General features: G+C 41.1%; 2 protein-coding genes across 16 annotated transcripts; one reads left to right on the top strand and one right to left on the bottom strand.

Moving 5' to 3' along the window:
* Nucleotides 1-3749: 3749 nt before the first annotated feature.
* Nucleotides 3750-36004, bottom strand: DYDC1 (DPY30 domain containing 1). Of its 9 annotated transcripts, none has more exons than XM_044942366.2 (9): nt 35867-35993; nt 32852-33058; nt 32354-32491; nt 32096-32265; nt 29803-29904; nt 21764-21856; nt 18072-18125; nt 17143-17244; nt 3750-3876 (listed from the first exon to the last, which is right to left on the bottom strand). In XM_044942366.2, exons 4-9 carry the CDS (start codon nt 32240-32242, stop codon nt 3790-3792), a joined length of 585 nt encoding a protein of 194 aa, XP_044798301.2. In that variant the 5' UTR covers nt 32243-32265; nt 32354-32491; nt 32852-33058; nt 35867-35993; the 3' UTR covers nt 3750-3789. The 9 variants fall into 9 exon arrangements, with proteins under 9 accessions (XP_044798301.2, XP_044798297.2, XP_044798300.2 ...); XM_044942362.2 differs by lacking the exon at nt 35867-35993 and adding an exon at nt 35600-35732; XM_044942365.2 differs by lacking the exon at nt 35867-35993 and adding an exon at nt 35595-35731.
* On the top strand, nt 35844-45395 carry DYDC2 (DPY30 domain containing 2). 7 transcript variants are annotated; one of them, XM_044942359.2, is made up of 6 exons: nt 35848-35982; nt 37976-38145; nt 40426-40562; nt 41037-41230; nt 41378-41548; nt 44866-45395. In XM_044942359.2, the coding sequence occupies exons 4-6, from the start codon at nt 41063-41065 to the stop codon at nt 45130-45132; spliced, it is 606 nt and encodes a 201-aa protein (XP_044798294.1). In that variant the 5' UTR covers nt 35848-35982; nt 37976-38145; nt 40426-40562; nt 41037-41062; the 3' UTR covers nt 45133-45395. The 7 variants fall into 7 exon arrangements, with proteins under 7 accessions (XP_025140618.2, XP_025140623.2, XP_044798294.1 ...); XM_025284835.3 differs by having other exon boundaries at nt 41075-41230; XM_025284836.3 differs by having other exon boundaries at nt 40426-40509; nt 41075-41230.
* The last annotated feature ends 26179 nt before the right edge of the window (nt 45396-71574 follow it).

A 71574-nucleotide genomic window follows, 5' to 3' on the forward strand; every position in this document is an offset into this window, starting at 1 on the left:
CTAGTTCCTTCACATCCCTATGGGCTTCCCTTGCAGCTCAGCTGGTAAAGAATCCACCTGCAATGCAGGAGACCTGGGTTCAATCCCTGGGTTGGGAGGATACCCTGGAGAAGGGGAAGGCTACCCACTCCAGTATTCTGACCTGGAAAATTCCATGGACTGTACAGTTCACAGGGATGCAAAGAGTCGGATACGACTAAGCGACTTTCACTTCACTTCACTTCACATCCCCATGGGTTTCACATGTTCAAAACTTACCTTTCCCTTAAGATTCTTTTCAAGGCTCTCCCTTTCATAAAGCTTGCTCAAATAACTCCCTCCTCTGGTTCAAGACGGAGGGGACATATGTATACATACCTATGGCTGATTCGTGTTGAGATTTGACAGAAAACAACAAAGTTCTGTAAAGCAATTATCCTTTAATTAAAAAATAAATTAAATTTAAAAAATAACTCCCTCCTCTAATTTCTTTGGTCCTGTTTCAATTAATTGCTTCAAACACACTGCCCCAAATATGTGCACATGGTTATGCTTTTCAGTGACACAAAAGCTCTGTCAGGGAAAAAGTAATACTTTATTTTTATTTCCTACAGTAACGAGCAGGGGAGGACTGCTGCTGCGGCTGCTGCTAAGTCGCTTCAGTCGTGTCCGACTCTGTGCGACCCCACAGACGGCAGCCCACCAGGCTCCCCCGTCCCTGGGATTCTCCAGGCAAGAACACTGGAGTGGGTTGCCATTTCCTTCTCCAATGCATGAAAGTGGAAAGTGAAAGTGAAGTCGCTCAGTAGTGTCCAACCCTCAGCGACCCCATGGACTGAAGCCTTCCAGGCTCCTCCATCCATGGGACTTTCCAGGCAGGAGTACTGGAGTGGGGTGCCATTGTCTTCTCCGAACAGAGTGCCTAGGGGGCAAAATTTAAGAGCCAGGCATTCTCAGGTTCCTGTAATTACAGAGTTTGCACTTAAACTTTTATCACATTTGCCTCACCCTGGCCCTGCCCTGTAACTAGTGATGTCTCTTTGATACAGATTGAGAATAAAAGAATCTAAACTGATGAATCAATGAATGAATCAATGGTGTGTAAGAACTTTGGGTGATAACTATTCATCTTTGTTGGAAATGAGATTGGAGATGATATATATATAGTGCAATCACGTGAGACAGGAAAAGAAGTTTGCTAAACAGTTTCTAGCAATATAATAACACCCAGGAAGATAAAGGCTCCCTAATTCTTACATAAATAAGATGCTGCTGTATCTGAATATAACACCCGGATTTATTTATTGCAGTCAAGCTGTGAGAAATCTGAGGATGAAGTCAATAGAAGAGAATAACAGAGCCAAGACAAGGGATGTAGAGCCCCGATCGGTCATACTTGGGGCCTGCATTTCTTGTGGAGATGACTAGTTATCTGATCCTTGAAGCCAGCTGAACTGGGGTTTTAAGTTATTTCAGCCAAAACAAGACTAATATGGCATCATTTCCCAGGATGGAGTAATGTGTGTAGAAGAATACCCAGGTTACCTCTGCACCACCCTCCTCTCTTGCTTCTTCCAAGAGGAGGATGAGTGGGTCTGGTGTAAAGGCCCCAGGCCCACCTTGGACTTACAGCTCTTGCTCCTCAATGTCTTAGCCATACAAACCAACCAAAGACCCTCTGTGCTTTCATCTCCCCCTGAGAAGCCAACAGACCTGGCTCTCCACCTGACACAGACAGAACTGCAGCTCCCCGGCTGCTTTTCTTGAGACTAACCAGGAGGAATGAAACACTCTGTTTTGGCCCGGTGTTCAGAGGGCACTCTGATGAAATTAACATCTGTGAAGTCGATTCTTTGGCCCCTTATGCCTGGTTTCAAACAGGATAAGAGAAATAAGTCATTAGGTACATTCAGGACCCCTAAAGTCCTCAGAAAATAATCACACTAAACTTCATAAAATTAAGAAAGATGAGTATAGCAAAGGAACAGTTTTTCATGAGAAAAAGTCTATAGGGTTTGATCTTTGGCTTCAAGCCAGACTGGTGTAAAAGGGACAGGTCTTGCACATGAAACAGAACCAGGACAAAATACCTGAAACAATACATTTCAAGACAGCGATGGCTGAGCAGCAAGGGACAGTAATCACTGAGAAATGAGGAAAAAGTATTCTCTACTACAGTGAGGGAGGGGGATGTATATGAAGCCTGGTGTCTCCTTGACTGAAGGAAAAGGAACTGAAAGCACAGGGGAACCTACAGAGGGTCCTCTTTGGGTCTTCAGCTGGGTAATAAATGCCTGTGTAAGAGGAAATGACACAAAGCTAAAGAAGGAACCCCCTGAAATGATTAGACAGCATGGCTCAAAAAGACTCAGGAAAAAGTTCTCTTCCTGTCAATCACACATCAATAAAATGGTTTTACTATATGCAAAAAGAATGTGAAAAAGAATGAATATATGTGTATGTAAAACTGAATCACTTGACTGTACACCTAAAACTAACACAAATTGTAAATCAACTATACTCCAATAAAATCGAGACTATTGCCTTAGCTGCAGGGCAAAATTAGACCAAGACTGAATGCTCCCTTGGTCCCAATTTACAAAGCTTCTTAAAACTAAGACCTGAAAAGATATCAAACTATTTCCAAGTAACTTAATTGCACCTAGGTAAAAAGCTCGAAAATATTTACTGTAGGAATAAAAATGCTCAACATTCAAGAAGACAAAATTCACATAAAAAGTTACCAAGCAAAGAAGAAAAATAACCTATATAAGGAAAAAATAAATCAAAATTGCCCCAATGCAATGACAGAATTAGTAACATTAGTAACATTAATGCAATCATTCTAATTGTCTCCTATACATTTTAGAAGCTAGAGGAAAGAATGAACATATTAAGTAGAGGATGGATGATATTATAAAAATAATAAATATAAATGCTAAATATACCAGACAGGATTAACAGTAGATATCGCAGAGAAAAAAAAAATCTTTAGCAACAGAAACTTTCAAAACTGAAACATGGAGAGGCAAAAAAACAGAAAGAAGAGAATTACAACATCAGTGAGCTCAGTTCACCCTTAGAAGATAGTGAAAGAATACTTAAGAAATAAAGACTAAAACTTTTTTCAAATTTAATAAAAACCTAAGCCAAGAAATTCAAATAAACCTAAGGCGTACAAAACATGAAGGAAAGTACACCAAGGCACATCAAAATCAAATTGTTCAAAACCAGTAATAAAGATAAAATATTAAAATTAGAGAAAATAGACATATTACATAAGAACAGCTAAGGGTGATATTAGACCTCTTATCAAAAACAAAGCAAATGAGAAAAGAGCAAGAAATCATCCTTAAAATACTGAAAGAGAAAAAACTATCAACTAACAATTTTAAAAGCAGTGGAAAACTGTTTCAAAGACAAATGTTAAAATCCAGAAAACATTTATATACAAAATTCAAAGGCTTACATCTCATATCATTTACATGATAGATGATTATAGATTTCATTTAATGTTAGAAAGAAATGTACCATTTTGGCCTATCTCACTTGGATGCCTAAGAACAAAAATAAACAATTTTAAAATAAAGGTAAAATAATGATCTCCAAAAATAAAGATCTCTAAAAATAAAGATCTCCAAAAATCCTCTTCTCCATAAAAACAGTAACAATACTGGTATAAACTGTCAAAACCAACTTTTCAGAACTCTTAAAATTAACCAAAGACTGGCAAAAATTCAGGGAATGTTCATTCAAGAAAAATAGCTGAATCTCAAGAATAGCATGAACCTTGTGGCTACTTACCTTTCTCTATTCCCATTCCCTTACTCCCAAGTCTATGGTAGTCTTGAAAACCAACAGAGCTTTCATGTTGAAACCATGGTGAAAATCAATGACCTATTAGCCAAAAAAAAGGCAGAATCAGGATGGAACTTATCTAAAGGCCAATTCCCAGAAAATAGTCATTATTTGACTTGTTTGGAAGTTCCATGGAAAATCCCACTTGAAAAACTATATTTGACATGACTCAAAGTTCACCTATTGCAAACAAAAAATCAGCACCAACTTTTTTTAACATCATGGCTGACTGATACAGTGATAATGACTGGGACAAAGAACAAGATGATCAAAAACTTGAGTCAAAAAGCTTAAGAAAGAGATTCCGTAGGGACTATTAAGAGTTCTGGGATATTGCTAGAAATTGAGAAGGCTACATGTTTGCTGGGTTGCATGCCTAAGGCTATATATACAGTTAAGAAAGACCCAAGAAGACCCTAAGCTCTCATCTCTGGCTGAACTGGAGGAGGCTCAACACAATCGGAAAGTGAAGGTTAAAGCAGAGCTGTAAACTACATACCTAAGCATTGAATGCACGCCACAACAAAGTCTGGAAGATTTATTGGTTTCGAACATCTAAAGAAACCTCTGTCAAATCAAAGGCTGACTAAGCAACCCAACCAGACTTCAATGACCACATATGACAAAACATACAGATATTATAAAATAAATTCAGAAAAGTTACCAAACAAAAAAATAACAACAAGAAGAACAAACAGCAATAATAAATTCTGGGGAAAGGGTAGAATCTGTTTTCCAGAATTGTCAATACATATGTTTTGAAATACCCAATTTTCAAAAAATTGCAAGGTATTCAAAGAAACAAGAAAGTATGGCCCATATTCAGAAAAAGAAAGGATTATTAGAAATTGTCTCTAAGGAAAAGTCAAGCATAGGATTTATTAGACAAAACCTTAAATCAACTATTTTAAATATGTTCAAAGAGCTAAAATAAACCATAAAAACTAAAGAAAATATAGAAATTCTGGAGTTGAAAAATAGTGACTAGAATGAAAAATTCATATGAGGAATGCAATAGCAGAATTGAGCTGGCAGAAGAATAAATCAGTATTATGGAGATAGGTCAATTGACATTATTCACTCTGAGACAAAGAAAGAAAAAAAGTATAAAATAACAAAGCCTGAAAGACAAATAGAACACCATCAATTATACAAACATGTGCATAAAGGAATTACAGAAAGAAAAAGAAGCTAAAATAATATTTGAAGAAATAATGGTCCCAAACTTCCCGAATTTTATAGAAAAATATTAAACCACAAATCCAAGAAACCCCAGTGTACTCCAGGTAGGATAAACTCAAAGAGATGCATATTGAGGGAAATCATAACCAATCTATCCAAAGATAAGGACTGAATCTTGGGAGCAGCAACAGAGAAGCAACTTATCACATACAAGGGATGCTCAATGAAATTAACAGCTAATTCCTCATCAGAAACCTTGGAGGCTAGAAGGCAGTGGGATTACGTATTCAAAGTGCTGAAAGAAAACACTGATAATAACTCTATATCCAACAAAACCATCCTTCAGAAATCAATGAGAAATTAAAACAAAGCTAACAGAATTCATTGCTAGCAGACTTGCTCTGCAAGAAATACTAAAGAGAATTCTTCAGGCAGAAATGAAACTGGACAGTAATTTGAATTCCCATGAAGAAATAATGAACATTTATACCCATAATTATGTATTTTTTGTTTGTAACTTTTTCTCCTATATTATTTAAAAGCAACAATTAAAAATCTGTGTTAATGGGCATACAAATTTGAAAGTGTTATTTCTATGACAATGATAGTACAAAAGAGGAGGGGGAAAATAGAGCTATGTAGAAGCAGCTTCTGTAAATAAATAAAATTAAGCAGGCATTATTCTAAACCAGAGTATTATTCATTTACATATTTCTTTTAAAGGACAGTGTCTTCAATAAATGGTGTTGGAAAAACTGGATAGCCACATGCAAAAGAATGAAACCACTATCTTACACCACTTACAAAAATTAACTCAAAATTATTAAAGACCCTAAATCATAAAACTCCTAGAAGAGAACATAGGTGGTAAGCTCTTTGACATCATTCTGGTGATTATTTTTTAAATTTGACATCCAACTGAAGGCAACAAAACCAGAAATAAACAAGTGAGACTATGTCAAACTAAAAAGCTTCTGCATGGCAAAAGAAACCATCAACAAAATGAAAAGGCAACCTACCAAATGGGAAAGAATATTTGAAAAATCACATATCTGCTAAGAATTCATACAATTCAATATCAAAAAAAATTTAAAAATAGGCAGGGGATCCAAATAGACATTTTTTCAAAGACGCACAGATGGCTAACATGAAAAGGTGCTCAACATTACTAATCATCATGGAATGCAAATAAAAACCACAAAGAGATAGCACTTCATACCCACTAGAATGACTTCTATCAAAAAACACAAGAAATAGCAAGTATTGGGGAGGATGTAAAGAAAATGAGTCCCCAGTACACTCTTTTGGGAATTGTAAATTGGTGTAGCCACTATGAAAAATAGTATAGGGTTCCTCAAAAAAATAAAGTAAAACTATATAATCCAGCAATTCCACTTCTGGGTATTTATCAAAGAAAAATAATACACTAACTCAAAAATATATATGCACCCCATAAAGGATTATAAGGATTGTATGTTAACTCTATGCCAAATTAGATAACTTGGGTGAAATGAACAGACTCCTAGAAAGACATAAACTATAAAAACTGACTCAAAAAGAAACAGAAATACTGGAAGTAAAGAGAATGAATTAGTAATCAATAGCTTCCAACAAAGAAAAGTATAGATCTAGAAGGCTTTATATGTGAATTCTATCAATTAAAAAAATTCTACCAATTAAAGAATAATTAATACCAATCTTTCATAAACTCTTCCGAGAACAAAAGAAAAAGGAATGCTTCCTTACTTATTTTCTGAAACCAGTATTAAACTGATACCAAAGCGAAGGACAACACAAGAAAACTATAGACCAGTATCTGTTTTGAATATGGATACAGATATCCTTAACTAATTCCCAGTAAATTGGCCCTAGAAAAACATAAAAAGGATCATATCATGATAAAAACATTTAACACATAATGAATACATGGAATTTTTCAATTGATAAAAAAAAAACTATAAAACACCCCAGTCACATAATACTTACTTGTGAAAGATGGAAAGCTTTTCCCCTAAAATCAGGAACAAAACAAGGATGCCTGCTTTCAACACTTCTATTTAGTGTTATACTGAAAGTTCTGGCCAGAGCAATTGAGGGAATAGAAAAAGAATAAAAAGGTACACAAATTGGAAAGGAAGAAGAAAAATTATCTCTCTTTGTAAATGACATGATCTTGTGCATAAAAAATTCTAAGCAATCACAAAAAGAAAAAACTACTAGAGCTAATACATAAATTCAACAAAATTTCAGGATATAAGACCAATAAACAAAACCAATTGCATTTCAGTACATAAGTAATGAACAATGTAAAAGAGAGATCAATAAAATAATTTAATTTATAATAGCATTAATAATACTTAGGAATAAATATAACCAAGAAGGCCTGTGTGCTGAAAAATACAAAACATTTTTGACAGAAATGAGGAAAACTTAAATAGAAAAACATCTTGTGTTTGTGAATTGGAAGACTTAACACTGTTAAGATGGCCATATTTCCCAAACCTTTCTAAGGAGTCAATCAAATCCCCATCAAAATCCCAGTGTCCTCCCTTACAAAAATGAAAAAGACAATCCTCAAATTCATATGCAATGTCAAGGGGGCCTAATAGCCAAAACATTGAAAAAGAACAAAGTTGGAGGGCTCACACTTTTCAATTTCAAAACTCATAAAAATTACAAAGCTACAATAGTCAAAAGAGGGTATCACTGGGACAAAAACAGTAATATAAATTGATTGAATAGCATGGAGAGTCCATAATGTATGTATGTATGGAGAGTCCACAATGTATGTAAACCCATACATATACATTATCTTAATTGATTTCAACAGAGTGCCAAGACCTTTCAATGAAGAAAGAACAGTCTCTTCAATGAACGGTGCTGGGATAACGGAATAGACAAATGCAAAAGAAGGAAGTCTTCATATTATGTATAAAATTAACTTGAAATGGATTAAAGATCCAAATAAAAGTTAAAATTATGAAACTTTTCAAAGAAACCATGGGTGTAAACCTTTACGACCTTGGATTTGGCAATAATTTCTTAGATATGACATCAAAAGCACAAGTAACAGAAGAAAAAATAGATGAACTGGACTTTTTGAAAATGAAATCTTTGGAGGCTTAAAAGACACTATCAGGAGAGTGAGAGAATGGGAGAAAGTATTTGCAAATTATACAACCAATAAGGGTCTAGAATCCAGAAAATATATTTTTCTAAAAAAAAAAAAGCTTAAAACTACAAAAAAAATAATAAAAAAATAAAAACAGCCAAAGGACTTGAATGAACATCTCTCCAAAAACATAAATATGACCAACAAGCACATGTAAAGATGCTTAGCTATTAAGTAATTAGGGAAATACAAACCAAACCACAATGACATACGACTTTACAACCATTAGGATAGCCACACACACAAAAAGAAAATGGTAAATATCAAGTGTAAGTGGGGATGATACATTGTTGGTAGGAATGTAAAATGGTGTAGCTGCAGTGGAAAGTAGCTTGGAGGTTCCTCAAAAACTTCAACATAGAATTACTGTATGACTCACTCCGAGGTATAGACTCAAAAGAACTGAAAACCCATGTCCAAATAAAAGTTTGAATACACAAGTTGATAGCAACATTATGCACAAGAGCCCAAAGGCAGAAATCATCCTAGTGTCCATGGATTGACAAATGGGTAAGTGTGGTATATATCAAAGCAGTAAGTTATCATTCGGTGACAAAAAATGTTCTGATATATGGTACAACTTAGATGAACTTTGAAGACATTATGGAGGTGACAGAAGCCAGGCCATGTATTCCATTTATTTGAAGTTTCCAGAACCGGTAAATTCATAGAAACCTACTCAGTGGTTGGGAGGGGTTGGGAGGGGGAGGAATGGGGAGGGATTACTTAATGGGTGTGTCGTCTCCAGCTTTGATAAGACATCCTGGAACCAGACAGCGAGGATGGCGGCATGATATCAAGTACAGCGATAGCTGACTTTATTTATGGCCACTGAACTATACACTTTAAAATGGTAAAATGGTAAATTTCATGTTATGTGCATCTTACCACAATAAAAAGTAAAACATATACTTAAAAAATCTAATTCTTTATGAACATTGAGCTATACAAACAATTGTTTCAGATCTTTAAAAAAAAAAAAAATTACTTTCAATTTTCTTGTCCCTATCCAGAATCCAAATAGTGAATTGACAGAAAATACTGACTTTGATAGAGAAGGAAATGGCAACCCACTGCAGTATTCTTGCCTGGAAAATTCCATGGACAGAGGAACCTGGTGGGCTACAGTCCATGGGGTCGCAAAGAGTCAGCCACGACTGAGCACATCAGCAGCACTGACTTTGAGGCCCAAAAAAGGCCCAGTCCAAGTCAGCTCTGTCACTTATCAACTGTTTAAAATGAGGCAAAGCCCCTCTCTTCGTGCCTCAGTTTCTTCATCTGCAGACTAGTGAATAAGATCAATTAAGCAGGGTCCTGAGTAGTGGCAATACCATACATAAGGAATAAAGGAGCTTACTCACTTACCCAGGTGATGATAATGAAAAATAACTAATGGGTTGAAAGACACTGCTAAATCAAAGAAGTACCATGAGCCCATAATGATAATCAATTAAAAGAAATGCAGGAAAAAGTGCCACTATTCATAGCTACTTGAATTCCTTACTTTTAAGGTTAGTAATTAAGGGAAAAGAAACATTGATCTCTTTTTCGGAAAAATTACTTTTGGGGGTAACCAAATGATTCTCAGTAATTATGAAAAACTTTTCAGAAGAATGCTGGACATAAATGTAAAAGGAAAATAGAATTAACAATGAATTTAACAAACTCCAATGCAAAGTTTGATTTGGATAAAAATTAGCAACTAATATTAAAATGATTAGGATTGGATGGTCATATTGTAACCATACAAATTACTTCAGAGTTGCAAGAGGGGCCACAGAAGACTGGAGGCACAGACTATCATCACCCTAACCCAACAGTTATTCTTAACTATACTGATGGTGGATCAGATGCTGTGTTTTCTGACATTATACAGAAAAATTAGATTCAGTTCAGTCGCTCAGTCGTGTCCGACTCTTTGCGACCCCATGAATCGCAGCACACCAGGCCTCCCTGTCCATCACCAACTCCCGGAGTTCACTCAGACTCCATCGAGTCAGTGATGCCATCCAGCCATCTCTTCCTCTGTCATCCCCTTCTCCTCCTGCCCCCAATCCCTCCCAGCATCAGGGTCTTTTCCAATGAGTCAACTTTTTGCACGAGGTGGCCAAAGTATTGGAGTTTCAGCTTCAGCATCAATCCTTCCAATGAACACCCAGGCCTGATCTCCTTTAGGATGGACTGGTTGGATCTCCTTGCAGTCCAAGGGATTCTCAAGAGATTAGTAGTTGCCTAGAGTTGAGGGGGAAGGATCTGGGTGTCATGACCACCAAACCAGACAGTTTCTTCTTGGGGTGATGAAAATGTTCTAAAACTGATTGTGGTGATGGTTGTACAGACCAGTGAACGCACTAAGAACCAACGAATTGTAAATTGTAAAAGGGTGATTGTGAATTTTATCTCAATAAAGCTGTTATGTCCCAAAAATATATACAGCTGGATAAGTCATCTTCAATCCCAACAAAATTAAAAAATATAGCATCTACAGAGCAGAAAACTGAATTGGAGAAAAATTAGGTATCCAGAAGTATCAAACACAAATGAACAATAGAGAGCTTAAAGAAAAAACACATTGGGGGAAAAAGTACTGAAAAGTATCTTCTTTCTCTATTTTAGCTGAAAATAAACACTTACATTGTACCAAAATTGTGCGGCACAGTGACCACAAAAGTTCCAAGAATTTAAAAATGTTTAAAAATCACTGCTCAAGCATCATAATATTAAACCAAAATTTTAATAAAAGTGTAGTTTTAAAAACTGCTATGTCTCAGAAGTTAACCTGTAACTTCAGCCTTAAATTGAGCTGAACAGTGAACTTCATACTTGGCTATTCAAGATTCAACCAAAACGTCTATTTAACTGCATGATGCCACTTAACATGTGGAATCTAAAAAACTACAACAAACTAGTGAGTAAAGCAAAAAGAAGCAGAAACCTAGAGTTTATGTTTAGATCCTTTATGACTCTCCTTTCTTTCATTTCTTCCTTCTCTTTGCCTTCCACTAAGAACCAGATCAGGAGGAAAACCTAGAATACTTCAACCAAAACAAGATCTTATCTAGCTACTTAAAAGTACACCAGAACAGGAGGCATCCCCACCCCACCCTTTCTTGTCACTGTTTAGCCTTTGCTACCCCATGGACTGTGAGGCCCACCAGGCTTCTCTGTCGATGCAGGAGATGCGGGCTTCATTCCTGGGTTGGGAAGATCCCTGAAGAACTGACAACCCACTCCAGTATTCTTGCCTGGGAAATCTAATGGACAGAGGACCCCATCCTTTGGGTAGGTCTAAAGTAAGTCTTGCTGCCATTAGCAAGAAACTCTGAGACTCAGATTCAAACTCAGCATAAGTGTCTGCCCGAGGATGACAGCCTTGCCCTAGTCCCAGTGGGCATCTGCTGTATCTGTGAGTCATCTCCTGGTGGAGATGGAAGACTCTTCCCTTGCACCCTGATCACCAGCTGAATCCTCCTGAGGGCTCTCTCCCCAGACAAAGGTTGAACACCTTTCATCTCCTTTCTTATCCCATTCTACCTTCTTCCTCTTATGCCAAGCTCTAGCTGGGGACTCTTCACACAAGACCACCCCCTAGCCCAGAGCCACAAAGCTTCACCTTGTAACTAACACTCTTGAGTGCTGACTAACACTCAGAAACTCTTGCTGCCAAATCCCAGGGCCAGACTGCACTCTTTGGGGAGTGGCATGGGCTGACCGAGTCCAAGGTGCCCTCTGAGCCTGTCTTTCCACACCTAGCCCTCCTTGATGGTGCCACACTGGTTGAGGCCGAGGCTTGAAGGACACTCTCCTGCTGCCTTCAACACTTCTGCCTGGGTGCAGTGAACACAGGTCATCCATATGTGGGGGCAGAGTGCCTGGCAGCCTGATTGACAGAGAAGTTATCGATGGCTCCAGGGCACCTGGAACTTTTTTCTCAAAAAAAAAAAAAAATAGTACAGAACTGGACTTCCCTGGTGGTACAGTGGTTGAGAATTCACCTGCAGATGCAAAGGACACAGGTTTGATCTCTGGTCCAGGAAGATTCCACATGCTACAGGGCAGCTAAGACCCTGCATCACAACTACCGAAGCCCGTTCACGTAGAACCTGCGCTCCTCCACAGGAGAAACCACAGCAATGAGAAGCCCGCGCACCACGATGGAAAGTGGCCCCGCTTACTACAACAGAAAGCCACCCGTGGGCAGCAGTGAACACCCAGCGCAGCCCCAAATTCTTTAAGTTTTAAAAAAAGTACAGAACTGATATAACGTTTCTCTTCAATGAAATCTGTATTCTTTCCCATAATTTTTTTCCTTTTTTCTTTTCCCATTTAAGCCATTAGGTTGTTCTCTTCTCATTGTGTCAGAAAAGGTATATTATAATTAAAACTAGAATTTTTTTTTTTTTTAGAAGAAGCCTCTTCTTGGCATAAACATAGATCTGGAAAAATTTCTTATAAAAGCAAATTTCTCCCTAAAGTTCAAAGCCAGCCCTGAAACTTAAGAGGCCAAGAGTGCAGTCAGGGTCCACAGACTGCCCAGCACCCACTGAAGGAAGAGAGATCTTCCCTTCAACAGCAGCACATCGTCCCTCTGCCCAAAGATTGTTCCAAAAGAAACAAAGCTTCCCTATCCAGGGACTCGGCATCCCTCCCCACCCCAGCCACATCAATAAGCATGGCTTAAGTGGAACTGCAAAGCATCAGTTCCCAGCAAACTGGGGAAGTCTTTGCAGTGCACTCCCAGGAGGACATCATCATATCTAAAGCATGTTGAATGTTCCTGAGCCCTACAGAGTGGCAGCCTCTTTCACTTCTCACAGACCAGTAACTTTCACCTCAGGCAATCTTGTTACACTCTTTTCAGCTGGTCTCCCACTTGCTCCTTTTGGCTGCTTTGGGAAAAGTTCTCTCCTGTTCTCTCAATGACGTCATACACGTAGCCAGTTACATTAAGAAAGCAATATTTTAAGGCCACACTTGAAACTCATTTATAAAGCTGTGGTTAGAGGGAGGAAAAGCAGAGTACAAGTTTGGAGGGAAAAAAATACAACCGGAGACCTCCTATTTTGAAACTTGAAACAAGAAGAAAAATGTATTGTTCTTTGGTTGAGTCTACAAATCTTGATCAATGTTTAATGCAACCTAAAAACAAAATAAAAAGTAAATATGCTTTAATACAATTATAAATTTTAATTAATACAATTATTAATTATATGCTTTTGTATTAAAATTAATTAAAATTAATTGTAGCATATTATATTAAAATATGCTTTAATACAATTAGAAATTTTATTATTTTATTTTTACTTTAAATGTGTTTTTGTTTTTTTTTTGTTTTTTTTTTTTACTTTACAATATTGTATTGGTTTTGCTGTACATCAACATGAATCCGCCACGGGTGTACACGTGTTTCCCATTCTGAACCCCCCTCCCACCTCCCTCCCTGTACCATCCCTCTGGGTCATCCCAGTGCACCAGCCCCAAGCATCCTGTATCCTGCATCAATTAGAAATTTTAATTAATACAATTAGAAAAACAATTTTCCTTGGAAGAAAAGCTATGACCAACCTGCTGCTGCTGCTGCTGCTGCTAAGTTGCTTCAGTCATGTCCGACTCTGTGCGACCCCATAGACGGCAGCCCACCAGCCTCCCCCGTCCCTGGGATTCTCCAGGCAAGAACACTGGAGTGGGTTGCCATTTCCTTCTCCAATGCATGAAAGTGAAAAGTGAAAGTGAAGCCACTCAGTCATGTCCGACTCTTAGCGACCCCATGGACTGCAGCCTACCAGGCTCCTCTGTCCATGGGAGTTTCCAGGCAAGAGTACTGGAGTGGGGGGCCATTGCCTTCTCCATGACCAACCTAGAGAGCATATTAAAAAACAGAGACATTACTTTGCCAACAAAGGTCCATCTAGTCAAAGCTATGGTTTTTCCAGTAGTCATGTATGGATGTGAGAGTGGGACTATAAAGAAAGCTGAGTGCTGAAGAATTGATGCTTTTGAACTGTGGTGTTGGAGAAGACTCTTGAGAGTCCCTTGGACTGCAAGGAGATCCAACCAGTCAATCCTAAAGAAAATCAGTCCTGAATATTCATTGGAAGGACTGACGCTGAAACTGAAACTCCAATACTCTGGCCACCTGATGCGAAGAACTGACTCATTAGAAAAGACCCTGAAGCTGGGAAAGATTGAAGGCAGGAGAAGGGGACAACAGAGGATGAGATGATTGGATGGCATCACTGACTCAATGGACATGAGTTTGAGCAAGCTCTGGGAGTTGGTGATGGACACACAAGCCTGGTGTGCTGCTGTCCATGGGGTCACAAAGAGTCGGACACAACTGAGTAAGTGAACCAACTAAATACAATTAGAACTGTGAAATGTACAAGCTACACAAACTTAGAGCTTAGGTAACATCTATGTGACTATGTAAATGAAGTTTTTTTGATAGTTTTGGATTATTTCACATAAAATCCACATTCAACATAATAATAATATAATTGTATTCTCAATGTATTTATTAACCCATCCTTTCTTCTACTTCTCTTGCTATTCTCTTATTATTGTCTGTATCCTTCTTGCAGATTCCTGTACCCATCCCTTAGATGTTGAAATTTCTCATGGTTTCACCTGAGAGGGTTTCCCAGGTGGTTCAATGGTAAATAATCCACCTGCCAATGCAAGAGATACAGCTTTGATTCCTGGGTTGGGAAGACCCCCTGGAGAAGGAAACAGCAACCCACTCCAATATTCTTGCCTGGGAAATCCCCTGGACAGAGGAACCTCGTGGGCTATGGTCCATGAAGTCAGAAAAGAATTGGACAAGACTTAGCAACTAAACACACACACATACACACACACACACTTCACTCTGAGACCCCTCCTTCACATTCTGCATTCTCTCTTGAGCATCTGACTCACTCTCCTAGCTTCACTCAGTATATATGACTCAAGTCCTCTTTCCTGCCTGGACTTCTCTCCTGTCCTCCAGACCCACCTGCATATCTCACAGTGACCTGGAACTCAACATGTCCACAATTGAAGCCATTGTTTCCACAAAACCTACTTTCTCTTCATATGTTCCTCAATTCAACAAACGGTAAAGTTCAAAAAATGGTGACGAGTCTAGTTGTCCAAGGCAGAAATCTGGGCTTCATCCTTGATTTCTTTCTCCCCCTTATCCTCCCAGCTAATAGTGAATCCACTCAGCTGTCCCCATCTGTGCTGTGTGCATCCTGGTCCTATTCACCTTGCACCTGAATGACTATGATAATTTCCTAAGTTGTCCGCTGTTCCCACTCCCACCCACTCAGATCTTCTCTCCACCTTCTAAAAACACATATCTAATCCTCACGTATACCCTTTTGATGACTTTTATTGCACCTAAGTCCAAAATCCCTAACATGACACACAGAGCCTAGTATGATCTTGCCTGTACCCACCTCTCCAACCTTCAAATCACTTCCTTCTAGCTCCATGCAACTCAAACCAAAATATTGGACTATTCCAGTTCCTTGAAAGCATCTTGCTCTATCTGCTAGACTTATCTCAGGTTAATTCTTTAAATGTCATTTCCTGCATAAGACTCACCCAGGCTAGGTCAGGTTTCCCTGCTCTGTCCTCTCAGTGAACTTTCCCCACCAGCCCATGGATCCCAAAGGGCAGAAACCCAATCTGTTTTGCTCTCTGGTATTTTCTAGCTCCCTGCATAGAACTGAACCAGAGCAGCCATTTAAGAAAAATGTATCCACTGACTGATTAGAACCAAATTCACCCAGCTGCACTTTCTGAACAGCTCTTAAAACACCATTTACTATTTTCAGTCATCAATGCTATCTCTCCGTAGATTACAATAGCCCCCGGTGGGTCTTCTCAAACCTACCACTCCATTTTCTTCTACACGCTATAGCCAGATGGCCTTCCTAAGACGCAGCTCTGAGTATGTTGACCTCCACTGCCTTTAGGATAAAATATATATGTCTGAGCACAAATTCAGGTCCTTTAGTGGTCTGGCCCCTGATTTCTCCACTGTCCCAGCTCTGATCTCTCCCTGCCTCCCATTCCCTCTCTCTTCACCCTGAGCTGGGTCTTGATACTTTCTGTGCTCCCAGACTCCCACCTCACCACTGACTGACAAAGTTGACTTTCTCCATGAAGCTTTCCCTGATCCAGGGTCTTCAGCCAGGCAGCTGTTCTACTTTGTCAGTGCCCACTGATGCAGGTGACTCACTGCAGCCTCTTTCAGGGCAGTCCTGGGTTACAGCTGCTGATGGCATCGGATATCAACAGCTCCTCCTCTCGCTCTCAAAGCATGCTGCTTTAGAGGACAAATTACCTGGCCACTCTAACACTGACAATTACTTGCTTGTCCAGTTGTTTGTTTCTTTCCTAGACAAGGTCAGAACGACCTGTTTTGGCCATAAAAGCACTGGGCACAATATGTGTGCACAGGAAACACTGTATGATTATTAAATAAGCCAACGTACATAAATACTGTAAAAACACGCACTCTCATCAGGTTATTCACTTGGCTCCATGGTTTACTACTGAGAACCAAAATATCGGCCCCCAAAATTTAAAGATTATGTATTTTATCACATGATTTTAAATATACGTTTTGAAAAGATTTTGAAATTTTCAAAGCCTCGCTTCCGAACAACCGTATCACGCTCTGCGCAGGAGGGCACACTGCTCATTCCACATTAACACCAGCTACCTCCCCATCGGCGCCCACACTTCTGTGTGGAGCCAGACAAGTGCCTGCCCTCACGCTCAGGCCAGCAGCAGACTGCACAGAACACCAATTAGAAACAGTTGGCACCCAGAAAACGGATTTCTTTCTGTGAAGCGAAAGACAGATATTGCCATCCAACCCTGGCCTGAGAGACACTGGGCTTTCCCAAGTAAAACAAGAAACTCTGCTGTTCACAAAACACTTTCCTAAGGATACTCACGTCAGAGAGCATTGGTTCGTCGAGTTCTTCCACTCTGCTCAAGTTTGGGGCCCCATATCGATCACTAATTTCAGCCAGTGTTTTGCCTGAGTCGGCTCCATCCTATAATCATATGATCATAAATGAATCATATAATTCATTTTCACTTTCAAATGACTCTGAGATTAATACATTAATTTGCTTTCAGTTCTGCTAAGGTATTTCTGAATTACAACATCAAAATTCAACACTGTCAGTTAATAGAATGAACCAATACCTATTAATGACAAGAGAATTCTAAAAACAAATGCTAAAATGTGTTTTTAAAAAAATACATCAGAAATTTAAAACGTATCACTGCATGTAATCATATGGTCAATAATCTCATACTATTCTGGTTTTTAAAAATACAAAAACAAACTGAATATTCCAGTTTTACCCACTTAGAGATTTGGCTTTAAAGTACACCCTATTTGTGACTTGTTATTACTAGATTATGTATTTGAACTATCAGTTTTGATAATCTCCATATTAAAACTTTAGCTACTGGGCTTCCCTGGTGGCTCAGTGTTAAAGAAGTTGCCTATCAATGCAAGAGACATGGGCTCGGGAGGACCCAACACGCTGCAGAAGCAGTTAAGCCTGTGTGCCACAACTATGGAGCCTGGGCTCTACAGTCTGGGAGCTGCAGCTACTGAGCCCATGTGCCCTAGAGCTTGTGCTCCACAACAAGAGAAGCCGCCACAGTGAGAAGCCCGGGTACCTCAACTAGAGAATAGCACCCACTCACTGCACCTAGAGGAAAGCCTTGTGCAGCAAGAATACCCAACACAGCCAAACACAGATACATAAAATTGTTTTTAAAACGTATCTACTAATGCATCAAAATTTAGGGTCACACTCCAGGATACTTATTCGTATCCCATAACAGAGTAACTTTTTGTTCTCACCTCTCCATGTAAAATATCTTCCTTAGCCATATTTTCCATGCTCATTCTCAACTCCTATAATATATAAAAATGGAGAAAAATACTTTGAATATGCTCTTCATTTTTATTCCATGTTTAATTTTTAAGCATTTTATTTTTACATTATGACCCATTTAACAGCAAAAATGCTGACCTTCTTAAAGGAGAACTCTGAATACAAAACTACAGATACAGTCTCATTTAATACTCTATTATAGGTGACTACCATATTTTGTTTATAATTAAATAGAACATTCCCTGGTGGCTCAGACAGTAAAGTGTCTGCCTACAGTACGGGAGACCTGGATTCAATCCCTGGGTCAAGAAGATCCTCTGGAGAAGGAAACGGCACCCCACTCCAGTACTCTTGCCTGGAAAATCCCATGGATGGAGGACCGTAGTAGGCTACAGTCCATGGGGTCGCAAAGAGTTGGACATGACTGAGCGACTTCACTTCAAGGAGAAGGCAATGGTAACCCACTCCAGTACTCTTGCCTGGAAAAATCCCATGGATGGAGGAGGCTGATGGGCTCCAGTCCATGGGGTTGCAAAGAGTCGGACACGACTGAGCAACTTCACTTTCACTTTTCACTTTCATGCTTTGGAGAAGGAAATGGCAACCCACTCCAGTGTGCTTGCCTGGAGAATCCCAGGGACAGAGGAGCCTGGTAAGAGGCCATCTATGGGGTCGCACAGAGTTGGACACGACTGAAGTGACTTAGCAGCAGCAGCAGCAGAATGTTTTAAAAAATGAAATAGGTTGAAACACTAACCCTGAAGCCAAATTACTAACAAAAGTGAAAAGTGACAAAATAAAAATCTTAATAAATGCTTAGAATAAGAGATTTTGAAAGAACTTTTAGTTAAGTAGAATTTTATACATAGTAGAAAAGACGCAAATATTTCTAAAGCAATTAGCCTGGCCCAAGGTACTACCTAATACATGTGACCTCGCCACAGCACCTGGGCAATGTCCTCTATAAAGCACTCTGAACACATAGGACACTGCTTTCTGAATGTGAAAACCCAGAATCTTCTAACCAAACCAAACCTTGCTGTGGCCTCTATCTTTTCGTTCTAAGGCAGCAAGCTAACTTAACTGCTCTTGAGCTGATTCACTTCAGCTGTCCAAAGGTGAGTCATCTCGTGACCGTTTATATAATGGCCCTGATGATTAGGGACACATGTGGTACATGAGAGTCCCTTGGACTGCAAGGAGGTCCAACTAGTCAATCCTAAAGGAAATCAGGCCTGAATATTCACTGGAAGGACTGATGCTAAAGCTGAACTCCAATATTCTGGCCACCTGATGCGAAGAACTGACTCACTGGGAAAGACCCTGATGCTGGGAAAGATTGAAGGCAGGAGGAGAAGGGGACGAGAGAGGATGAGATGATTAGATGGCATCACCAACTTGATGGACATGAGTTTGAGCAAGCTCTGGTAGTTGGTGATGGACACGGAAGCCTGGCATACTGCAGTCCATGGGGCTGCAAAGAGTCGGACAAGACTGAGCAACTGAACTGATGGGCTTCCCAGGTGGCGCTAGTGGTAAAAAACCCAACCTGCCAATGCAGGAGATGTAAGAGACATGTGTTTGATCCCTGGGTTGGGAAGATCGCCTGCAGGAAGGCATGGCAACCCACTTCAGTATTCTTGCTGGGATAATCCCATGGACAGAGGAGCCTCGTGGGCTACAGTCCATAGGGTTGCAAAGAGTCAGACACAACTGAAGCAACTTAGCACCATATGCTTTTCTCCAGATCACTCCCTTCTCCTGCACACATCTTTTCCCACAACTTCATGGTTCTGATGGAAAAATCCATGTCCTCATAGGACTCTGTTCCCCAACCTAAGGGATGGATACTTGACACAAATTCATCCAGTCAGAATCCTTCCCAAGATTCTTTTCTTAACTGAAACCTAAAAGAAGGGAATCCATTCCTTTCAGACGGTAGGAGCCACAGCATTATAAGACACAGGAACCATTAAGGGCCATGATGATCCCCACCCATGTGCAGCAAACCAGGCCACAGTGAGAGGCAACAGCAGAGGTGTGAGCCCTGGCAGCGCTGATTCTCTTGCTCCCAGAGGTCTAGAAGACCCAGCTCAACCAAAGCCCTTCACAGCTTAGTTGTAAAACCCTTGCTTCAACCCAGGGTCCTTCCAATAAATTTCCTTTTGCAAATGATAGTTTAAGTCATGTCTCTGAAGCCACAAGAAGGCCAGGACGAAAAGACTTGGATGAATCTGCCTCTGAGCAAGGCAGTATGTTGCAGGGAAGAAACGGGTGATAAGCCAGTAGGAATGTGGATTATTAATGTTACTGCAGCTCTGGACACTCAGTCTGATAATGCCCAGAAAGTAAGTAACATGAACTGGGACCCTTTGGAGCCAATCCCTCTTATGAAATCACAGACTTTCTATATCATTCAGCTGTAACTAACAGAGCATCTCAATAAAACACACTTTCAATTCTTTTATCATTTTGATCACTATCTTCTTGATGTATTCTGAATTTTCTTCTTTTATTTGTGATCACTGAATCTTAACTGAAGTGGAAGGGTGTGTGCATTTACATGTGTGTGTGCATGCATGGATGTCCATGTGCCCTACCCTCATTCAGACAAAGATAACATCAGCATTTCTGTTTTTAAAACTCTGTATGGGTATTTGATTTTATCCTTTTAAAATCTCATCTTTTTGACTCACAAAAGTAGTCTTCCAACACTTGGACTACAATAGGACTAAATGATTTCACTTTGTAAAGAACAATTCTTATTCATCTCTTTTAGAATGATAAGCATTGTTCATTGATGGGAAAAAATAGTAAATTAATTAAATCTCATTTTTAAAAAATTTAACTTACCCTTTAACTTACTTTTTAAAATTGCTTTAAACAATGATACCCTCATCTGAGCCATTAATAAATATATTCTACAAAACCTGCTTTTATTTTAAATTTTTTAAATTTTAATCATGGAATAAGTAGAGGAATAACATTTGAGTAACAATTGATAGTTGTAAGCATACAATATGAAATATCCAGTTGAAAAGTATAACTCAGTCATGCAAAAGTTTGGTCTATACAACATATACTTTTTGGATACGAGGAAACATTGACCAAGCAGGAGGCTTCACATAAAACAGACACAGTCAAGGGAGATGGACTTTTTTGGCTTAAGTTACTGAAAAATTTAAAGACATGAAAAATCCAAATAAGAACATATTTTAAAATGTAAGTTATTGTTGACAATACATCCAGTGTGAAGAAAAGAGACAAACTATTGTCTCAGAGATCAGAATACCCCCAATACTACAAAGAACTTTGCCTTCAGTATCAGCTACCATAATTAGGAGGCACTATCTCTTGACTAAAATGTTGACCGTATCAATATTAGAGGATGCCACTGCTCACAAAGCAGTTGCACATACATAATCTTATTTGATCCTCACAACCGCCCAGTGAGATATTGCCAACAACATTATACTGTTATCCCTATTTTTCTAAAAGGTAAACTGAAACTGAAAAGGGACATAGGACTTGCTTAAGTCACACAAATAATGCGCGGCAGGCCTTTAGACTGTGACTCCCCTGCCATAACAACCGCAAGTAACAGTCAGCATTCTAAGAGGTTTTCAATAAAACAAACATTTATAAAACTTTAATTTACCTTCTCAGATTGTTCTTGAGCTCTCTGCAGTTCTTCTATTCTCTGTCTCTCCTTTTCTTGCTCTTCCAACTCCAGCTGGAATTCCAGCTGTTGCTGAATATTCAGATATAAATAAGTCATATTAGAGTTTAACGCAAGGAATTCACTCGATTACTCTGAAGTATCCCAGGATAATTAAGGTTACACCCACCTAAATTTCAGAAACGTAAGAGAATAAATGGTCACAGGCTCCCAGTACTTTAGCTTTTACAAATATTTCATGATGTACAAAATTTAAAAGGAAGCTTCCTTAATTGCTAATTTTAGAAAAGCAGTATTTGTACAGAATTAAATCATTTTCCCTATTCTTCTAGAAGCTACAAATGAGACTGCAGTGATTTTTCTCAGATAAAATTTCTTTAAAAACAGATAGATCTTCAGATAGCCAAAATCTGGTTGTAAAACAATAGAGGAGAACATTTTAAGTATATCACCTGAACCCAGAGATGATCAGCAACATATTTGGCCCCATCTCAACATATATCCTAGCTCCGGGAGAACAGAAGTCCACAGACTAAATTCCTCTGGCCAAGCCTGACCCAACTCCTGTTTTTTTATAGTCCACAAGTGAAGAAAGGTTCTTATACATTTTTATGGTTGAATAATACCAAATGAATAATATTTTATCACATGAAAATTATATGAAGTCCAACTGTCAGTGTCTATAAATAAAACTTTCTTGAAACACTGCCATGCTCACGCTTGCTCACTCATTCCCAGCCCCCATGGGGCTTCTGCCCCATGACAGCAGAGCCGAGTATGTGCAGCAGAGGCGGCAGGTGGCGCTCTCACTGCCTTGCACCGCTGCTCAGCACAGTACATACAAGCTCACCGATACATCAGAACTCACAGAGCTTGGACTGCCATAGTATCACCGGGCTATTTTTTTAACCAGTGCATTACCCATCAAGAAAAGAAGCGAATTTTGAATGCTGCTCTTTTAAGACAAAGAAGAATGTGGGTTATTTTACTATCAAATTATTCAACAGCAAAGGATGTTTCTCATTCAATGACACTGTACTAAAAGAATACACTAAATATCAATATTATCAGAGTAAGCACTCATCACAATGGTCTCAACTCGCATGAACACAAAGGTTGGAAATATTAGATAATTTAAAACAAAATTATTTCACCAGAACAGAATTTCTTCACAAAAATTAAAAGTGAAAAGGAGGTCTCAATGAAAGTGAGCTCCCAAGTGGCTCCTCTGTTAGCCAAGCAAAGAAACACATTCATCAATGGTGATTTAATCAAAACAAGATTGATTTCAGTGTCTAAAAAAAAACAAATAAGGTTATTAGCCTTTTGGTGAGAACAGCTGCTCAGAGTGGATGACATGAGGAGCAACTTCAGCAGCCAATTAAAGACAAGGGAAATATTGATCTTCCTTGCCCTTGATGAGTAGACAAATGCTCTCAGCACTGCTTAGCTATTGTTTATCAAAGGAGCTGATGATGAGTTTGTAGTGGCTGAAAAGTCAACCACCATGAGCAATCTTCCTGGGACAGTACTATAGGCAAGAACATCTTCAGACATTGAGGAACATTAATTCAGTACAACCAGATATGAAATCTGCTAAGATGAGTAACAACCTGCCAAAAAAAGTGTGTGTGGAACAGAAAAAGGCCTAATTGGACAAATTTACAAAGTTTGTGAAAACATAGCGTTTAAAGCCTATGAGTTTTCACTGCATGATTCAATAGCAGCTACTCTTCAGGAAATATTTGACTCTATCATGTGTTAGAGTTCCAGATGAAGTTCCAGATATTCAAGCTGGATTTAGAAAAGGCAGAAGAACCAAACTGCCAAATCCATTGGATCATCGAAAAAGCAAGAGAGTTCCAGAAAAACATCTACTTCTGCTTTATTGATTAGGCCAAAACCTTTGACTGTGTAGATCACAACAAACTATGGAAAATTCTTAAAGAGCACCAAAGAATTGATGCTTTTGAACTGTGGTGTTGGAGAAGACTCTTGAGAGTCTCTTGGATAGCAAGGAGATCAAACCAGTCAATCTTAAAGGAAATCAGTCCTGAATATTCATTGGAAGGACTGATGCTGAAGCTGAAGCTCCAATACTTTGGCCACCTGATGTGAAGAACTGACTCACTGGAAAAGACCCTGATGCTGGGAAAGATTGAAGTCAGGAGGAGAAGGGGACGACAGAGGATGAGATGGTTGGATGGCATCACCAACTTAATGGACATGAGTCTGAGTAAGCTCTGGGAGTTGGTGATGGACAGGGAAGTCTGGCGTGCTGCAGTCCATGGGGTCGCAAAGAGTCGGACACGACTGAGCAACTGAACTGAACTGATCATGTGTTATTGAGCCAGCAGTGTTGAAACTGAGACCCCCTAAAGTTGAGTTCCTGTACTGAGTTTATGATTACTCTCTCTATCCAAAACTTTATTCCCTTTGTTGCCCTCTCTGACCTCAATTCTGTGCTAACTGAATACTATAATCAACCAGAGTCAGATGACTAAAATTGCTATTGTCAGTAACATCGTTAATGCACTAAAATTGCTATTTTATCATTAATGTACAAATTCAGATCATTTCTCTAGGACAAGATGAGCTAACTGACCAATGAGCCATGGACCACCTGGCCAGAGAACTGTAAGTGGGCGACTTCCAAAGGAGTCAATGCTGAGTTCAAAACGAACTGAAAAATCAATCACTGACTGAAGAAAAGCAATGATTAAGAAATATCACAGAAGTATTGAAGCAACATGGATAGTCCTAGAGATTATCATACTAAGTATAAGTCAGACAGAGGAAGACAAATATCATATATCACACTTGTACATGGAAACTGAAAAATAGTACAAATGAACTTAACATAAAAAAACAGAAACAAACTCACAGAGATAGAAAACAAACTTATGATTACCAAAGGTAGGGGGAATTGGAGTAGCGGTTAACAGATGCACACTGCCATATATAAAATAAACAAGGATACTGTATGCCACAGAGAACTATATTTAATATCTTGTAATAAACTATAATGAAATAGAAAAAGTATCTATCGATATATATATAACCAAATCACTTTGTTACACACATGAAACTAACATAGTTTGTAAATCAACTATACTTCAATTAAAAAAAATAGAAAATGTCACAGAAATGTCACCAGATTAATCCCAGCCTCTTTACTTTTCCCCTTTAAGAAAATCACTCACTCAAACACTAAGTGAGAGTGGATATGCAGTTTGTCTCCTACTCCCTTGCTTGCTACCCTGCAGTAAACTCCGTGCCTGCCTTCAACACAACCCAGTGTCAACAGATTCTGCTTTACTGTGCGTTGGATGAACAGATTTGAGTTTGGTTCAGTAACAGTGTCAACAGTGACCTTCATTTACCCTTATGAATGTAACCATCATCTGTTCTATGAATTTTCATAAGAAATAGAAGCTGGGGACTTCCCTGGTGGTTCAGTGGCTAAGACTCCATGCTCCCAGTACAGGGCCTGGATTCAATTCCTGGTCAGGGAACTCCAGGTCACATGCCACAACTAATAGAATTCACAAGCCTCAGCTAAAGATCCTGCACACCACAATTAAGACCCAGCGCAGCCAAATAAATTAAAAATTTTTACAAAGACCATATATTTTTTTTTTTAAAAGAAATAGAAGTTGAACATATCCTGACATGCTCTACCACTTGATAGTTTCATGCCTAATAGCTTTGTTGTGAATTTTTGAGCTCAGGGACAAGACTGAGGTATTTCTGAATGAGAAGGCCATTTTCAACCACAATTATCAAACATTAAATAACTTTGGAAATTAGCTTCTGCTGTAGACTAAACAATTTTTAATCAATTCAGTCTAAAAGTATAAGGCAAAATAGCACTTATATGTAAAACTTAACACTTCAGTAAAATCATTTCAACAACAGCTAATACTGTGTGAACCACGTCAAGCTGCTGTATACACTCTCAGTGCTGTCAGAAATGAGATTTCCATTCCCATACAAATTTGTGCCAGATACATTTTCCAAGTTCAAACTACAGTTTCCGAGTGTGTTTAGGCCTGATGTAAGTGCAAAAGAAATTCCCACATTTCAAAATCCATTTTCAGTGGATTTCAAACTGTAACTGAGAAGCTTTCACCAACCTTCAACTGGAAGGGATTAATTTACCAGATAGAGATATGCTGAAAGACAAATATAAAGAGGAAAATTGAGCAGACTTCTACAAGTGCCTTCCAAGAGATCGGTACACTGAATATTATAGGCACAGGGACTAATTATCAATAGTTGGTAGGACCTATGAGTGAAAAGATATTTTCATAGATGAAATACATAAAATCTCATTACAGATCAGCATTAACAGAAACATTTCCATCCATTTTGATGAGAGGGAACATTATCTTTGAAGTCCAACTAGGTGAACTCTTATCTTTAAAGGGAGAGTGTAATTCTTCTCAATAGTAAGCCCACATTACAGAAAAAAATTGTATTTTTTAAATTTTTTTATTTCATTGATAAAACATTTGTAGACATTTCTCTCTTGCTATGGCTACATAATATACCGTAATCCCCACACAATATCCTCAGTTTTGCCTCTTAGCCTGAAAATATCCACCTTTACAGGAAGAGTTTGTTAACCTCACTAGAAAATAATTTCTTACCATCAGTCCAGTGCCACCCCATAAACAGGATAATAGAAGCTCATTCCATTAAGAGAATTTTAAAACTATATTAAGGATTTTTAAAAATACATTTTTTACAAACAAAGAGATAATAAACAGTGATTAATAGTTATTCACAAAGGGCTGTTAATTAATTTCTTTGTATTCTTATGTCATCCCCACTAAAATAAAAGTGATGGGCTAGCTAGCTGAAATGCAGGAATGTTATCATTCAATCATTTCAGACATCAGTACAGAAAGTGAAATAAAAATGTTTCCCTGTTCACAAGGACCTCGGCTTGCTGAAGAGTGTCTAAAATTTCAAAGAATTTCAAGTCAGCTATACTATGAGGACACTTGCTTTTGCAACCAAAAGGCAGGTGACCAGAGTCCTGACCTCCAGTTTATTTGACTCAAAGGGCACAGAGAGCCTCTCTGATTTTTCTTCACCTTAGCCTCACTCTGTTTTAAGTGCTTCTCTGCTGGTCCATCTCTCCACACATCCCTTCTCCTCTTCTCATCTCTCTGCCCATCAATCCACTTCTTTAACCAGCCACTGTGCCTTCTGCAGGATATCACCGTATCTTCCACCCAATACAATGCTTAGGGTTCGATGCACAGTGGATGGCTTCATACTGATACAGCCAGAGCAAAGTTTCTAGTATTGTCAAACTTTATTGAAGTAATGTAAAGAAGATAAGTCAATGAAAGTTGGGGTATCTCCACAGCTGTGATCTAATTGTCTTAGGGAAGGAGAACTGCTAAGAAGTTCCCTTTATTCAGATAGACAGGGGACAGATGCAGCTCCAGGAGCTGGAAGAGGCAGGGCAGATGCCCACTCAAAGTTGGGGAGACTGCAGCAGACACTTGCCCATTTGGATGGGCATTTGACATCCAACACTTTGCAACCTCCCCACAAAAATAAGCCCAATGATTGAAAAATGAAGACTCAGAAGCATTAAAGGCCTCTACAGCCATACCCATCCAAGGTGCCTAGGATGTTTTACCAAGTATTGAGGATGGGAGACAAGATAGAGAAGCTATTTTCCATGTCTACATTTTCCTTTTTATCCACACACCCAAATAATCCCTTCTTAAAATATGTAAACTGGAGTTGAGTCTCTAGAGTTAGGTACTATATGGTAGAAGTATAGATCAGATCAGATCAGTTGCTCAGTCGTGTCTGACTCTTTGCAACCCCATGAATCGCAGCATGACAGGCCTCCCTGTCTATCACCAACTCCCAGAGTTCACTGAGACTCATGTCCATCGAGTCAGTGATGCCATCCAGCCATCTCATCCTCTGTCGTCCCCTTCTCCTCCTGCCCCCAATCCCTCCCAGCATCAGAGTCTTTTCCAATGAGTCAACTCTTCACATGAGGTGCCCAAAGTACTGGAGTTTCAGCTTTAGCATCATTCCTTCCAAAGAAATCCCAGGGCTGATCTCCTTCAGAATGGACTGGTTGGATCTCCTTGCAGTCCAAGGGACTCTCAAGAGTCTTCTCCAACACCACAGTTCAAAAGCATCAATTCTTCGGCGCTCAGCCTTCTTCACAGTCCAACACTCACATCCATACACGACCACAGGAAAACCATAGCCTTGACTAGACGAACCTTTGTTGGCAAAGTAATGTCTCTGCTTTTGAATATGCTATCTAGGTTGGTCATAACTTTCCTTCCAAGGAGTAAGCGTCTTTTAATTTCATGGCTGCAGTCACCATCTGTAGTGATTTTGGAGCCCAGAAAAATAAAGTCTGACACTGTTTCCACTGTTTCCCTATCTATTTCCCATGAAGTGATGGGACCAGATGCCATGATCTTTGTTTTCTGAATGTTGAGCTTTAAGCCAACTTTTTCACTCTCCTCTTTCACTTTCATCAAGAGGCTTTTTAGTTCCTCTTCACTTTCTGCCATAAGGGTGGTGTCATCTGCATATCTGAGGTTTTTGATATTTCTCCCGGCAATCTTGATTCCAGCTTGTTTCTTCCAGTCCAGCATTTCTCATGATGTACTCTGCATATAAGTTAAATAAACAGGGTGACAATATACAGCCTTGACGAACTCCTTTTCCTATTTGGAACCAGTCTGTTGTTCCATGTCCAGTGTATAAGGGTGACTCAAATATGGTTTAGAAGTGCTCCATAAATTAAATTAGTCCAGAAGTCACTCTAGGACTTTCTTCTATCTGGTTTATAGTTTATAACCCACCTCTTCAACTACTCCCATACCAACATCCTTAGTTCCCCAATCCTACTAACCCAAACTCACTTCAGTCTGTCTGTCTCCTCCACATCTTTACCAGTATACCTAGATCTAAGTGGAGAAAATCACATAATAAGAAAATCAAACCAAAAGGCCCATTATGACTGGTTGGACTCAGGGAATTCAGTGCTACCAAGTTGACCAAGGAACTTGAGTTCCTTGGTCAACTCTAGTTCTCCAAAGTCACCATTTCAAACCTTCACCACTCTGCCATCACTTCCTACCTTAGCACCTCATTCTGGGTAGATGGTCATGGTCCCTACTTTATAAAAAATAAACAGTCACACAGAAACTGCTTTCATCTTTGCTCCACAAAACCTACACACATGTACTTAATGTCATTTTCTCTTCTTCCCTTGAATCAAAGGACACTTTCACCTGCCTAATCTTCATTCCAGAAACAGTTTCCTCTGGTCTCCAAGAAAAGCTGACCCCAGTAACCATCCCCTTCATTTCTTTATATCAACCACTCCCCTTCCACTCTGTTCCTTAAAGCAAACAAACAAAAGAAAGCCCCTTCCCTGAAAATCTCCTTGAAAACATTACACCTACTCACCATCTCCATGTTCCCTGCTTTACCCCACCCCACACAGCTGCTCCCACCTAGGTCAACAGTGGCCTTAAGTGAGAACTTGGCAATTCTGTTCTCACCTGACCAACCACAGACATGACTGACCACTCAGGTCTCACTGAGATGCTGTCCCCTTGGCTTCTGTGAAAGCAGACTCTCTGGGTTTTCCTCCTACTTCACACTGCTTCTCCCCCAGTAAGGAAGCCACATACAGGGACTTCCCTGGTGGTCCAGTAGCTAAGACCCCATGCTCCCCATACAAGAACTAGATCCCGCATGTCACAACCAAGAGTCTGCATGTCTCCAGTGAAGATTCCCCCTGCCAGCAACTAAGACCTGGTGCAGCCAAGTAAAATAAATAAATAAAAATAAGTATTAAAAAAGAAACCACATAACAGACATAACACTGAAGATACAAGAAAGCCGCATCTAAGCAACCAGAGGTGAGGAGTTTTCTGCACCTTCGTGTGGGGGCACCACACCAAGGGTGCCACCGCTGGGGCTCCAGGCACCACTGAACTCTCTGGTCTCACCTGCTGGAAGAGAAGCTCCTCTGCTTTAAGTCTCTCCATCATCTCCTGCTCCATCAAAGCTACTTCTCTTTCATGCTCCAATTGGGCCATTTCCTCTTGTCTCTCGCATGATTTAAAGAAAAGCATCACATTACTAATTACAGATAAAACAATTTGTAAAACACAATTTTGAAAGCATCTTAACTGCCACCAGTAGGGAAAGGAAAGCAAATTATAGTCTATGCATTAGGAAACTATATAATTGGGGAAAATGTATTATTTCAACAAAGAGCATAAAATTAAAATTACACATTGAATGTGGTCACAATTGTGTTAAAAACAACAACAACAACAACAACTCCAGACAGTATGTAGAAAAAAGATTAGACTACCTAAAAATACCTAAAAATCTAAATAGAGGTCTTGTGTTTTCTTCTACTTTTTCATGTTGCCCAGTTTTGTATAATAAACATACTATTTTTATAATAAAAAGAAATGATAATATTGAACTTCTTTTAAAAAGCAAAGACACTGGGCCAATTATTTCACTCATATAATTTTATAACAGACGATTCAAAATGGAACAGGATAAAAAGCCCATAAATAAACCCAAACATCTTTGGTCAATTAATCTATGACAAAAGAAGAAAGAATATATAATGGAGGAAAGACAGTCTCTCAATAAATGATGCTGTGAAAACTGGACAATTACATGTAAAAGGATGAAATCAGAACATTCTCTAGTACCCTACACAAAAATAAACCCCAAATGGATTAAAGCCCTAAATGTAAGACTGGATACTATAAAACTCCTAGAACAAAACATAGGCAGGACACACTTTGACCTAAATTGCAGTGATATCTTTTTTGACCCATCTCCTAGAGTAATGGAAATAAAAATAAACAAATGGGACCTAATTAAACTTAAAAGCTTTTGCACAGCAAAGGAAACCATAAACAAAATTAAAAGACAACCTACAGAATGGGAAAAAATATTTGCAAATGATGCAGCCAACAAGGAAATTAATCTCCAAAATATACAAGCAGCTCATATAGCTGAATATCAAAACAAACAACTCAATCAAAAAATGGGCAGAAATTCTAAATAGACTTATCTTTAAAGAAGACACAGAGATGGCCAAAATACACATGAAAAGATGCTAAACATCACTATTAGAGAAATGCAAAACAAAACTACAATGAGCTATCACCTCACACCAGTTAGAATGGCCAGCATCAAAAAGTCTACAAACAATGTTGGAGGCTGTATTGAGTAAAAGGAACCCTTCCCTACACTGTTGGTGGGAATGTAAATTGGTACAATCACCATGGAGAAAAGTATGGAGGTTCCTTAAAACATGAAAAATAGAACCCACATGATCCTTCAATTCCACTCCTGGACATATATCTGTAGAAAACTCTATTTCAAAAAGATACATGCATCCCAATGTTCACTTAAGCACTGTTCACAATAGTCAAGACATGGAAGCAACCTAACAGTTCAGTGATAGTTAAATGGATAAAGAAATGTGGTGCATATATACAAAGGCACACTGCTGCTGCTGCTAAGCCACTTCAGTTGTGTCCAACTCTGTGCGACCCCATAGATGGCAGCCCACCAGGCTCCCCCGTCCCTGGGATTCTCCAGGCAAGAACACTGGAGTGGGTTGCCATTTCCTTCTCCAGTGCATGAAAGTGGAAAGGGAAAGTGAAGTTGTTCAGTTGTGTCCGACTCTTCGAGACCCCATGGACTGCAGCCTACCAGGCTCCTCCATCCATGGGATTTTTCCAGGCAAGAGGACTGGAGTGGGGTGCCATCGCCTTCTCAGACAAAAGCATACTACTCAGCCACAAAAAAAGAATGCCATTTGCAGCAACATGGATGGACCTAGAGATTATAATACTAAGTAAGTCACACAAAGACAAAGGTTATACAATATCACTTATATGCAAAATCTAAAAAATGATACACACAAACTTATTTATAAAACAGGAACAGACACAAAGACATAGAAAACAAAGCTATGGTTACCAAAAGGGAAAGGAAAGGTTCGGGGAGAGGGGAGGGATAAATTAGGAATCTGGAAGTAATGTATACACCCTACTACGTATTAGTAAAGAAGGACCTACTGTACAGCGCAGAGAACTATACTGACTATTTAGTAATAATCTATATGGGAAAAGAACCTAAAAAATATATATGCATATAATACATACATGGATCTGAGTCACTTTACTGTACATCTAAAACTAATATTGTAAACCAACTATTCTTTGATAAATAATAAATTTTTAAAACTATATCCATATTTACCTGTTTCTCCATGGTCACATTTTTCTTATACTTATAAATCCACAGTGCTAAATATTCTATTGGATCCACTGGACGCATCCTTGCCACTTCTGCAAGACCTTCAGTTAGACATGTCCCAAGAAACTTTTGAAGATATGCTGACTCCATTTCTAATTGCTAAATAAAAACTTCTAAAAGATAAACGTTTTGCATTAGTGCAGGAAATTTTCAATGAAGGCACAGTCAAGGCAGAGTCCAGTGAGGCCAACAAAGCCTTACCTTCTGTCACCAGCCATGGGCACCTGCCATCAGCACATCAGGGCACAAGCAAGCTGGCTCCAGGATGCTTCTAGCAGTTTCCAAAATGACTCCACAAAAGTTGCCACAACTAGAATAGTTTCCAAATCCTGAAGGACCCTGGAGTCCAAGAGTCAGAGAAGGGTTACTTTCATTATTGTGAGATGTCCATATGACAAGAGATGCATGTCTTATTAAATCCTCACAGCATACCTGAACATGGTATCCTTAGCCCCACTGTGCAGATGAGGATGACCAGGCACAAAGAGTGTAAGCAAACAGCCCAGGATCACACGGGTTGTGCATGATGGAGAGGGAATTATAGCCAACTCTTAATTCCAGAGCTGTTATCCTACATGACTTAAGATGTTCGTTGCAAGCCATGCGAGTTATTTCTTGAAAATATCACAATCATCCACCTCAAATTTTTTAAAACTCCAAATATCTCAAGGCCAAAGAGTTAAAAAAAAAAAATCCAACCTTCCAAGAATAGCATATGAAGTTCCTCGTGCTTTGGCTCCACTTTTCTTTCCAGGCTCACTTCCAGATATCAATTCTGGCTCCTGGGCTTTAACTACACAGAAGATCTTGCCATCCTGCTGCTCATGTCTTGCATGTTCCCGTCTCCATGACTTTTGCATGTGATGGCACCCTCAATCTCCTTCAGTTTGGAAAATACTTCCTCACCTGCAAGACATCAATCCCCTCTCATTTCTCCCTGCTGTGGCTCATACAACTGTCTCCCAGGCAATGCAAAGACAGTCCTCCTTCCCCAAGCAGTTCATACAGCATTTGTCACACTACCTGAGCACTCTCTGTGTATGCATATGTCTGTCCTCCCACAAGAGGACAAGTTTCTCTAGCTCCTCAAAAAGTATGGCTCACTCACACTGTGGACACAGCTGGCCCTCCATGGGCAAGTGAATGAGTTTCTCCACTCTCTCAGTAATGTCCCAATTTACTAATGAATCTGGACAAGAATAATCTTAGACAAGAAAGGAAGGAAGAATAAAAGAAAGAGGGAGGGTGGGAGGAATGCAGTAACCATTCTGTCTCAGGTGCTTTGAAAACAGTGATCACCTTTGAATTACCCATATGGAATTCAGATTCCTCTGAGAATATGATGAAATGTATTTTCAAAAAATACACACTGAATATGTTATATTCAGACATGAGCAATTTCAGGGGACAGAATGCGTGTCTAGACCTGTCCCTAAACAATTGCACCTAATATTCTGCACAAAATTGTAGAAACAATGACCCCTTGATTTCCATTCATAGATCTCAAACCTACTCTCTCTCTCATTGATAGGAGTACAAAATGGCATAACACCATGGAGAAGGATTTGTAAATATCTTGAAAATTACATATGTATTTACCATTGGACTCATCAATTTCATATCTGGGATCCTATCTTACAAAAATATGAAGTGATATTATTACTGAGATCCAAGCCCATATGCCTGTCACACAGTGAGGCCAAAACAATACCAAAGCGTCAGAGTTTGGAACCGAGAAAGGTTTATTGCAGGGCCATGCAAGGAACTGGGTGGCTCATGCCTTAAAAACCCCAAAGTCCCCAAAAGCTCTCGGCCAAGCCCTTTTCTAGGAAAGATGAGAGAGGAGTGGCGTTAGTTGTTGCAAACTTCTTGGTATCAGATCATGGTCAGGTAACGGTGTTCCTGTAAATGTTCTGCCCAAAAGTTGCGGGGTGTGGGGAGGAACAGATTCCACAGGCAGCCACCGCTAGTAGGAATAGGGGAGAGGTTCACTGCTGCCTCAACCCAGGGCTAAGGCCAAGGGGTGGCCCTGGCAAGGGCTCTGAAACTTTGCAGGACAGAGCCCCCGGCCTGTTCCCTGGGCCCTCCAGCCCGCCCATTGGCCCGAGGCCAGGTGAACTGGAGGGCTCCATGGAGAAGGCCTGGATCCGCCTCTTACCGCACTCTGCACCTGAGGACCACCACTCCACAGATCACTACTCCACCAACAGATCCTCGGCTGTGTTCCTGAGAAACGGTAGCTGACAGGTGGCTGCTTGTGGGTGGAGCCCACTACAGCAACAACCAATGGTTAAGCAGGACCGCTAACGGTCACTCACTGATGGCTGGTTGGTTGGTTATGGGCGGGCCCACTACCTGTACTGACTAATGGCTGAGCCGGACCAATGCCCGCTAAGGGGTGTCCAGAGCAACTGCTGCATTCTAAGGGCTGAGCTCCCTACGCTCTGTTACAATACATACACAGAGTTGTTTTGCACTATCACTAACAATAACCAAATTGGGAATCCATCGTTAAGGTACAGCCACACAATGGATTATTGTGCAAATAAAAAGAGAATGAGGAAGGTCTCCAAAACCAGGAGTGAGGACATACTGTGAAGGCGTGGCGTGGGCGGGGGGGAGGGGGGGATGCAAGATGCAGAAATTGCATCTAGTATGCCCTCTTTGGTATTAACAACCGCTATGGGGAAAGGAATGTGTACTTGTGTATCCACATTGTCATAAAGACAAACCAAAACCCGGCACAAATTTAATGCCCTACCTAGCTGGCACTGGCATCTTACCCACACAGAAAAAAGAATGATTATAACTGAGTATGGAACACAGTATCCTAATTGCACTTCTTCAATGGGATAATATTCTAAAGACAAGAATAACTACATTGACATCTCAATTCCATTTGAAACACACTAGCAATTTAAAGGACTTTTTCCTGGTGGCTCGGGCAGTAAAGAATCTGCCTGCAGTGCAGGAAATCTGGAACAAATTCCTGCTGCAACTCCAGAAAGCTAACACAAGAGAAGAAGACCATAGTCTCGGTAAGCAGAAACGGCTGCCTCGTCTCAACAGAACCCAGGTGAAACTCGTTACTTCGTTTGGCTTGCTTCCTCTCCACGAAAGAGCAAAAATACCCAGCCTGTTGTAAGGCATATTTTTCAGACACACCAACAGGCATCTTGGCTCAACATAAGAAATCCCATTTCCACAGAAACAGCTGCCTTAAGCCTGGCGAAGCTGTCCGAAGAAACAGAGGTTCCTCGCTCACGTTTGGGATAAAGCCGGCCGAGTGGGAGAGGAAGGGATGGAATACGGTGGCCAGTTAAATTTAAAATTTCGGATAAACAAGAAACGATTTTGTATTATACACTCTACTATACTTGTGCTAAACAGTGATTTCTTATTTCTCTGAAATTCAAATTTAACTGGGTACCCCGAATTTTACCTGACCTGGATTTCGAGAGCTTCGGTAGCTTTTCTATCCCAGACCCGCCTCCCCCGCCCCTCCAAAAGGCGCGGCGCTGCTCAATAGTGAGGAGGAGGAGGAGGACTCAGCCACAGAGGTGCCGCCCTGCGCTGAGCTATTCCTCTCTCGCACCACTGGTAAGGTCCAAGGGCCAAAGCTGCCTCTGCCCGCTGGAACCCAGCCCAGCACCGGAAGCTGTTCTTCCCAAAAGGCATTCTAGAGGCTGGCGCCTGACGCATGCGCCTACCTACCTGCAGAGAGCGTCCCGTTGCTACGCAACGAGCTCGCGCGCCCCTGGGCTGAAGACTGCCTGGGTCAGAGAGAGAAGAGTGCGCGCTGAGAGCTAAGCTGACAACGCTGGGCCGAGGTTAGACGAGGGGGCGCGCGGGCCAGGGCGTGAGCGATGATGGGGGTTGAGGGGGGAGGGGAGTGTACGGAGGAGTAGATGCTGCAGAGAGAAGCTGGAGGAGTGGGGCGAGGTAGGATGCGCAGCTGAGAGGAAGCTGCGCCCGAGGTGTGCAGGGTGCTGGATGGAGAGCCGGAAGTACCAGGGTAGGTGAGCAGAGACAGGATGTTCAATTTAGAGGCTGTGAGGAGGGGCCAGCCAAAAGGAGGAATCGACAAAGCGAGACTGGCAAGCGCAGTGCACACGGAGAGAGCAAGGACAGAGGCTGACCTTGGCGGGGCGGGGCGGGGCCGGGAATGGAGGTGCGCAAATGCTACCTGTAGGTGAAGCCCGCACTGCTTAAGGCCAGAGAAGAGTGTAGCAATCTAACATCCTGGTATTTTCTAAACCTAGCGCTTTTGCACCTGCTGGTGACTTCTGCTTGGATCCTGTCCACTGGGCGAGGGGGGGGGGGGGGGGGGGAGGGGCGGGAATAACACATCTAAGAGCTGTAAATTCAGTTTTATTTGGGGACTTAACTGAGGATTATAGCCCTACAGACAGCCTCTCAGACAACTCTGAGAAACTGCTTCAGCATGGAAGAGGTGAGGGCAGAGGTCAGCGTATAGGAGATTTGGAGAACGGGTACCTGCAGTCAAACACATATCTAGGTAAAAGTTTACTGCTAGTTATCAAGCACACAGTTTAATTATTTTATTGCTTTTCTAAGTATGTAAGATGCAAGAAATTGGGTTTATAAATTTTTCTCCTGAAAATTTCTATCTGAAGATGTATTCTGTCCGTTTTCCCAGAGAGTAGAGTATCTCATCCCTGACTTCCACCCTGAACTCTTTTCAGGCCGTGTTAGTGACTCAGTGAACAACTGCTAATGACTCAGTCCTTGTGGAGCCAGCTGGCTGGAAACATTCTTTAGTTGGCACTCCTTTCAGAACGAGCACAGGTGCCCCCACCTCCAGGAAGTCTTTCAACCTTTTTCATCTCCCCCACGATCTGCAGCCTTCCCTGGGCTAGTTGTTTTGCACAGTTCTTGACTAGCCTCTCCCATGTCTTGTTTCAGTTTATGTGGGGCAGTGCTGGGCACGAGATGCTTCACTAAATGTTGGTTGAGATAGTAAGTGCCAGCATGAGCGCTGACAGATGGAAGGCTCGGCAACGTTTGGTCCTCAGTGGCTGCCACACTGCGATAAGTGTGGCAAACTGGATGAACTATCTGCTCCAAACTTGGTGATTCTGCCACCTGAGAAGGGTAGTTGTACTGAGATTAAGGCAAAGGAGACCTGTAACTGTGTATCACCTGGGGATTCTGTTAAAATGCAGACTCTCATTCTGTAAGTCTAAGGTGGGACCTGAGACTCTGCATTTCAACAACTCTCAGGTGATGCAATGCTGCTGATTGTGGGCCATACTTTGATGAGATGGGGTGTAGAAAGTAGTTTATTTGGGTGCTTTGGTTCAGGTGCATTAGTCACAGATTGGCAGAAGGAGCCACCACATATTCCCATCCCGCCCTTCACCACTACCCCAAACGTAGTGACTTTAAACACACATTTATTATCTTACAGTTTTTGAAATTTGAGATCCAAGATGAATCGTACAGGGTTAACATCAGAGTGTTTCAGCAGGGCTGGTTCCTCCTGGATGCCCTAGGAAAGATCCCTTTCCTTGCCTTTTCCAGCTTCCAGAGGCCACCCACCCTCCTTGGCTCATGGTCCTGAATCACATCTCCTTTTCTCCCTCTGCTGCCATCACCACGCCTCCTTCTACCCTGTCTGACTTTACTGTGTCCTTCTTATAAAGACTCCTGTGATTACATTGTGCCTACCTAGATTTGTTGTTATTTTAATGCCTAAATTGTGTCTGACTATAACCCCGTGGTCTATAACCCGCCAGGATCTTCTGTCCACAGGATTTCCCAAGCAAGAATACTGAAGTGGGTTACCATTTCATTCTCTAGGTAATCTTCCAGACCCAGGGATTGAAGCCACGTCTCCTGCACTGACAGGCAGATTCTTTACCACTGAGCCACCTGGAAAGCCTGCATATCTGGATAATCCAGTATAATTTCCCCAAAACAAAAAAATGCTTAATTTAATCACATCTGCAAACTCCTCTTTGTCATATAAGGTAACGTAGTTCATAGATTCCAGGTATTACTTTGTGAACACCTTTGGGAGCCATTATTCTGCCCTGACACACTGTATATCTCCTAGGGACAAGGACATTTTCTTACTCATATTTCAATTACCACAACCAGGAAGTTTAACCTTGATACAATTCTATTATGGAACTTAGAGTTCACATTCAGTTTTCCCAACAACGTCCTTTACAGAATTCTATCTTCTGGTCTACATCCAACTAAGGATCATATATTGAATTTAGTTGGGATGGCTGTTTAGGCTCCTTTGATCTGGACCAGTGCCTCATCTTTTTTGTCTTTCCTGATGTTGACATTTTAAGAGTATACCCCAGTTACAGACTTTCTCTCAACTTGGCTTTGTTTGATATCAGATTCCATTTTTGCATTTGGGGCAAGAATCTACAGAAAAGTATTGTGTCCCAGGACAAAGTGCATCACATCAGGAGACACATAATGTTATTTTGTCCCTTTATGGGTGATGTTTGCTTTGATCATTTGGTTAACATTGTGCCTGTCAGGTTTTACCACTGTGAAGTTTCTGTATTTCTTTTTGGAGTTAATCCATAATTTGTGGAGAGAAACTTTGGGACTATATGAATATCCTACTTCTTGTCAAATATTCACCAAGTTTTAGTGTTCACTGATGATTGTTCAGTTATATTATCATTACAAAATATTTTAAAATTTCATTTTTCTTTCCACATTTATTAGTTGGCATTCTTCTTTATGAAAGAATTTGCCTGCTCTCCCATTCAGTAATTTATTCTTATATGGACTCATGGATTCTTACTTTATTCAGTTGATTATAATCCATTACAGTCATTATTGTTGAAGCTAAAACTCCAATACTTTGGCCACCTGATGCAAAGAGCCAACTCATTGGAAAAGACTCTGATGCTTGGAAAGATTGAGGGCAAGTAAAGAAGGGAGCAACAGAGGATGAGATGGTTGGATGGCATCACCAGCTCAATGGACATAAGTTTGAGCCAACTCCAGGAGCTAGTGAAGGACAGAGAAGCCTGGTGTGCTGCAGTCCATGGGGTTGCAGAATCAGACACGACTTAGCAACTGAACAATAACAACAGTCAAACAACAGTCATTACTAATTTTGGTGGCCAAATTACTTCAGATTTGGCTAGTAATAGCCCCTTCAACGGAGAAGGCAATGGCACCCCACTCCAGTACTCTTGCCTGGAAAATCCCATGGATGGAGAAGTCTGGTGGGCTGCAGTCTATGGGATCGCTAAGAGTCGGACACGACTGAGCGACTTCACTTTCACTTTTCACTTTCATGCATTGGAGAAGGAAATGGCAACCCACTCCAGGGTTCTTGCCTGGAGAATCCCAGGGATGGGGGAGCCTGGTGGGCTGCCCTCTATGCGGTCGCACAGAGTCAGACACGACTGAAGCGACTTAGCAGCAGCAGCAGCAGCAGCCCCTTCAAGCTGACTCCTCTGTCCCCAACCATTTTATTTTTTAGCATTTTCTTATTTTGGGGGGACAGCAAAATATTCCAGGTTTATTTGACTTTTCCTGCCTTGATCTTGGTCCTTTCTCCAAGGAACCCTGATTCCTTTTAAGTTGTTAAGGCTATTTAAAAGCAAATTCTATCTGAGGCTAGGTGGGTGGGGTGGGTGGTGGGTGGAAATGAGCTGGGAGCTTGGGGTTAGCAGATGCAAACTATTATATAAAAAATGGATAAACAACAAGTCCTATTGTATAGCACAGGGAACTATATTCAATATTCTGTGGTAAACCATAATCGAAAAGAATATAAAAAGAATACATGTTTTAATGTATGTGTATAACTGAATCATTTTGCTGTATAGCAGAAATTAAAACATTACTAATCAACTATATTTCAATTACAAAAAAAAGCAGACTGTGTGTTCATTGCTACTGAGGTGTTTTGGGTTCTAGGCCTTTGCAGTGGAAAGAGCTAGGAATTTTTTTCCATATTCATATCTATCAATCTACTTACCTTTCCCTCCTTAAACTGAAAAGTGCCTCCAGAAAATGTTAGGACTTGATCTAAGCCTATTATTCACTTTATTATTAGCTCTTTTGAAGTTAAAATGTGTCAGCTTCAGAAATATGAAGATGGTCAGGAAGAGGCTGGGTGCCAGGCGATTTCATGTCACAATCTTCCACTGTAACAGCTAATAGTAAACATTTATTACTCACCAAGCTATGTGCTTCACATGTATTTAGTATCTCTTCTAATCCTCACAATTATGAAATACATATGGTTGTTATTCTGTTCCTAGATCAGAAAGCTGAGGCTCAGAGAGACTTGGTAACTTGCTGAAGATCACACAGCTAATAAACAGGAGACCCAGGACTGGAACTTGGTCTGTTTGATCTTGGAGTCTGTGCTCCTACTGCTGCATACACCTCTGTTCAGGTAGCCCTGGGCAGTAGCTACGGTGCCAGGCATTTTCCCTCCCTCTCTGCCTCAGGGCTTCTCAGTGGTCCGTGGTGAAATATATAAGCCTGTCTTATCTATGTCATAGATGACTGTAGCTTTTAACCTCACAATAGTGTGCTTGCTAGGTACCCAGAGACCCTCTTACACCCTCCTGCCTGCTCAGCTATTTCCTCCCTACTCAAGAGTAGAGATGTGTGGGTAAGTGGAGGCCTCAGCCACTCTTAAATACCCATCCACCAAGCTCCTGGCCAGATGAACCCCAGGACCTATTTTGTGACCTAGGACAGCTGGAAAGCTTTAGAAAAGGTTCATTTGAATGTAAGAGCTATTGGCAAGTGCATATATATTTATTGGTAATTTAGGGGAAGGATGGGCTCCCAGAAACATCTCACTTTTGTCCCCAAATGAATCTCCATTGGTTAGAATGTGTCTATTTTTTTTTGTTTTAAGTCCAATTAGATTGTGACCCTCTTTTGATGTTTCCGAAGCCCGCCAGGATGGAAACCAATTACCTGAAGAGGTGCTTTGGAAATCGCCTGGCCCAGGCTCTGGCAGAAGTGGCGATGGTTCAGCCCAGTGACCCCATAGAGTACCTGGCTCACTGGCTTTATCATTACAGGAAAACGGCGAAAGCAAAAGAAAAGGTGTGTGCATGAGGGCTAGGTCAGTCTGGGGAGGGCTGTGAGCTTTCTCATAGTAACCTGAAACCCAAAGCAGGACTCTAGAGATGCCCTGGGGAGGGTCCATGCCTCCGGGGACTGACCAGACTCCACTCTGTCATATCACCCCAGGATAGACAAGAGAAGATCCAGCTGCAGAGAGAATATGAAAATAGCCTCAAAGAAACCAGAATGGCAGAAATGCTGAAGCAAGAAGAACGTGCAATTCAAGAGCAGTGTGAAAAGTATCGCCACCAGCTAGGGAGGAGAAACTCAGCAGTGGGCACACACCCACATCCCATGGTGGGTACCAGGAAATGCACGAAGTGCACTGAGGTTCCCCAAACCTACTTTCCTTCCACAGCCGTATGTTTGTATGTAAATCAATCTTACTGACAATTCTTGTCAATAAAATCCTTGTCAATGAACAAAATGCTTAAAGGCATTTTAGATTTCAGGAAATACCTTACATGTTACTGGTTTAAAAAACCAGAGTTTAGAAAAATCTAAAACATCACTTGGAACAAATGTATTTTCATACAAGATTCTTTGAATTCTTTTAAAAAACTACTAAATATTTTTCAGAAACTAAATATGGTTTCCAGTATATACTTCAGATATATTATTTTATGTTATATACTGTTTACTTAACTAATTTAATATATGCTACTTATGTATCTGGAGAAGGCAATGGCACCCCACTCCAGTACTCTTGCCTGGAAAATCCCATGGACGGAGGAGCCTGGTAGGCTGCAGTCCGTGGGGTCACGAAGAGTCGGACATGACTGAGCAACTTCCCTTTCACTTTTCACTTTCATGCATTGGAGAACGAAATGGCAACCCACTCCAGTGTTCTTGCCTGGAGAATCCCAGGGACGGGGGAACCTGGTGGGCTGCCATCTATGGGGTCACACAGAGTCGGACAAGACTGAAGTGACTTAGCAGCTTAGCAGCAGCATTTATGGATCAAGCCACAAGATGTCTCCTGTGATGCTCTAATAGTGGTCGTGAATTATTAGAATAGTTAGCAACAACTCTGTGTTTATTAGTCTGACAAGCTTATCTTTTATCTCCCACAATTTTTGCCACAGTCTTCTGAAAAACACCATCTGTTATTTTGTGCTTTCTGCAAAGTACATGACACCTGGAGAGCAGATTGACTTCTTGAACTTGATATCTGACATCTTTGTAATGATCACTATATTCCTATGCATGAAAATCTTTAATGTAGTCTTATATAATTTATTAGCTTTTGCTAGTTTCCAAAGCCAATTTTGATGAAGACATGAAAATATTAAGCTTTATGTACATTTATATCAACATGCTCAGCTTTCCTCAAAATTAATAGATTTATTTTTAAGTCTGGATACTTTACATGTAGATCAAAAGAGATAATTTCCTACTATAGTCTGAAAGCAGTAATTGAAGGAACCCTCCCTCAGGAACAGTTCATCATTTGAGCAGTTGTTGGGAGATGGTAGAGGTGAGATCATTAAGCAAAAGTTGTCATCACCTCGGTTGCCCACGCTAATCCTTTTCTAACACCTTGCTTCACTGTTAATAGAAATGTAAATATATAAGGCAAAGAAAGACTCCCAAAACTGTACCCTGGTTTTATGATGGAAAATTTTGCTCACATCAGTATTTTGAGTTGTCCCTCTGTGTTGCACTCAGGAGGTTTCACACTCTGTAGCATATTCCTTAGCAAGATTTGGACGAACAAAAGGTTTGCTGTTCTTTTGCCAAGTGTGAGACAATTGGCAATTGTCAGGGAAATGAGAGCCAGCCTGATGCCTGGATTGTGAGCAAGTTCTCAGTTTTAGGAAAGAGTTCACACGCAAATTGTAATTATGGAAATTTATTCCCCCTGTTAGAAGGAAGCAAAGGGAACCCAACAGGGGTCTAAAAGAAAGCTTATTGCTTACAGGGCAAGGGAGAGCCACATCCTGGTACAAATTGAAAGAGCTAGATAAAGGGTGAGGAGGTGGTGACGTGAAAGTCACTCAGTCGTGTCCAACTCTTTGTGACACCATGGACTATACACTCCATGGAATTCTCCAGGCCAGAATACCGGAGTGGGTAGCCTTTCCCTTCTCCAGGGGATCTTCCCAACCCAGGGATCAAACCCAGGTCTCCCGCATTGCAGATGGATTCTTTACCAGCTGACCCACAAGGGAAGCTGTGGAGGTACGTCAAATAGAATAGCAGTCTAAGTTCTGATTTCTTTTTGGCTCCAAGTGAACTGCAAACTATTCCTTGCTGCTGTCACCTTTAGATTTCATCACTAGAACTGTAAAACTTACCTGAAATAGGCCCAGAATGGGTGGCATTGGGTTTCAGAAGGCCTGCTGATTTAACTGATGGATTTTAATGCCTGTACTCAAAGTTTTGCAAGATTTTCCTAAATATCTTAAAACCATCATTGCTTTTAGTGCCCCAGATTGAATACTGTTGGTCTAGTGCATGGGTCAAAAGAGAAGTAGAAACAGAGCACTCTGTGTGGTAGAGATCACATCAAATTATGGGAATCAAGAAGAGACTCACAGAGAAGATAGCATTTGAGTCAGACCTAGAAGAAAACAGGCTAAAGTTGTCCTTGTATTGGTTTCTCTTCATTAAGCAGAGGCATCTTTTAGTTAAGTAAGTCATTATTCTGTTTCTAAGTCTGAAAACCCCATTGTTATAAAGATCTGAGCCATGTTTCAGATCTTTATGTTTCAGGAATACGTTTTTATGGGAAACAATATATAGATTTGCTGCACAGATTCACTCATAGCACTTTGGAGTTAGAACGGTCTTAGAGATCATGTGGGCAAGTGCTTCACAGACCTCTGCAGTACCTCACAGGGTCCACTGTTGACTGGACAATGGATGAAGTTGAGGATAGAACTTAAGCTCCAAGGTTTCCTACCTCACCAGGAACTGCAATTACATGCATGCTTGATGTCTCCTTGAGTCTCATAGGTCACTGAGACTGTATTCATTTTTTCCATCTTTTTTTTCTCTGTGCTTCAATTTGGATAATTTCTATTGATCTGTCTTCAGGTTTACTGATCCTTTCTCCTGCAATGTCCAATATCCTATTTAGGTATTTAATGATTTTTTTTTTCATTTTGGATAGTTTATTTTTCAGTTCTAGAATTCCATTCTGGCTCCTATCTACTCTGCTGATAAACCCTATCTTTTCACTCATTATGGCCATTTTTCTCCTTTAAACCTGCAATCACTTTTAAGTTTTTGTCTGCCAATCTCATCATCTTTGTCATTTTGAGGTCTGTTTCTGGTAAATATTTTTTATCCAGATTATGGTTCACATTTTCCTACTTTTTCACATGTCTAGTAATTATTTACCTGTGTGCTGAACTATGTATGTGATACTGTATAGGCCATCTAGACTGTGTAGTTTTTCTTTAAAAGGTGTTGAATTTTGCTCTGTCTTGGCAGTTAAATTATTGGTGAATTATCTTGAAACTGTCAGATTTGTTTTATGCTTTTCTGGATAATGTCTTTTTCAGTTTTGCTCAGGCTTGAGCATGAAAATGGCAATATTGTATTCCTACTATGCCGAGAATGTTTAGTCTCTGTGAATGACTTTGTTTGCTCTTCTGCTTTTTATTTAGCCACTGATATCTATAGCAAGTTCCTTGGAGAAGACTAAATTCATGCAGGAGAACACAGAACCCCTTGAGAAGGAAGCCTTGAAGCAGGAATCCCTGCCAGGAACTTCCGATATGATTCCAGGAATGCCTCAACAGAGCCCATCTTCAGAGCCATCTGTCTCCAGCCAGGTCGACTTGAACACTGGAACTCCACAAGAAATAAATTACCAGGCTGTTCAGCATGAAATTGCTCTTGAAATTCATCCTGGCTCCGAATCTCCTCCCTAGGTTGTAGAAGGTGGATGATTCTAATGATGCTTTTCTCAAAGCTGCAAGCTGAGAAAGTGGCCAACTCAAAGAGCTCTTACTTGAAGATGATTAGCTATGTGGATTAAACCAAGATATGAGAGGTTGTGGAAGGAGGTGTCTACAGGGACTCTCCAACCCAAGTCTCATCCTGATAACCATGAAAACCCCTTAATTGTGTGAAGATTTGAACTATGTATAGGGTAAAATAAACTCATAATAAAGATTTTAAATAAGTAACTAAACTGATGAGAATTTTTTTCCTCTTGCTTTATCATTTTTTGGAGACTAGACAGTGAAGACACATCCGTTTCAAATGTTTGTATACCTCAGCTTTAGCTGAATTTTGCAATTAGGCCCTTCAGGGTGTTTACATGTCCTTATTTTTGAAACAACTCCAGTGACAGTAAAACTCAAAGGTTTGAGATTTTTTCCATCATTTTCCATCTGTATTCATTCAGATATCTATATGCTGATGATCTGATATTTATATCTTTAATCAAGATTTCCTTGAACATGACTCCCAGTTTGCTACCTCCACCTGGATAAACAATGGATATCTCCAACCTAACCATGGTTGACTCTTGAACAATGCAGGGGTTTATCCACATATAACTTACATTGAGTTGGCTATCCATATCTGAGGTTTCTGCACATCCTTGGATTCTATAGACCACTGACTGTGAAGTACAGTAGTATTTACTCTTGGAAAATAACCACATGTAAGTGAACCTGTGCAGTTCAAACCCATGTTGTTCAAGGAACAACTGTAATCCAAATGGAATCCCTGATATTCTCCCTGAATTGGTTTCTACTATTTTTTTTTTTCAGTTTGCTCAGGTCAGAACTCTTGGTGTCATCCTGGGCTCTACTATTTTTATGTTAGCCCTAAATCTGGTGTGTTGCCTTTCCATTTAAAATAAAGACAGAATTCAACCACCTAAATGCATAAATCACCATCATCTTTTGCCTTGATTGTTACAATAGACTGCTAACTGATCTCCCTTCTTTTGCCCTTGACCTTTTCTAGTCTAACCTCAAGATTAAAGTAGGATGATGTTGGTAAAACATTAAGTCTGATCATGTCTAACGAGTAGCTTCCCATCTCAGTCACAGAAACATTTAAGGCCCGCACCATGACCTGCCCGACTCTATAAGAGTGATTCTGCATCACCTTTTTTATTCTCCATTTTGTTCTTTCCACACCAGCCATGCCAACTTTCTGTTCTTCAAACAGGACTAACATGGTTTAGTCTCAGAACTTTTACATTCTCTTCCCCTCCACTTGGAAAGCTCTCGCCTCCCCACACCCCTGGATTTCTGCAGATTCTCTTATAGAATTTAAAAAAAAACCTCAGTCAAAGTTGGAGCTGGGACAGGCCAGTAGGGAGAATTCTCATGCCCCTCCACACATCATCAATTGCTCCAAATAGTGCCTACTTCTCCACCTGAAGGTGCCTCTACTTTAGCATCCAGCACAGAGAATAAAGGGCTTCCCAGGTGGCACAGTGGAAAAGAATTCTCATGCCAATGCAGGAGGTGCAAGGGATGCAAGTTTGATCCCTGAGTCAGGAAGATCCCCTGGAGTAGGAAATGGCAACCCACTCCATGGACAGAGGATCCTTGCAGGCCACAGTCCATGGGGTTGCAAAGAATTAAGACTTGATGGAGCGCACGTGCATGCGTGCGCACAAACACACACACACACACACACACACACATGGAATAAAACTTCCCTCCACCCCTAGTTCCAGCTAGTAAGAGACTGTAGTAGAACAACCAATAAGAAGCATCCATAGTTGGGGCTCCCAGCTTCTTCCAGTAAGCTCTTTGATTACTGCAGCCCCTCCCAATTCCCCCCTTTTCTCTATAAAAGCAAGATCCTTTTCCTCCTTCTCTGGATTTGCTTATGGTCTGAATTGAAATTCCTCTGCTATTCCCTAATAAACACTGTAGCTGGTAAAATCATTGCCTATTCTGTTATTAAACTGGCCACTCTCTTCCTTTACATCTTCATTCAAAAGTTGCCTTTGCAATGAGGTCTTTTCAGCCATCCTATCAATGCTTCCTATGTGCGTGCATGTGTGCGTGCTCAGTCTCTTCAATTCAGTTCAGTTCAGTCTCTCAGTCATGTCTGACTCTTTGCGACCCCATGAATCGCAGCACGCCAGGCCTCCCTATCCATCACCAACTTCCAGAGTTCACTCAAACTCACGTCCATCGAGTTGGTGATGCCATCCAGCCATCTCATCCTCTGTCATCCCCTTCTCCTCCTGCCCCCAATCCCTCCCAGCATCAGAGTCTTTTCCAATGAGTCAACTCTTCGCATGAGGTGGCCAAAGTACTGGAGTTTCAGCTTTAGCATCATCCCTTCCAAAGAAATCCCAGGGCTGATCTCCTTTAGAATGGACTGGTTGGATCTCCTTGCAGTCCAAGGGACTCTCAAGAGTCTTCTCCAACACCACAGTTCAAAAGCATCAATTCTTTGGCACTCAGCTGTCTTCACAGTCCAACTCTTACATCCATACATGATCACAGGAAAAACCATAGCCTTGACTAGACAGACCTTTGTTGGCAAAGTAACGTCTCTGCTTTTGAATATGCTATCTAGGTTGGTCATAACTTTCCTTCCAAGGAGTAAGCGTCTTTTAATTTCATGGCTGCAATCACCATCTGCAGTGATTTTGGAGCCCCAAAAAATAAAGTCTGACACTGTTTCCACCCTTTCCCCATCTATTTCCCATGAAGTGATGGAACCAGATGCCATGATCTTCGTTTTCTGAATGTTGAGCTTTAAGCCAACTTTTTCACTTTCCTCTTTCACTTTCATCAAGAGGCTTTTTAGTAACTCTTCACTTTCTGCCATAAGGGTGGTGTCATCTGCATATCTGAGGTTATTGATATTTCTCCCAGCAATCTTGATTCCAGCTTGTGCTTCTTCCAGCCCAGCATTTCTCATGATGTACTCTGCATAGAAGTTAAATAAGCAGGATGACAATATGCAGCCTTGACGTACTCCTTTTCCTATTTGGAACCAGTCTGTTGTTCCATGTCCAGTTCTAACTGTTGCTTCCTGACCTGCATATAGGTTTCTAAAGCGGCAGATCAGGTGGTCTGGTATTCCCATCTCTTTCAGAATCTTCCACAGTTTATTGTGTATTCAGTCATGTCCAACTCTGTGCGACCCTATAGACTGTAGCCTGCCAGGCTCCTCTGTCCATGGGATTCTCCAGGCAAGAATACGGAAGTGAATTGACATGCCCTCCTCCAGGAGATCTTTCCAACCCAGGGACTGAACTCATGGTCTCCTGCATCCCCTGCATTGCAGGCGGATTCTTTATCACTGATCCACCAGGGAAGTCCATGCTTCCTATAGATACATCCTGTTTATACTGCCACCCATAACATTTCACACAGTCTCCTCTGTGAGTCTCCCTCAAGAGAGTGTGAGCTCCAAGAGGGCATGGATTTTGTCTGTTTACTTTGATATTTCCATTGCTTCTCGGCCTTTTGGCTAAGATCAAGTGTACCTTGATATATCCAGCACCTAAAAGAATGCCCAGTGTGCAAAAAGTGGCCAGTAAATATATGCTGAATAAGTAAATGAATCAAAGTACATAAGGGCTGGCAACTCATGGCAGACATGTGAAAAGGGCACGCTAGCCAGTTTTGATTGGCACAAGGATTAGGTTGCAATTCCAGATTGCTGACCCCTTCCTCTAGGCCCAGAATTGGCTGCATAATATGCAGAACCTAGTGCAAAAGGAAAATAAGGGCTGCCTTGATCAAAGTTATGTGCTTCAAGATGACAACAGCAGAGCATTAAACCAAATGTGCAACCTTTCCAAATTTGGTCCTGTGTAACTGTACAAGTTGCACACTCATGAAGTCATCCCTGCTGTAGCCAGAGCTTCTGCCTACATTGAACATCTATGACGAGGCCTTGTCTTCCCCAGCCATGAGGTCAGACCTTAGGATGGGCAGATTAAGTGTATCCAAGTTCACACTACTATTCTTTTAAGGGTGAGAGCTCCCACTGGCCTTCCCCAACACTCACATACATAAATCAGTCCATAGCTGCCACACACAGGACCACGTGTGCCAAGCTTGAGGGCAATGCTCAGAACCTTGGAACGCACTGCTATTGGGGTTTGTCTCATGGGTGTGGATGGCTAGCCCAGGTCTGAGATGGAAACATACTCTCCTTAGAAACCAGTGCTAGGGACTTCCCAAATGGTTAAGACTCCACATTTCCAATGCAGGGGGCACAGGTTGCATCCCTGGTCAAGGAACTAAGATCCCCATGTTGCACAGTGCAGCCTAAAAACAAAACAAAAATTATTTCTAAGGGGTGGGCAAAACACCTAAGCCATCCCTCTGGCCTGTCCCCTGGACACAGCTCTATCCTCTCCTCATACAAGGAACGAGTTCACCACCCCACTCAGGGAGTGAGCAAGCAAGGGAGCCCGTCATTTGTTCTTGCTTCCCCCTGCTGCAGCAGGGGCCCCAATAAAGTCTTTACTTAAAAAAAACAACATCTCATGCTTATAATTAATCAGAATTCTTGGAGCCTCTGGAAAACAATACTTTCACACTGACAATGAGAAAGAATAAATAACAAGTGTAAAAGCAACACATTCAAAGCTTTAATGTGCTTATAAGTCACCTGGAGATCTTGTTAAATGTCACTTGTTAAAATGTCTTGATTTTCTAGATTTCCAGTGCGATATGAGATTGCCAACAATTTTCTCCACTGTGCCCAAGCTGCCAGCCCAAAGACCACACTCTGAGTAGTCAAATCTCTCAGTCTTAGCACTATAGACATTTTGGGCATTCTTTGTTGTAATGAGCTGTCTTATATATTGTAAGATGTTAGTAGCATTCATAGCCTTTACTCAATAGACATAGAGAAATGCAAATCAAAACTACAATGAGGTATCACTTCACACTGGTCAGAATGGCCATCATCAAAAAATCTACAAATAATAAATGCTGGAGAGGGTGTGAAAAACAGGGAACCCTCCTATGTTGTTGGTGGGAATGTAAATTGGTGCAACCACTATAGAGAACTGTATGAATTTTCCTTAAGAAACTAAAAATAGATTTACCATATGATCCAGCAATTCCACTCCTAGACATATATCTGGAAAAGATGAAAACTCTAATTTGAAAAGATACATACATCTCAGTGTTCATTCCAACACTATTTATAATAGCCAAGACATGGAAGCAACCTAAATGTCCATAGACAGAGGAATGGATAAAGAAGATGTGAATGGATAAAGAAGATGTGGTACATATACACAATGGAATATTCAGTTCAGTTCAGTTCAGTTCAGTCGCTCAGTCGTGTCCGACTCTTTGCGACCCCATGAATTGCAGCACGCCAGGCCTCCCTGTCCCTCACCAACTCCCGGAGTTCACTCAAACTCACGTCCATCGAGTCAGTGATGCCATCCTGCCATCTCATCCTCTGTCATCCCCTTCTCCTCCTGCCCCCAATCCCCCCCAGCATCAGAGCCTTTTCCAATGAGTCAACTCTTCGCATGAGGTGGCCAAAGTACTGGAGTTTCAGCTTTAGCATCATTCCTTCCAAAGAAATCCCAGGGCTGATCTCCTTTAGAATGGACTGGTTGGATCTCCTTGCAGTCTAAGGGACTCTCAAGAGTCTTCTCCAACACCACAGTTCAAAAGCATCAATTCTTCAGCGCTCAGCCTTCTTCACAGTCCAACTCTCACATCCATACATGACCACAGGAAAAACCATAGCCTTACTCAGTCATAAAAAAAGAATGGAATAATGACAGTTGCAGCAACATGGATGGATCTAGAAATTATCACACGAAGTGAAGTAAGTCAGATAGAGAAAAATATTATACAGTATCAGTTAAATGTGGAATCTAGTAAATGATACAAATGAGCTTATTTACAAAACAGAATTAGACTCACAGACATAGAAAACAAACATATGGTTACCAAAAGGGAAAGATGAGGGGAGGGATAAATTAGGAGTTTGGGATTAACAGATACACACTACTATATATAAAACAGACAAATAACAAGGTCCTACTGTATAGCACAGGGAACTATATTCAATATTGTGTAATAATCTAAAATGAAGATTCCGATGTATGTATATATCTGAACCACTTTGCTATGCATCAGAAACTAACACAAGATTGTAAATCAACTATACGTCAATGAAAAATATAGATGTCAGTAGTACACACCCATATACCCTAGTTTAAAAATAAAAAAAATGTTTCCAGATGTCAAATGTCTGCTGCTGCTGCTGCTGCTGCTAAGTTGCTTCAGTCGTGTCCGACTCTGTGCGACCCCATAGACGGCAGCTCACCAGGCTCCCCCTGGGATTCTCCAGGCAAGAACACTGGAGTGGGTTGCCATTTCCTTCTCCAATGCATGAAAATGAAAAGTGAAAGTGAAGTCGCTCAGTCATGTCCTACTCCTAGCGACTCCTTGGACTGCAGCCTACCAGGCTCCTCCATCCATGGGATTTTCCAGGCAAGAGTACTGGAGTGGGGTGCTATTGCCTTCTCCCAAATGTCCGCTATACACTGTCAAATGTCCCCTGGGGGAAGGGTGACCCATGGTCCTAGTTTACTTCGAAAAGTTACCTAGGACACAGAATTTCAGTGCTAAAATCAGGAAATACGTGTGTGTGTGTGCTCAGTCATGTCCAGTCAGGTCACTCTTTGTGACCCCATGGACTGTAGACACCAGGGTCCTCTGTCCATGGAATTTTCCAGGCAAGAATACTGGAGTAGAGTAGCATTTCCTACCCCAGAGGATCTTCCTGACCCAGGAAGATGTCTCTTGCATCTCCTGCATTGGCAGATGGATTCTTTAACTTTGTGCCACCTGGGAAGCTCAAAATCTGGAAAGACCTGGGAAAATTTGAACTACTGGTCACCCCACCAGGGAGACAACATTGCCTCTGTTTGAGAAGCACTATTCTAGATGAAAGTGAAATTTTTCTAACATAGGTTAAGGTGGCCATTTCCTTTTATAGAAAGTGGTGGGGTGGGGTTGGGAGAAACAAACCATTTGTGGGCAAAGAAATGTGAAATATTGTGATTTGTGTAATCAACTCCTCATTTACTTCAGGTAGTCCCCACGGTAATGGAAAGGCAATTTATTTTGCTTTCTACCTGAGAAGCAAAAACATTTTATTTAAGAATTTTTTTAAAAAGATTGGACATATTGGTTCCTAGTGAAAAAGTACTAAGTCCTAGGTCAAGGATGGGTTATAGGAATAGATCTCAGTGATGGGTTATAGGAAAAGGGCCTCAGGCATGGACTTAGATCTTCAGGGTGTTGCGGCCACATAGCAAGGAGGTATGAAAAGATTTATTACTCACATAATGAAGCTTTCAGTCTTCCCAAGCTGGTTTGAAAATGGCTTAATGCTGGTGGGAATGTAAAGTGGTACAGTTACTCTGGGAAACATTTAGTAGTTTCTTATGAAACCAAGCATATAATTAACTGCTATACATCCCAGCAAGTGTACTCTTGGGCACATATTCCAGAAAAATTAACACTATGTTCACACACAAATCTTATGTGAATGTTTATAATAGTTTCATTCATAATAGGAAAAATTGGAAATAACCCAGTTACTTATTCTTCAGTGGGTGAATAAACTGTGGTAGAATGTCATAGAATATTACTCAGCAATAAAGAGGAATGAACAGTTGATACACGAACACTTAGATGAATCTGAAGGAAATTAGGCCAAGTGTTTATACATGCTAAATCAGCCCACTTATATAACATTCTTGAAATGACAAAATTACAAAGATGCAGACTAGGTTAGTGATTGCCAAGGCTTAGGTCAGGGGTTAGGGAAAGTGGGAGGTGGATGTGGTTATAAAAGGGCAAGAGGAAGAATTTTTGTGGTGATAGAACTATTTCATATTTCAATTGTAGTGGTGGATACACAAAGCCACACATTTGAAGGAAATTACTTAGAATTAAATACACACATGCACCCATACTCATATACAAATAAGTACAAGTTGACTGAAGAAATCCGAACCAGATTGGTAGATTGTACCAATGTCAATATTATGAGGTTATGCATGCCAAGTTGCTTCAGTTGTGTTCAATTCTATGAGACCCCATGGACTGTAGCCCTCCAGGCTCCTCTGTCCATGGGATTCTCCAGGCAAGAATACTGGAATGGGTTGCCATGCCCTACCCCAGGGGATCTTCCCAACCCAAGGATTGAACTTGTGTTCCTAATGTCTCCTATACTAGCAAGTGGGTTCTTTACCACTTGGGAGTGGTAAAGAATCACTTAGCGCCTCTTGGGAAGCCCACAGTTGTACAAAATGTTACCATTTGTACATGGGATCTCTCTATATTGTTTCACAGAACTGCGTGTAAATCTACAACTATCTCAAAATTAGTTATTAAAAGTTTTAAAATTTTAAAGTTGTAAAATTCTTACCTTATCTATAGTCCATTTTTAAACCTCCTCAGTGTCCTTGCTGCTGCTGCTGCTGCTGCTAAGTCGCTTCAGTCGTGTCCAACTCTGTGCAACCCCATAGACGTCAGCCCACCGGGCTCCCCTGTCCCTGGGATTCTCCAGGCAAGAATACTGGAGTGGGTTGCCATTTCTTCTCCAATGGCTACCTTATTGTCTTGATTATCAACCAAAATTAATTGACACTCTAGGCATTTACAATCCAAACAGGATACTTCAAAAATTCATGTTAGATCCTTTAGAGACACTGTTATAAGTGATATAAGTGATAAAGTCCATCACTAAAGCTCTTCTTATTGACAGAGTAACATTTTCCAGTGAAAATATTCTTTTGAATAATCAGTACCTAGTAACATCATTGTTATATTTTTATGTAGATTGTAAATATTTTTCAAAAGGTTGAATAGTATTCTGTAGGGTAGAATAGATCCCCCTTTTCTATCTTTGGAAAGACAACATGAAGAATGACTTTGGGGGAACAAATGCAACAGCTGTGATGTCACAACCACATATTTTCAGAATATGAGAATGAAATGGCTTAAATCAGCTAATAATGTGGCTATAAGAGGATTCCTGTCGGCAAAGAAACACCAGTGAGTGACTTTTCTGGGCAGGATTAAAGTTATGATTTGTATGAAGAGAGTTCAATGCATGCGCCAACAGTTCCCCAAGGACGGCTCACAGTTGAGCCCTGTTGCATGTCTCATGTTGGCACAGGGGAGGTTCTCTGGGTCTTTCTATGTCCATGTTCAAGTTCTATTTGACAAGAAGAAACTCCTTCTGATAACTTTCAACAAAAGGCAAGTCCGGATGTCACAGATGGAAGAAAGTCCTATTAAGTGTTCCCAGAAAGTGGACTTTTGGAAGATATGGTCAGAAGTTATCCTGACACTGGATGGAATTTCTTAGGTCTTTCCTCCTCAAATAAATTATTAGAAAAGAAAAAAAAATTTTTTTTCTGGTTGCCATCGTCAAAAAGGATGACCTCCCTGATGAAAATGATGGCATCCAAAGATAATGTATAAAAAATATTACACTTGTAGATAAGTTTAGCCAAAGTGAAATGGAATAATCAAATATTTTATGAGGAAATACAGTTCCAAGATACCAAATATTGGGGCAAAAATTGCCCCACAAGAGGTAACATAAAAGAAAAGTCTGCATACATAATGCCAAGAAGGAAGAAGCTGATCAGAAATCATTGCCTCTATGATGAAACACATGTCTGTTTTCAGTCAGACTGCAATTATTCCCTACTACCCCAAAAAAGCCACCACTGGGCTTTTTCAAGACCATAATGGGCCAGAATGAATTACCTCCAGGTCATTTATCTGAAAAACGAACTACATGGATGCAACTAGCTGAGGAGAGACTTTGCAAGAATTATCACTGGGGAGATAAATTCTGCAGATGAGCCTGGCTAGGGAAAATGCTCATGAGTAATGGCCAATAGAAAGTAATTTCATGAGAAAAGTTAGCCAGGGGAAAAAAAATTTCTCAATATTCATCACTGTCACAATCAGTGCATAAAACTGGTGTTTATGAGATGCCTCAAAAATCGGTTGCTGACTTGAAAGATTCTATGAATAAAATTAGCCACAAAATAATTAGGCCAAGAGCCCTGAGATCCTTGGATAAGGCTATTTATGAAATAGGTCTTCAAAAAGCAATGTTTAAAATATGTACATATAATATATTTAATTTAATTAATATATATATGATTTTATAAAGAATAATTAAGACACATTTCCTCAAGTGATATCAATAGATATTTCATCAACAGACAAATGTAAATGGGGCTCAATTTCCCACGCAGCTCCTTCAGGGGGATTACCATTTAGAAAAGAGGTTGACCAAGACATTATTCCTCAAGTCTATTAAGGAGCATCAGAGTCAAATTGACAGAAATCAAGAGGGAAATTCCCAAATAGCTTTGATCTGAAAGAAGTACTTCTAATGATACATTTAGAGGCAATGGCACCCCACTCCAGTACTTTTGCCTGGAAAATCCCATGGACGGAGAAACCTGGTAGGCTGCAGTCCATGGGGTCGCTAGAGTCAGACACGACTAAGTGACTTCCTTTTCACTTTTCACTTTCATGCATTGGAGAAGGAAATGGCAACCCACTCCAGTGTTCTTGCCTGGAGAATCCCAGGGACGGGGAAGCCTGGTGGGCTTCTGTCTATGGGGTTGCACAGAGTTGGACACGACTGAAGCGACTTAGCAACAGCAGCAGCAATAGTTACCAAGAGAAGGCCTTAGAAAGAGAAGCTTCCATCAATGGGATTGGCCAGAGAAGAGATGTTCAGAGAGTTCATTTAGAAAAATAATGCCCAAAGGTCAAGATGTTTAGAGGAAAACTCCCAAAAGAGGCAGGATCCAAAGAGTAGTTTGTTGACTCAATGAGAAATGGTAAAACTAAGCAAATCTTGATATCTGGAAAATATAACCATTGCATAAGGGCAAGCTCTAGGGCAGAGGTTGTTAGGTGTATTTCTCATGAGTAGTCAGGTTTCCTGAAGAGTTTCTGCAGGGTAGTATTCCTGGAGAACATGCCTTGGGGCACATTAGCATTTGTCACTAGATCCCTTCAAAATACCAAAAGCAACTGTCATTGTCATGGCTAAAGCTCCCAAACCGAATAAGGAACTTTAAACAAAGAACAAATTTCTCAGGAAATGTCAGCGCAAATAATAGTAGGTAAGTCTAGTTAAATAATGCCATCTGGAGATAAAAAGTTTCAAGCATTGGATTAGTCAGGATAAAAGTCTTGCAAACAGTTCTCTAGGAGAGGAACAAGTGCCGGGAGCCGGCATATTGCATATTGAGTGCAGCACTTTCCACAGCATCATCTTTCAGGATCTGAAATAGCTCAACTGGAATTCTATCACTGCCGGGAGCCAGCGTGAGGAATTCCGCCCATGACAAAGGTCATGAGGAAGGAGGCTCGGCATACGCAAAGGCGGTATCGAGCCTCAGGAGTCCCCCTGGAAATTCTCGAGCATCTACCCCGAAAACCAGAGTCTGCCTACTTTCTGCTTTGTGCTTTCACCCACACCTCTGACTTTACGGGGGGCTGTCCCCCACTACCTCTCTCTGAAAAGAGAGTTAGCTTACAGCTCCAGTTAATAATTCTTGGATGTGACAGTGTTTCAACCTACAAACTCCTTTGGAAATCCTCTAGCCTGCCTGAATGGGTTTTTCCGGCCACATGTGATTGTTCAGAGCCTCCCAACTGTGAGAGGCAGGAGATGTTCTAAACTGCCTAAACACAGATTCCTTTGAGTAGTTAAAAGATTGATTAGAAATTGTATTTGGTGAAGGGTTTTTCACTTGTTGGGCCAATGTTTGCTGCTAAGTCTCCATACTCCTTACCTACTGTGTCCTTGGCAGTGTATTGATTGATATAATGGGTGTATAGAAATGTAAAGTGCAGCTTTGTCCAATGCTTTTTGGAAGGCTGGCACCTGACTTTGGAATAATCACCTTTAGAGAAAGATAAGTTTCTTAAAATGTTAACAGGCCTCCTGGCCAGAAGATGATGTCAATCACCTGAACTTTTGCATATGATAAGGAAGAAAGCCTGGCTTGCTGCATGGCTCTACCCCTTCCCCCATTATCCTCTATGCATACCTTTAGGTATAAAAACTACTTTGGAAAATAAAGTGCGGGCCTTGTTCACTGAAACTTGGTCTCCCCATGTCACTCTCTCTCCCAAATTCCAGCTGAGTGTCCATCTGGAGCGCGGATGTCCTCTGCGACCATTTATTTGCCTGGGCTTCTAAGACCCACTCGAGAAGGTGTCTAAGGTGGGGCACCTTCCGCTATTCGAGAGGGCGCCTGCGGCCTCCGTGGTCAGCGCTAACCTGGTGTCACGGGTTATATTGATTTTCCGCGTAAACCAAGCCACTCAGCTTCTTTTCTCCACTGAATTTTCCTACTGAGCTATCCTTATTTCAGCCGCTTTTCTCCACTGAATTTCCTCACTGAGCTATCCTTATTCTATTACTCTTTGTATCCTTAATTAAAGTGTAATTAAGCAGTTATTCCCTGACCCTCGCCTAGCCGTCTCTCCTTTGAATACCCTGGATCAGCCGGGGCTGGTCCCCGGCAAACAAGTAATGCATACTCTGAGCCAGGAAATTCTACTCAGCAAATGCTATCAGGAAATCTATGGAGAGGATCCAGCTCAGTGTGGCTCCGTGGCAAACACTAGAACATCTTTAGAAAAAGTTAGCCAAGACAAAAGGTCTTAGGAATCGTGAGCCATTTGGAGCAAACCTGACCTGACACTAGCTCGTGATGTCGTAATATCTGTAGCCCATCAGAAAGATGTGCCCTGCACATTCTCGCCTGAGGTAGACACCATGATCTCAATTCATTTCTTTTCAGGAAAAACAGATAGCCACCGTAAACTAAATCCAGGCCAAGTAGTCCCACAGATGTCATCTTGTGGCGCAAGCCCTGTAGTCACTGCCACCCAAACTAAACTTTAGGTCTTCTTTCTGTATTCTGTGACCCACATTTAGTTAGCCAGGAAAGCATGAAGATTTTCTCTACTTCAAGTTTAATTTGCTTGCCTTCAGTGATTCAAAAAAAATCTTTTCAGGGGCTTCCCTGATGGTCCAGTGCTTGAGACTCTGCACTTTCAATGCAGGGGAAATGGATTCAATCCCTGGTTGAGGAACTAGGATCCCACATGCTACTCAGCTAAAAAAATAAAAGAATCTTTTTTTTTTTTTTTACTTTACAATATTGTATTGGTTTTGCCATACATCAACATGCATCCACCACGGGTGTACATGTGTTCCCCATCCTGAACCCCCTGCCCACTTCCCTCCCCATACCATCCCTCTGGGTCATCCCAGTGCACCCTTCCTGTATCCTGCATCGAACCTGGACTGCGATTTGTTTCTTATATGATATTATACATGTTTTAATGCCATTCTCCCAAATCATACCCCCCTCCCTCTCCCTGCTGCTGCTAAGTCACTTCAGTCATGTCCAACTCTGTGTGACCCCATAGACAGCAGCCCACCAGGCTCCCCTGTCCCTGGGATTCTCCAGACAAGAACACTGGAGTGGGTTGCCATTTCCTTCTCCAATGCACGAAAGTGAAAAGTGAAAGTGAAGTTGCTCATTCAGGTCTGACCCTCAGCGATTCCATGGACTGCAGCCTACCAGGCTCCTCCATCCATGGGATTTTCCAGGCAGGAGTACTGGAGTGGGGTGCCATTGCCTTCTCCGCCTCCCTCTCTCAGAGTCCAAAAGACTGTTCTATACATCTGTGTCTCTTTTGCTGTCTCGCATACAGGGTTGTCGTTACCATCTTTCTAAATTCCATATATATGCGTTAGTATACTGTATTGGTGTTTTTCTTTCTGGCTTACTTCCCTCTGTGTAATAGGCTCCAGTTTCATCCACCTCATTAGAACTAATTCAAATGTATTCTTTTTAATGGCTGAGTAATACTGCATTGTGTATATTACCACAGCTTTCTTATCCATTCATCTGCTGATGGACATCTAGGTCACTTCCATGTCCTGGCTATTATAAACAGTGCTGTGATGAACATTGGGGTACACGTGTCTCTTTCAATTCTGGTTTCCTTGGTGTGTATGCCCAGCAGTGGGATCGCTGGGTCATATGGCAGTTCTATTTGCATTCCTATACACTAATAATGAGAAACTAGAAAGAGAAAATAAGGAAACAATTCCATTCACCATTGCAATGAAAGAATAAAATACTTAGGAATATATCTACCTAAAGAAACTAAAGACTTATATATATAAAACTATAAAACACTGATGAAAGAAATCAAAGAGGACACTAATAGATGGAGAAATATACCATGTTCATGGATCAGAAGAATCAATATAGTGAAAATGAGTATACTACCCAAAGCAATCTATAGATTTAATGTAATCCCTATCAAGCTACCAATGGTATTTTTCACAGAGCTAGAACAAATAATTTCACAATTTGTATGGAAATACAAAAAAACTCCAATAGCCAAAGCAATCTTGAGAAAGAAGAATGGAACTGGAGGAATCAACCTGCCTGACTTCAGGCTCTATTACAAAGCCACAGTCATCAAGACAGTATGGTACTGGCACAAAGACAGAAATATAGATCAATGGAAAAAAATAGAAAGCCCAGAGATAAACCCACGCACCTATGGACACCTTATCTTTGACAAAGGAGGCAAGAATATACAATGGAGAAAAGACAATCTCTTTAACAAGTGGTGCTGGGAAAACTGGTCAACCACTTGTAAAAGAATGAAACTAGAACACTTTCTAACACCATACACAAAAATAAACTCAAAATGGATTCAAGATCTAAACATAAGACCAGAAACTATAAAACTCCTAGAGGAGAACATAGGCAAAACACTCTCTGACATACATCACAGCAGGATCCTCTATGACCCACATCCCAGAATATTGGAAACAAAAGAAAAAATAAAAAAATGGGACCTAATTAAAATTAAAAGCTTCTGCACAACAGAAGAAACTATAAGCAAGGTGAAAAGACAGCCTTCAGAGTGGGAGAAAAAAATAATAGCAAATGAAGAAACTGACAAACAACTAGTCTCAAAAATATACAAGCAACTACTGCAGCTCAATTCCAGAAAAATAAACGACCCAATCAAAATATCGGACAAAGAACTAAATAGACATTTCTCCAAAGAAGACATACAGATGGCTAACAAACACATGAAAAGATGCTCAACATCACTCATTATCAGAGAAATGCAGATCAAAACCACAATGAGGTACCATTTCACGCCAGTCAGAATGGCTGCTATCCAAAAGTCTACAAGCAATAAATGCTGGAGAGGATGTGGAGAAAAGGGAACCCTCTGACACTGTTGGTGGGAATGCAAACTAGTACAGCCACTATGGAGAATAGTGTGGCGATTCCTTAAAAAGAATCCTTTCAGAAGTTTTCATGAACGATAACTCCAGACTAAAGTTAACGAAGATGACAGATTTCAGCAAACAGAATTGAAAGCCACAGCATCAAAGAATGAGTTCAGTCAGGATTAAGTTACCCAAGGAATAATTCCCAAAGACTTTCCTTGAAATTCCCCAGTGTTTCTTCCTTCAGAGACAAGACAGCAACTGAGAGGGGGTGTTTACCAAATTGCCACTAGGGCGAGGTGGATACTGGTGAATGGTGAACGGATGCCATGGAGAAGAGATAAAAGAATCCAGCTATACTTCACGAGGAAGTTTCATCACAAGAGATGAGTACCCTGGAGGCTGTTCATCAGAACTGAATTGCTCCTGATAGCCACCAACCTGAGTCAAATTTCTTCTTGAAAGTGGTTATTTTATGGGTAACTGTAACTTTCCCGCTAGGGTTCAGTGTTATTCCTTAGAGATGAAAGATGAGGGTGAAATTATCTAAGGAGCTATTTCTTAAGAGATTATTAACTAAAAATATAACAAAATATCAGGTCTAAAGATTCATCAAATATTTCAGAAACTCCAGAAGAAAAAGCAAATGATTATATGGGTACCTAATGCATAGATGAAAAGAGTATAGCCCCTTCACTCAATGAATAATAGAGATAAAACAAACCAAACGAACCTCCCCCCCGCCCCAAAAAAAGAACTGATGATAAAATTGATCAATTTCTACTTGATTTTCACCGCAAGTGAATTGTTCTTTAACTGGAAAGCAAGCAGTATAACCTAAAGATAAGAGCAAGAATTTTGACCTCCACAAGACTAGTTGCAAATCCACACCCTGGCACTTACTAGTTGTTTGGCTATGAACAGGTTACTTAACTGCTCCATGCCCCATATGCCTGCCCTCCCTAAGATTAAAATACTAAGATGCTTCACTATGTAACATTGTTTTGGGGTTTCCATGAGGCAGTATATACAATAAACAATAGCTATGGGCCATGTTTCTGCAGCTAAACACTGACTTCTGAAAACCATTACATTAAAAGTGATTATGCATATTTTATTTCAGTGGTGGACAGTAAGGAGATCGAACAAGTCAATTCTAAAGGAAACCAACCCTGAATATTCACTGGAAGGACTGATGCTGAAGCTGAAGCTCCAGTACTTTGACCACCTGATGCAAAGAGCCAACTCATTGGAAAAGACCCTGATGCTGGGAAAGATTGAGGACAAAAGAGAAGGGGGTGGCAGAGGATGAGATGGTTAGATAGTATGATTGATTCAATGGACATGAATTTGAGCAAACTTCAGGAGATAGTAAAGGACAGGGAACCTTGGCATGCTGCAATTCATGGGGTTGCAAAGAGCTGGACATGACTTAGCGACCGAACAACAATTCCACCTATTCAGATTCTTCCCTAAATTGTTTTTGTCATCTCTAATGGGTCCACCGTAAGAGCTCTCACACAGTACCATGTAATGTGTCTCCCACTCAGTGAGTTTGCTCCCCGGGCCTCTGCTCTCTGACGAGTATTCTGAAGGTTTCAGCTGCCAAGCAGGTGCTCCCGTCTCCCAGTGCCATGGCCACTGCTGCCACACTGCTCACCCTCAAAGGGCTAAGGGGGCACCATGTCCCCAGAGGCAGAGCCCTGGGCTGTGGGCATCTTGGCAGGAGTGAACCTTTTGCCACTTTGTGAGACACTGTTTCACCTAGTCATGAGAGCAGGTTATTGTTGCCCTCAGTCGCAGGTTATTGTTGCCCTCAGTCTGGAAGAATTCTCTTTGGGAATAGCTCTTCCAGCTTCTAATAGCAGCCTCTCTGCTCCCAACAAAGTAAAAAAGAGCTTTTAAATTTAGCAAGCTGTATAAAGATATACATACAGAGTTGTTCATCAAAATAAGTTCATAAAAATGAAAAACTCGGAGCAATAAGAATGTTACCAACAGGGAGAATGTGCTACAACTAATGATATGATTTTGGTATGTATGTGTGAATGTGTGGTTGGGGGCGGGGCGGGGCATGGGGAGAGAGAGACGTGGGAAAAAGGAGAGGGGTTTGAAAGGATGCTGTAAACAGGGGTGGATTTCTTCTCCTTATTAAAAACTATTTTATTAGACTCAGAATCTACATGGCTAAAAAGAAGGCTTCTCTCCCTTTTAATATTTCTTCCTCCTGCTTTAGTACTGCCCTTCAAGAACCCAAGTGAAGGGGAAAAGGAAAAGATAGACAAGACTACAGCGGGCAGGGTGCAACCTTGACAGCTCACCACCACCAGAGGGCAGCACGAGAGAGACAAGCGCAGGTGGGCAGAGGAGCAGTTCCAGGATTCTGAATTTGATTTCAAGTGCGGTATGCCTACCTTCCGGAGAAGGCAATGGCACCCCACTCCAGTACTTTTGCCTAGAAAATCCCACGGCTGGAGGAGCCTGGTAGGCTGTAGTCCATGGGGTTGCGAAGAGTCGGACATGACTGAGCAACTTCACATTCACTTTTCAGTTTCATGCTTTGGAGAAGGAAATGGCAACCCACTCCAGTGTTCTTGCCTGGAGAATCCCAGGAACGGGGGAGCCTGGTGGGCTGCCGTCTATGGGGTCGCACAGAGTCAGACACGACTGAAGCGACTTAGCAGCAGCAGCAGCAGCATGCCTACCTTTCGGAGAAGGCAATGGCACCCCACTCCAGTACTTTTGCCTAGAAAATCCCATGGACAGAGGAGCCTGGTAGGCTGCAGTCCATGGGGTCACTAGAGTCGAACACGACTGAGCGACTTCACTTTCACTTTCACTTTCATGCATTGGAGAAGGAAATGGCAACCCACTCCAGTGTTCTTGCCTGGAGAGTCCCAGGGACGGGGGAGCCGGGTGGGCTGCCGTCTATGGGGTCACACAGAGTTGGACACGACTCAAGCGACTTAGCTGCAGCAGCAGCAGCATGCCTACCTTTCCACTTAAGTGGCTAAATGAACTCCAAAATCTTGTGTTATTCTATCCCACGTTCCAATCTGCTTAGCATCTAACCTTTCCTTAAAACAAAGAGTTGAACATTTCTCAAAGAACTTCACAGTACAAAAGCAATAACACACAAGCATAGGCTGACAATTTTAAGAGCCGGCTACAAAAAGGGTACTTTGATCCAATATTTAATTTCTCAAATACTTCAGAGATAGATAGATGGGCAGGACAAAAGACATTTCTGGAATCCATTGTGAAAACATTCCCCTATGACTATTGCTGCACGTGTGTGTGCTCAGTCACTTCAGTCCTGCCTCGTTGCAACCCTATGGAACGTAGCTTCCCAGCTCCAGGCAAGAACACTGGAATGGTGTGCCATGCCTTCCTTCAGGGTATCTTCCTGACCCAGGGACTGAATCCGTGTCTCCTGTGGCTCCTAAATTGCAGGTGGATTCTTTACTGCTGAGGCATCAGGGAAACCCCCTGTGACTATTCAGTTCAGTTCATTTCAGTCGCTCAGTTGCATCCGACTCTCTGCAACCCCATGGACTGCAGCACGCCAGGCTTCCCTGTCAATCACCAACTCCCGGAGCCTACTCAAACTCATGTCCATCCAGTTGGTGATGTCATCCATGTCATCCTCTGTCGTCCCCTTCTCCTCCCACCTTCAATCTTTCCCAGCATCAGGGTCTTTTCCAATGAGTCAATTCTTTGCATCAGGTGGCCAAAGTACTAGAGATTCAGCTTCAGCATCAGTCCTTCCAATGAATATTCAAGACTGATTTCCTTTAGGATGGACTGGTTGGATCTCCCTGCAGTCCAAGGGACTCTCAAGAGTCTTCTCCAACACCACAGTTCAAAAGCAACAATTCTTTGGCGCTCAGCCTTCTTTATAGTCCAACTCTCATGTCCATACATGACTACTGGAAAAACCATAGCCTTGACTAGATGGACCTTTGTTGGTAAAGTAACATCTCTGCTTTTTAATATGCTATCTAGATTGGTCATAGCTTTTCTTCCAAGAAGCAAGTGCCTTAATTTCATGGCTGCAGTCACCATCTGCAGTGATTATGGATAATAATCTGGATAATTTTGGATAATAAAATAAAGTCTGTCACTGTTTCCATTGTTGCCCCATCTATTTGCCATAAAGTGATGTGACCAGATACCATGGTCTTAGTTTTCTGAATGTCGAGTTTTAAGCCAACTTTTCCACTCTCCTCTTTCACTTTCATCAAGAGGCTCTTTAGTTCCTCACTTTCTGCCATTAGCATGGTGTCATCTGCATATCTGAGGGTATTGATATTTCTCCCAGCAACCTTGAGTCCAGCTTATGACTATGATTATTAGACAGCCACTAAAAACAATAATGTATAAAGATATGTTTTAACACAATAAATGTATTTTCTTAGACTATGCGTGTATGTCTATGCATAGAGAAATACACAGGATGATGGTCAAGTGACAGGAACACTGCTGAATTTATATTTTGTATTACTTTTCTGCACTTAAGCTTCTTTATAATGATCATAAATCTTTTATAAAGTTAAAATGAAATAAAGCTATTCTCTCCATTGGAGGAATAAATGTTATTTTTTAAAGTAAAATTTATCAATATGAACCCAAGAAGCTCACTGCACACTTAAACACGATCTTTCTCTGTGAGATGTGATGCTTACTTCCCAGTCTTTGTGTTGCCACAGAATTCTTCTAGATCAGCCTCCAGATGGGCCAGTAATGGAGTGAGTTCTGATTACTTGCTCCACCAGTCCTCTCTCTCGTGGAAAACTGACCTCTCTGTTTGTAGAGGTTGTTAGGGTCTGCTAGTCATGGTTTTGCATTTCTCTGCGAGGCTGAGGCAATGTATTAAATGTCACACTACTTGGGATTTTTCTTTCTCCCTGGTATCTCGAACCTGCTTGGTACTTATCAGGGGCTCAGCACATCTTCACACTCTTGGTTTCAGCTTCTGTACCTACAATTTGGTGGGAAAGTTAGGCTTGCGGAGGCAGATGTGAGACACTGCCACAACTTCAGTTAGCTGCTCACCTGTCTCTCTGAACACAATCTTAAGGAATCTATTGCTCCACTGAAATTCAAGGAGAACCCACTGAAACTGTTCTCTTGTCATAATGCTGCCCTTCAGATTATCATTATTATTATGACCTTTGCAGTTGCTATTATTCATTGCTCATGGCTAGTATAAAGATCACTAATATAGCCATGATTAGCTAACTGCTTCTAACTCTTTCCTACCAGGCATAGTCCTTCAGAGTCTCACGTTCAAGAAGTCAGTCTCTGCGAAATCAACATTTCTCCAAAGAAGATATGAAGATGGCCACTAGGCACATGAAAAATGCTCAACATAGCTAATTATTAGAGAAATGAAAATCAAAATGATAATGAGATATCACCTCACATTAGTCAAAATGGCCTTCATTAGAAGGTCTACAGATAACACATGCTGGAGAGGGTATAGAGAAAAGGGAACTCTTCTATACCGTTGGTGGGAAAGTAAGTTGGCGCAGCCACTGTGGAAAACAGTATGGAGGTTCCTTAAGAAAAACTAAAAATGGAGTTGCCATATGATCCAAAAATCCCATTTCTGGGCATATATACAGAGAAAACTCTAATTTGAAAAGATGCAAACACCCCAATGTTCATAGCAGCACTATTTACAATAATCAAGCCATGGAAGCACCCTAACTGTCCACCCACAGAAGAATAGATAAAGCCGACGTGGTATATATATCAATATATATCCATAGATAATGGAATACTACTCAGTCATAAGAAAGAATAAAACAATGTTATTTGCTAGCAACATGGTTGGAACTAGAGAAGATTATAATACTAAGTGAAGTAAGTTAGACAAAGACAAATATCATAATATATCACTTATATGTGGAATCTAAAATACGATGCAAATAAACTATCTATGAAGCAGAAACAGGCTCACAGACATAGAGAACAGACTTGTGGTTGCAAGAGAGAGAAGCACTGGGGAGGGATGGCTTGGGATTTGGGTGTTAGCAAACACAAACTGATACATATAGGGTGGATAAACAACAAAGTCCTACTGCATAGCAGGCAACTATATCCAGTAGCCTGTAATAAACCATAATGGAAAAGAATATGAAAAAGGATAAATATATGTATATCCATATATATATATAACCGAATCACTTTGCTGTGCACCAGAAACTAACACAACATTGCAAATCAACTATAATTCAGTGAAATGCATTTTTTTAAAAAAAGTCAACCTCTGGTTATTCCACCTGTGAACATCCACCTGTGACTCTGTATCCCCTGTGACTCTTAAATGAGCTCTTAGAGTGGTTTGGCTGGAACACAGGAAATCCTCAATAACATCAGTCAGTGATGTTGTTGTCACTATGGTTGTGGTTGTGCTAGAACCACGTAATTCTAAACTTGCAGTTGTGTTACTGTTGATGGTTTCCCCCACCTCCCCACCACCTCCACAATTTCTTTTCTACCTTGACAAAAGCCCAGACTGTGTTTCATCTCACAGCCACATGGTGTCACCAGCACTTCACGAAAGTTCATCTGAAGTGGCTGGTTGCTAATTTCAGAAGAATTACGATCATGGATCTGCTGATACATAGTTGTTGCTCAGTCGCTCAGTCAGGTCCGACTCTGCAACTCCATGGATTGCAGCATGCCAGGCTTCCCTGTCCTTCAACCTTCTCCCAGAGCTTGCTCAAACTCATGTCCATTGAGTCGGTGATACCATCCAACCATCTTATCCTCTGTCAACCCCTTCTCCTGCCTTCAGTCTTCCCCAGCATCAGGGTCTTTCCTAATGAGTCAGATTTTCACATCAGATGACCAAAGTATTGGAGTTTCAGCTCCATCATAAGTCCTTCCAATGAATATTCAGGATTGATTTCCTTTAGGATTGACTGGTTTGAGCTCCTCACCATCTAAGGGACTCTCAAGAGTCTTCTCCAACACTACAGTTCAAAAGCATCAATTCTTAGGCACTCAGCTTTCTTTATCGTCCAGCTCTCACATCTTACATGACTACTGAAAAAGCCATAACTTTGACTATATGGATCTTTGTTGGCAAAGTGATGTCTCTGCTTTTTAATATGCTGTCTAGACTTATCATAGCTTTTCTTCCAAGTAGCAAGTGTCTTTTAATTTCATGGCTGCAGTCACCATCTGCAGTGATTTTGAAGCCCAAGAAAATAAAGTCTGTCACTGTTTCCATTGTTTCCTCATCTATTTGCCATGAAGTGATGGGACTGGATGGCAAGGTCTTAGTTTTCTGAATGTTGAGCTTTAAGCCAACTTTTTCACTCTCTTCTTTCACTTTTATCAAAAGTCTCTTTAGTTCTTCTTCACTTTATGCCATAAGGGTGATGTCATCTGCATATCTGATATTATTGGTGTTTCTCCCAGCAGTCTTGATTCCAGCTTATGCTTCATCCAGCCCAGCATTTCACATGATGTACTCTGCCTATATGCTTATAAATAGAGCCAAGCCTAATCAGATGGATCTTTCTATGCATTGAAGAAATATTTCCTTTTTGTGTTTGTTTCTATGGAGATTTATTTAGCCCTGAATTTTGTGCAGAGCCTTCATATTTCTTGCTAATGATGCTAGGAAGATATAAGCACACCAAGGAGCAGATTGAACATAATAATGGTAATTTATTGAGCGCCTGTGAGGTTCAAGCATGGCTCTGGGAGAGACAAAGTCCCTGCCCTCCTGAAGCTTAGAGAGCAAGCTGAGCCAATGGTGAAGATGAAGCTAGAGGAAGGACAGAAGCCACCATTCAGATCCCCTTGTATAGTTCAGGATCTTATAAATGTGGCCAGCTCCAATCTGGGTCTGAACCAACGGAGCCTCCAAACAAGCAGTCCACGTCATGATACTGGGTCAAGTCGTCTAAGAGGAGTCAAGTGTGACTGGTTTCAGGTGTGAGGTGAAATTTTTGCAAAGGAGATGATGTGTTTGTATGTGTGTTTTGCTTGGCCATCCATGCATCTATCCAGTCAAATAGAGATGAATTAAAATCCCAGCTCTACCTTTTCTTTGCTCTATGACCTTGGCCAAGTCACTTATCCTCTCTAAGCCTCCAGGGCTCATCTTTAAGTGGAGGGTAGCAAAGTTTTCTTTACAGAACAGACATGAGAATTACCTGAGATTATGTATGTAAAGCACTTAGGACTGGGCCAGACAGATCATGCAACATGGTAACTGATTGTTGTTAGTTTCACTATTGTAACAATTACATTAACACAAACTACTAGGTGCGGAGCATAGCTAGGAACCATGCTTGGCTCTTCACAGAACAGAGAAATCAACCTAGTATAATCTTTGCACTGAATGAGTTTCTAATCCAGCGGAGGAGAAAATTATACACCAAACAATAATCACACAAGACTGACTGGAATCATGTCCCAAGAGAGGAACCACAAGGCATAAGAGAATCCAAGGCAGAAGTTGCTGTGCATGTAGGAAAGGAGAATTAGCCTAGACCTTTGGATCTGAACACAAGTAGGGGAGGCAGGGGCAAAGATCAGGCCTACGGACCCAAGATGGTGCACAGAGAGCCAATCCCACCAGCCAGGGTTGCTTTTCCTAGGAAAAACAGAACACAGCTGGTAGCCTAGTAGGAGCACCCAGGCAATATCCTTGAGAAAGCTTTCTTCTTCTCCAAGGCTTGCAGTAGCTGACAAACTAGGTTATATAGGTGCCCCCCTTGAGGTCTCATGGATTCCTCAAGAATTCCTCATGAAGAGAAGAAACATGGATCTGCTCAGAGAAGTTTCCAAAGTGCCAGAGAAAGACTAAGCCCCTCTCTCAAGTCCTAGAGCCTCCTGCATTCCATGATCACCTGAGGACACATTCAGCCACCCACATCTGTAACACTGTCTTTACAGCTAGCCCAGGCCTCATAAATCAACCCCTAGCAAAGATACATTCCTGCTGAGAGCATGGATGAAATTTTCAAGAAGGAGATGGCTTCGATCTGGGCCTTGGTGGGATTTGCTGAAGAGGCTCTAGAAAGGGAGAAGAGAGAAGTAAGACAGAGGCAGAGGCTGGAATGCATAGACTATGTGCACAGTGTACATCTAGTAAATGATCAGACTCTGCTGGAGCAGATGACGCCAGTATTATTAGCAAAAAGTCCTATTTCAAAGTGCTCCAAAGACTGCTTACATTGTCCTGGGTTTTACGCTAAGATCTGTCATGCTTTATCTCATCACATTTTCAACATTGCTGCTGCTGCTAAGTCACTTCAGTCATGTCCGACTCTGTGTGACCCCATAGACAAGAGCCCATCAGGCTCCCCCATCCCTGGGATTCTCCAGGCAAGAACACTGGAGTGGGTTGCCATTTCCTTCTCCATTGCGTGAAAGTGAAAAGTGAAAAGTGAAAGTGAAGTCGCTCAGTTGCGTCCGACTGGTAGCGACCCCATGGACTGACGCCTACCAGGCTCCTCCATCCATGGGATTTTCTAGGCAAGAGTACTGGAGTGGCTTGCCATTGCCTTCTCCAATTTTCAACACTAGATTCTGTTATCTTTGTTTTTCTTTAATTAAGGCTGAGTGAGATAAGTGACTATCTAAGACTACAGTTGTTGCTCAGTTGCTAAGTCCTATCTGACTCTTTTGTGACTCCATGGACTGTAGCCCATCAGGTTCCTCTATCCACGGGACTTTTCAGACAAAAATAGTGCAGTGGGTTGCCATTTCCTTCTCCAGGGGAGCTTCTTGACCCAGAGACCGAACCAGCATCTTCTGCATTGGCAGGTGGATTCTCTAGCACTGAGGCACCTGGGAAGCAAGGCTACAGAGATAAAGCCTATTAAACTAGAATTTAATCCTGACCCTAAGTTTAAGCTTAAGTCACTATGCAGTGTTAGCTTCCAATGATGATGTTGTTCAGTCACTAGGTTGTATCTGACTTCGTGACCCCATGGACTGCAGAACAAAGGCTTTCCTGTCCTTCACTATCTTCCGGACCTTGCTCAAACTCGTGTCCATTGAGATGGTGATGCTATCTAACCATCTTATCCTCTGTCACCCCCTTCTCCTCCAGCCTTCAGTCTTTCCCAGCATCAGGGTCTTTTCTAATGAGGTGGCTCTTTGCATCAGGTGGCCAAAGTACTAGAGATTCAGCTTCAGCATCAGTCCTTCCAATGAATATTCAGGGTTGATTTCCTTTAGGATTGACTGATTTGATCTCCTTGCTGTCCAAGGGCCTCCCAAAAGTCTTCTCCAGCACTACAATTCAAAAACACCAATTCTTTAGTGCTCAGCCTTCTGTCGATCCAACTCTCACATCCATACATGACTACTGGAAAAACCATAGCTTCAACTATATGGACCTTTGATGTCAAAGTGATGTCTTGGCTTTTTAATATGCTGTCTAGGTTGGTCATGGCTTTCCTTCCAAGGAGCAAGTGTTTTTTAATTTCATGACTGCAGTCACCATCCACAGTGATTCTGGAACCCAAGGAAATAAAATCTGTCACTGCTTCCACTTTTTCCCCTTCTATTTGCCATGAAGTGACGGGACCAGATGCCATGATCTTCGTTTTGGCGATGTTAAATTTTAAGCCAACTTTTTCACTCTCCTCTTTCACCCTTATCAATAGGCTCTTAGTTCCTCTTCACTTTCTGCCATTAGAATGCAAAAGTAGAAAGTCAAGAAACAACTGGAGTAACAGGCAAATTTGGCCTTGGAATACGGAATGAAGCAGGGCAAAGACTGATACAGTTTTGCCAAGAAAATGCACTGGTCATAACAAACACCCTTTTCCAACAACACAAGAGAAGACTCTGTACATGGACATCGCCAGATGGTCAATACCGAAATCAGATTGATTATATTCTTTGCAGCCAAAGATGGAGAAGCTCTATACAGTCAGCAAAAACAAGACCAGGAGCTGACTGTGGCTCAGACCATGAACTCCTTATTGCCAAATTCAGACTTAAAGTGAAGAAAGTAGGGAAAACCACTAGACCATTCAGGTATGACCTAAATCAAATCCCTTATGATTATA

The sequence above is a fragment of the Bubalus bubalis genome, chromosome 4, assembly GCF_019923935.1.
Source record: "Bubalus bubalis isolate 160015118507 breed Murrah chromosome 4, NDDB_SH_1, whole genome shotgun sequence".
In the NCBI taxonomy this organism is placed as follows: Eukaryota; Metazoa; Chordata; class Mammalia; order Artiodactyla; family Bovidae; genus Bubalus; species Bubalus bubalis.

What these genes read in the sequence shown, in the direction of transcription:
- DYDC2 (XM_025284833.3), top strand. Translation starts at nt 41,063, where the DNA reads ATGTTTCCGAAGCCCGCCAGGATGGAAACCAATTACCTGAAGAGGTGC. An exon ending in CGGCGAAAGCAAAAGAAAAG is followed by an intron (nt 41,231 to 41,377) that starts GTGTGTGCATGA and finishes ATATCACCCCAG; the next exon opens with GATAGACAAGAGAAGATCCA. An exon ending in GCACACACCCACATCCCATG is followed by an intron (nt 41,549 to 44,865) that starts GTGGGTACCAGG and finishes CTTTTTATTTAG; the next exon opens with CCACTGATATCTATAGCAAG.
- DYDC1 (XM_044942370.2), bottom strand. Translation starts at nt 32,242, where the DNA reads ATGGAGTCAGCATATCTTCAAAAGTTTCTTGGGACATGTCTAACTGAA. An exon ending in AGGAGCTTCTCTTCCAGCAG is followed by an intron (nt 21,857 to 29,802) that starts GTGAGACCAGAG and finishes CTGAATATTCAG; the next exon opens with CAACAGCTGGAATTCCAGCT. An exon ending in AAGATATTTTACATGGAGAG is followed by an intron (nt 17,245 to 18,071) that starts GTGAGAACAAAA and finishes ATATGATTATAG; the next exon opens with GATGGAGCCGACTCAGGCAA.